The sequence below is a fragment of the Monodon monoceros genome, unplaced genomic scaffold, assembly GCF_005190385.1.
Source record: "Monodon monoceros isolate NGI ecotype Baffin Bay Population unplaced genomic scaffold, NGI_Narwhal_1 Super_Scaffold_12, whole genome shotgun sequence".
Lineage (NCBI taxonomy): Eukaryota > Metazoa > Chordata > Mammalia > Artiodactyla > Monodontidae > Monodon > Monodon monoceros.
In genome coordinates this window covers 156,393,900-156,462,277 of record NW_021703768.1, presented here as the reverse complement: position 1 = coordinate 156,462,277, position 68,378 = coordinate 156,393,900, and the positions used below count along the sequence as shown (strand labels likewise).

General features: G+C 61.4%; 4 protein-coding genes, 1 non-coding gene and 1 pseudogene across 9 annotated transcripts in view; 2 read left to right on the top strand and 4 right to left on the bottom strand.

The window, feature by feature from the left end:
- The first annotated feature begins 24,918 nt into the window (after positions 1-24,918).
- LOC114893522 lies at positions 24,919-25,044 on the top strand. The gene has a single exon (XR_003792939.1). It is a non-coding gene; the product is annotated as a U6atac minor spliceosomal RNA (small nuclear RNA).
- A 2,833-nt stretch (positions 25,045-27,877) lies between these two features.
- On the bottom strand, positions 27,878-42,478 carry EFNA2 (ephrin A2). The gene is given in 5 exon segments (XM_029218563.1): positions 27,878-28,861; positions 29,531-29,596; positions 31,653-31,749; positions 31,751-31,967; positions 42,336-42,478. Coding segments are annotated over 5 exon segments (645 nt in total). The 3' UTR covers positions 27,878-28,739.
- Positions 32,631-32,724, top strand: LOC114893531 (annotated as a pseudogene).
- Positions 42,479-49,409: 6,931 nt separating the features above from the next.
- CUNH19orf24 (chromosome unknown C19orf24 homolog) lies at positions 49,410-52,079 on the bottom strand. Its single transcript, XM_029217941.1, has 3 exons — positions 51,796-52,079; positions 50,545-50,661; positions 49,410-49,774 (listed from the first exon to the last, which is right to left on the bottom strand). Coding segments are annotated over exons 1-3 (402 nt in total). The 3' UTR covers positions 49,410-49,773.
- Positions 52,080-53,005: 926 nt separating this feature from the next.
- Positions 53,006-57,853, bottom strand: CIRBP (cold inducible RNA binding protein). 3 transcript variants are annotated; one of them, XR_003792763.1, is made up of 8 exons: positions 57,719-57,853; positions 56,562-56,670; positions 56,371-56,477; positions 56,139-56,277; positions 55,977-56,058; positions 55,790-55,860; positions 53,340-53,472; positions 53,006-53,180 (listed from the first exon to the last, which is right to left on the bottom strand). XR_003792763.1 is itself a non-coding variant. In XM_029217856.1 (7 exons), exons 2-7 carry the CDS (start codon positions 56,662-56,664, stop codon positions 55,397-55,399), a joined length of 519 nt encoding a protein of 172 aa, XP_029073689.1. In that variant the 5' UTR covers positions 56,665-56,670; positions 57,719-57,853; the 3' UTR covers positions 53,936-55,396. The 3 variants fall into 3 exon arrangements, 1 of the variants encoding a protein (XP_029073689.1); XR_003792762.1 differs by having other exon boundaries at positions 53,006-53,177; XM_029217856.1 differs by lacking the exons at positions 53,006-53,180; positions 53,340-53,472 and adding an exon at positions 53,936-55,413.
- Positions 57,854-67,245: 9,392 nt separating this feature from the next.
- MIDN (midnolin) overlaps positions 67,246-68,378 on the bottom strand; it is a 9,355-nt gene continuing 8,222 nt past the window's right edge. For all 3 annotated transcript variants that reach the window (XM_029218108.1, XM_029218109.1, XM_029218110.1), the window contains one exon: positions 67,246-68,378. This exon is cut by the window's right edge and continues 938 nt beyond it. The gene's annotated coding sequence lies outside the window, so the exon portion shown is untranslated.

The following is a 68,378-nucleotide window of genomic DNA, read 5'->3' as shown; positions in this document are numbered from 1 at the left end:
GCGTTCCTTGGCCTGTGAAGCAGTCAGCCCGGTTTGTCCTGGGGGCGGCCAAGGGATCATTCTCTCATGGGCAGTGGGCGCCCGGCTAAGGCCTGCGCTGCACGCTGCACATCCGGTCCCCTAGAGCCACGAATCCTTCCACCCTGGACCAGGGCCCGCCCTGACCTGGGGCTGGGAGTCGGCACACGGAGGCATCCGTCTCCCGCAGTTTTGAAACTATTTACATTTTCACCTCCGGGCAGATGATGGGTTTCGCTCGTGTTTGGAAGCAGGTTTCTGTGATGCAATTTGCGTACCTGGTGCGCTCCTGGGGGCCAGGAGCCTGGTCCTTCCCGCCCAGGCCCGTGCAAAAGCTCTGCTGTACGTCCCGAGATTCCCGCGCCCGCAGCAGCTCCAGGGTCCGGCCTACCGGGCTCAGGGTCTCCCGGTGCGGCGGGCCCTCCCGCGTGCGCACCGCAGCCTCACCTGCGCCTCTTCACTGGGCCATGCAGGAGAGCAGATGAGCCCCTGCAGCCGGCAGTGCTGCACACAGATGTGTGTGTGTGCCAGAGGGGCTCTGTCCGGAGAGGCTGCAGGTGCAGCGAGTAGGAACCCAGGCTGTTGGCCGAAAGGGGGTTTCAGAGAGACGACCGGTAACTTTAGTGAAAGCGTGAGCCGCAGCACCTGGGGCCCGCTTACCAAGAACCTGAAGCCATCCAGCGTGCGACCCCACTGATGGGAAACGTCCAGGACAGGCAGATCCACAGGGACAGGGAGCGGGTTCCTGGTTGTCAGGGGCTGGGGAGGGGGTGGGGGTCACTGCTGATGGGGACGTGGGGGGGCCTTCCTTTGGGGTGATAGAATGTTCTGGAATTAGAGGTGATAGTTGTACAACAACAAATGCCACTGAACTGTTCACTTGAAAATGGTTACTTTCACTTTCTGCAAGTTTCACTTCAATGGAAAAAAAAGAACTTCAGGCACCACTTCGGGGGGGGGGGGCAATTTGTCCTGTAAGCCGGGGCATCCGACGGGCCCTGCTCTGCTGGTCGGAAGATGTTCTCCATAGGCGGGGCCATGACATCCCCACCCAGGGCTTCACAGAGACAGGGACCCCCCCCCCGCCCCCCAGTGGGAACAGCCACCACCTCTCAGCCCAGAAAGCCGTTCTGTGTGCAAGCGGGGCACAGACATCCAGATTCTTCCCCCACCTGCAGCCCCAGTTAAGGAAATACAGACCCCGGGTGGGGGTGAGGATATATTACGAGACTGGGATTGACATACACACAGTGCTATGCATAAAATAGATAACCTGCTGTAGAGCACAGGGAACTGTACGAGTACGCTGTAATGACCCATATGGGAAAAGAATCTTAAAAAGACTGGATATATGTATATATGTATAACTGATTATTTTTGCTGCACACCTGAAACTAACACAACACTGTAAATCAACTATACTGCAATAAAAGTTAATTAAAAAAAAAAAAGGAATACAGACCACAGTGAGGAAGGGGGCGCAGCCTGGCCCTGAGGGGGCACGTGGTGGCCAGGTGCCTAATGCACACCTCGGACCCCCGGTCCCCAGAGGTGCACCAGAGCAAGGACCAGCCGGCGAGGCAATCAGCCCTCTAGTGTGAATCATTGCTAGTCGCTGGGGTGCGGCCCCTCCACGCACAGCCCCACGTCCCTGCTGTTTTGCACTAATTATGCATTCGCCGGAGGAGAGGAAACGCCAACGCCCGGCCTCGTGTTTTATTCATGGTTCCTGGCTCTGTGTAACCATTACAGGATTTTAGCAGGGAGGCCAGGCCAGCACAAGGAGCTGTGGTCCCCACGCCGCCAGGCTTCTCTGGAGGTCAGGGGAGGGACAGCTGGCACCTCCAGGCTGCAACCCCACCGCGGGTTCTGCCCCGACAACTGGAGGCTCTGGTTGGAAATGTGCAGTGCCTGGTAACTTCTGGAACAGGCTGATGGGGGACAGAGGGCTGCTTATTAAAAAAAAATAAGACTCACCGCTTCCTGTGAGTCTGCCCTCCAAGCATCTCGGAAGTTGGGTCTGCCCTCATTTCTTTTCAGCGCCTTTCTGTAATTTTGCATTTTCTATAATTTTGCACCAGGCAGCTCGGAGGGTTGGCCTGAGCTGGACTGGGGGTTCCAGAGCCGCCCTCCCACCTGGTCCCCCAGATCGGAGCCACGATCCTTGGTGGTCAGATAATCGCCCCCTGCCCTCAGCCCAAGCCCACCCTGCTGCCAGCCCCTGTCACAGCTGGTCACTGCCTGCACCGTCCCTGTCACTGTGCGTGGAGGGAGACCCCGTGCCCCCGAGGGAAACACACCAATCAAGGGTCAGGATGCTGCTGGGCAGGGGTGTGGCCAGTACCCGCAGAGCTGGCCGGAGGGGCTGCGAGGACCCCTCCCCCGCTGCTCCCCTGAGAGCCCCCCAGTGCCTGGACGACAAGGGTCTCACTGTGACCACCATCGGCCAAGAGCTGTCACCCCGCCTTGTTCAGAGGGTGGAAAGGAAGGTGTCCCATATTGTCTCCCCCAAGGGACGCACAGATCAGCGACAAAGACAGCCAGCCAGGAAGGGCCCTGGGTCCCCGCTTTCCACAACGGCTGCAGGGATGGCAGACAGCAGGCGGGGACGGCAGAAAACTCGGGACGACAGTCCGCATTGTGCACCCTTCTCCTCACCGCGCCACAGGCCGCAGCTTTCTGCAACCGTGTCCATCCGATTTCGGGAGAACCGGACACCGGGGGAGGGTTCAGCGGCCCATTGTGCCCCCGCCTCCCCTCCACGCCCCCCCACGCCTGGGGTCCCGCTGAGCATTGGCCCGCACGGCGTGTCCGGTGTTGGACGCCGAGGCCTGGGCCTTGTCCCCTTGTCATACGACAAGCTGAGCAGCGGCGGGTCACCCCCTCCTCCCAGCAGGTCACTCGGTCCCTCCCGGCCCACCTCATCCCCTCTCAGCCCACCAGGGTCCCCCTCCAGGTGCCAGTCTGCCCTCCCTTCCACGTCGGATCAGGGAGCTCTGCCTGCTGGCTGTGGGTCAATGTTCAGGGGCTGTTCAGGGAGGATTGAATGTAATCTGCAGGAAAATTTCCAGAAGGTTAAAGGAAGCAACATTCTGCTTGCAGCCAAAGGGAAACAAACTCAGAACCCGGCACGGAATTTCCTGCCTGGAGCAGTGGGCAGGGGGGCTGGGGTGGGGGTGGGGGGGCAGCGGCTCTCCGGCCTGCACATGGGGCTTCCTGGGCAGGGGAACGGGGTGGGCAGCCAACCTGCACAGCCCCATTCATTCGTCCCCTCCACTTTGCAGATACGGACCACCTCTGCCCGCAGGGCCCAGGGCCATCCTGGGGCCATCGAGAAAGGAGACAGAATGTCCCGCCAACCCCAAACCACACCGCTCAGCACCGCCACACCTCTCTCCCACCATCCAAGCCAGACGGGAGAGCTAAGCCCTGGCCAGAAGGAAGGAGACAGAGACCCAGAGGAAAAAATGGACCAGAGACAAGGCAGCAGGTGTCAAAAGACACACAACCACTAAAGATACCCGGCGGTGGGGGGGGAGAAAAAAGGATCGCATTGCCCGTGATCGCACACAAGTTAGAGTAACCACCTACCTCTGGGCTTTTAAAATAGGCCAAGATGAAAAAGGAGGTCCACCCGGCCTTGCCTGGCCAGCAGGCATGCGGACCTGAGCCGCCCTCCTGGAGGGCAATTAGGTGACATCTGTCCAGAGCCCTCGGGGGGCGGGGGCTGCCCCCTGGGAAAAGTCCCAGCGAGCGTCAAGCCACGGCCCTGACCGGAAGGAGGACGGCGCAGACACCAAAAGTTCTGTCCCAGGAGAACAATCCACGTGGGGAAAGGGCCATGATGGTGAAACACTGTTACGCTTTAAACGGGTTACAGATCAGCAGGCAAAACACCTCCGATCGGGAAAAGAAAAGTGGATGAGCATGTGCACACAGGCGCTCAGATACACACACACGCACGCGCACACACACGGACATGGCGGGGCCAGGGGCTCACACCCCACGGTGCCAGTGTGGGTCCTGGTAGGAGAACTTTGGGTGAGTTTGTGGCTTCGTCTGGAGTGCTTTTCTGTGCTTTTCACGCCTTCTCCGATGCTGGTGTGCCATTGTCACAAGCAGTAAGAAGACAAGAAGTGTCTGTAATGGGCAACGAGCCACAGGGAGACCCGGGAGTTGGCCAGCCCGCAGGCGAAAGGGCAGGCATCCAGGAGCCAGCTTTGCACCCCGGCCCGGCACTGACACTAATTCCCTGTCGGAGCAGGGGTTATCACTGCCCTTGCATGACCCTCCTCTGGGAAACGGTGACAACTGTAAAATCACAGACTGTCGGGTCTGCGGAGACCACGTATAATGACGGCTTCCAGTCATCCATCCGGGCGCTGAAGGATGTGACACACACGCACAGGCTGCCCAAAATATAGGCGTGCATTTTCCAAAAATTAAAAACTGCTTTTTTTGTTGTTTGTTTGTTTGTATGGTAAAAATACCTCCTTGTGTAAAAACTTTGTAAACATTCAGAAAAAGGAGAAAGGAGACACTCCCCCAGACCGGATGGATGTCACCATCTCGGGAACACCCCATCAGGGAGTCTGTGCGTTTTTATAAGAACAGGATCGTATTTTTTATGCTGCTTTATTTTTTTTTCTACTGTTTATTTGGAGCTAATGACAGAATCACATCCACGTGCACAGACAGCACGGAGAGGCCCATCTACCCATCACCCAGCTTCCCTCCAAGGTCAAAACCAGGAATCTGATGCTAAGATGCTACATAATGTCGAGCGTGTGTAGACTTCTTTGTATCAGTTGTATCACTGCATCTCCTGTGTAAATTCCTGTAACCATCACCCCAGTCAAGATCCATGCCTCACCCCCCCCCGCCCCCAGCACCACGATTGTTCTCTGTCTCTGTCATCCTGAGAATGTTCTATAGATGCGACCATGCAGCTTGGAGCCTTTGGAGCTTAGCGCAGTACCCAGGAGAGGCCTGCACCCATCCCCATGGCCGAGGAACATTCCACGGCGTGCATGTCCCAGCCGGCACGGCCAGTCACTTCTTTAGGGCATCTGGGTTGGTTCCCACTGGCGGCTTTCGAAAATAAGCTGCCCTGCACATTTGTACACAGATAGTGTGCAGGACGTGAATGTTCATTTCTCTGGGATGAACGCCAGGGATAAACACAGCAATTGCTGGGGCGCGTCCTAAGTGTTTTTACATGCTGTTTGGCGAGCTTGACACCAGCATATCAAGGACAATATCCCTCACCGCTGGATACTCTCGTTTACAGTGGCTGCTCGGGATCCCCTCCACACAGAGGTGAGTCCCTGGCTTCCTTGGAGATGAACGTGCAGGTCGCTGGCAGGGAGGCAGCCCCAGACACACGGTGCCCACTGACTGCTGTGACTCTCGGACTACGCTTTTCCAGAAGTGGAACCGCTGGGTCAAGGACTCGTGCTCATGTTGTTACGTGGGGCCACGCGCCCTCCAGCGCATTGTGGGGCCACGTGCCCTCCAGCGCATTGAAACTTTTTCTATGTTGCCTTTTTTTTTTTTTTTTGTAAATTGAGATATAATTGACGTAAAACACTGTGCTAATTTCAGATGCACAACCTAATGATTCCATAAATATTTGTGCATATTACGAAATGATCACCACGATGTCTAGTTCACCTCCTTCCACACGGAGTTACAAATGATTTTTTCTTGCTTTTTTTGGCCATGCTGTGCAGCATGCAGGATCTTAGTTCCCCCCTACCAGGGATTTAACTCTCGCCCCCTGCAGTGGAAGCTTGGAGTCTTAACCACTGGACTACCAGGGAAGTCCCAAATTATTTTTTTCTTGTGATGAGAACTTTAAATACCTCTATCAGCAACTTGCAAACACGGGATACAGTGTTAACTATAGTCAGCAAGCTGTACGTTACCTATCTTGTAACTAGAAGTTTGTACTTTCTGACCCCCTTCACCCAATTCTCCACCACACCCCCTCTGACACCCACCCATCGGTTCTCTGCACCTATGAGCTTGGGTTTTTTTTTAATTTATTTATTTTATTTATTTATTTATGGCTGTGTTGGGTCTTCGTTGCTGCACGTGGGCTTTCTCCAGTTGCGGCGAGTGGGGGCTACTCTTTGTTGCGGTGCACAGGCTTCTCACTGCGGTGGCTTTTCCTGTCGCGGAGCACGGGCCCTAGGCGTGTGGGCTTCAGTAGTTGTGGCATGCAGGCTCATGCGACTAAGCCCGTGTGGCGCGCGGGCTTAGTTGCTCCGCGGCATGTGGGATCTTCCTGGACTAGGGCTTGAACTCATGTCCCCTGCATCGGCAGGCGGATTCTCAACCACTGCGCCACCAGGGAAGCCCTAAATCCTATTGTTTGAAGCCACCCAGTTTGTGGTCATTTGCCACGGCTGCCCCAGAAAACCATATACCCAGTCACCTGCAGAGCTCTGGGCGCACAGTGCAGGAGGACGACCGGGCCAGGGCCAGGGGACGCCGAGTGGCTGCAGCACGTGGGGGCACCCTCCAAAATGCCGCTTCGGAGCTCCCCCCGACGGGGAGCCCGCACGCAGGCCTCTCTCCAAACCGGCTCTCCTACAGAGCGAGACACCACAGAGGCCGGTGCCCCACATCTGCATTTATTATGAAAACAGCAGATAAAAGCTCAGTGACCAAATGTAGCATCTCTGCCACAACGCAGGGCAGCCAGGCTGGCTGGGTGCTGGTGCACGGCTGGTGGAGCATGACACAGGCAGCCGCTGTGCAAAACAGGATGGCGGGCCCCCCAAATTAAACATTGACTCACCACGTGAACCAGCAATCCCACTTCTGGGTCACCTTTGGGTGTATGCCCAATAGAACTGCAAGCAGGGTCTCAAAAAGATATTTGCACACCCATGTTCACAACAGCGTGCTTTACGACAACCAAGAGGTGGAAAGAACCCAAGCGTTCATCAATGGATGATGGATAAACAGATGTGGTCCATACACACAGTGGAATATTATTCAGCCTTAAAAAGGATGGAGATTCTGGGGACTTCCCGGTGGTCCAGTGGGTAAGACTCCATGCTCCCAATGCAGGGGGCCTGGGTTCGATCTCTGGTCAGGGAGCTAGATCCCACATGCATGCCGCAACTAAGGAGCCCGCCTGCAACAACTAAAGGAGCTGGTGAGCCACAACTAAGGAGCACGGCTGCCTCGACCAAGACCTGGCACAACTAAATAAATTTTAAAAAAAAAAAAAAAGGAAAAAAAAAAAGATGGAGATTCTGACACCTGCTACAATGTAGATGGACCCTGAGAACACGATGCTCAGTGAGAGAAGCCAGACACAGAAGGACACACAGGGTGTGATTCCATTGATGGGAAACGTCCAGAACAGGCAGATCCGCAGAGACAGAGAGTGGGTTCGTGGTTGTCAGGGGCCGGGGAGGGGTTGGGGGTTGACTGCTGATGGGGATGGGGCTTCCTTTGGGATGATGGAATGTTCTGGAGTTAGAGGTGATGGTTGCACAACCTTGTGAATGTACAAAATCCCTCTGAATTTTTTGCCTTAAAATGATTAATTTTATGTTGTGTGAAGTTCATCTCAATTAAAAGGTTGCCTTCCTAATTTCTGTTCTTTGTATCGCAGAAGTCAGGCATGGTCACTGCTAACTAAAGCCATCGTAAAAGTCTGTAGCCCGCCAGGAAGCTCGCACCTGTGTTCAAAGTTCTCTCCGGGGAGAGAGGTCTGTGCAGACAATGCCGTGTTTTTTTGTGTGTTTTTTTGTTTTTGCGGTACGCGGGCCTCTCACTGTTGTGGCCTCTCCCGTTGCGGAGCACAGGCTCCGGACGCGCAGGCTCAGTGGCCATGGCTCACGGGCCCAGCCGCTCTGCAGCATGTGGGATCTTCCCGGACCCGCGTCCCCTGCATCGGCAGGCGGACTCTCAACCACTGCGCCACCAGGGAAGCCCGACAATGCCGTTTTTATGTGACAGTGAAAAAGTAATGTCAGTCACAGCTGTGGTCCCCAGGCTGAGGGCAGCTCACGTCCACCCCTGCTGGCTGCGAAGGACCTCAGAGCCCACAGAGTCAAAAACGGCTGCTGCTGAGGGTCCCAGGCCCACCCATCCTTCTGGGGGGCCTTCTCCAGCGGGATCGCTGCTCTCGCGTTTGCAAATCTTAGCCTCGCATCTGCTTCAGACCCAGAGGGGCTGCTGGGTCCCTGCCCCAGGCCCGGGAAGGGGAGAAGGAGACCCGTGGCCTCTCCCAAGCCCCAGCTCATCCCCCTGGGCACTGCCCAGACATGATGCACTCGTGGGAGACTGGGACGCCAGCCAAGCCCCAGGCCCTGACCGCTGTGTCTGAGCCGCTGCAGGGCTCGGGACGCTGCAAGTGACTCCATACCAGCCCAGGCCGGGGAGGGTGTGTGTGTCCCACTTCACAGCCAAGAACACCGAGGCTCACGGAGGTCTCAGCAGGCCCCAGCCCCAGCCAGCTCGGGGCTGAGATCTTCTCTGTCCCCACGTTCCTCCCAGGGCCCCCATGCCCCACCTCGCTGTGCTCAAGCCCACAGCCTCCCGAGGCCCCCTGCCCCCAGAGCTCGCAGCCAGGGCCCTCGCACGGGGCACCTCGGGGAGGGGAATCGTCTGTTCTCCTTAAGCCTCCATCTTTAAGCCGGCCGTTGCCTTGGCAACGGTCTGTGGCTGACCTTTGTGCAGGAAGAAAGGGTGATCCTCCCAATGCAGCCCCCCTCCCTGCCATCCTCACCTCCCGCCCCGCCATGGTTTAAAGGCATCTGTCTAAACAATACATTATGGATTTCTCTGCCGGTGCTCACGGCCTGAGAATTTCAATCTAGGTGCTCCACCGTGTCCCAAACTTGAGGAGGGAACGGTGTCCTGGGAGAGGGTGTTAGAAATGCATGCTCTGGGCTGGGGTGGGCCTGGGAATCAGCAAACGCTGCCCGGACGGCCCAAGACACGGTCGGGCCAAGATCGGCGCCCCAGCCTCAGTCTCCCCGTCTGTACACTGGACACGGCAGGATCCAGCAGGTGGAGGTGACTGGCTGGCCGTGCTGGAGCCCGTAAGGGGCAGTTCCCCGAGCAGAGCCACTGCCACGCCCGGCACAGGGACGCGCTGGTCAGTGTGCAAACCAGGCCCCCCTCTATTGCCCAGGACGGGGCTGCAGCCGGTCAAGGCCCGGGGTCATCACTGGGCCCGGTGCTCCCTCAGCGGTCACACAAGGGCTGAGGGCGGGAAGGGGCGGCTGGCTCAGCTGGGCCACCCACACACACAATGGAGAGTGGCTTCGGGTACCAGGACCCTCGCCACCAGGCACAGGAACCAACCCCCAGGCCCCTCCCTCCAATTCCTTAAACAGTGAGGGAAACAAGGAAACGAGGTCGGGGAGGAGAAATTTTCCTCCAAGTTCCTGTTGGCAGGATTTCTGCCCTGGGCTCCTGCCCCCAGCTCCAGGCAGCCCTGTGTGCCTGGCCCTCCTGATGGGCCCAGCATCGGATCACGTCCCTCCCCTGCTCCAAACTCTGCCATGGCTCCCCAGGGACCTCGGGGGGAAACCAAACTCCTCCCTGAGGTCCCCCAAGCCCTCACTGGCCTCCCCACACCAGCCTCCCCCGCTGCCCATCACACCAGCTGCCCAGAAGACCTGCAAACACACCTGGCTGTCCCCCACCTCAGGGCCTTTGCACTTGCTGTGTCTTCTGCCTAAAGTCACCTCAAGACACTCCTCTCCTTTCAGCTCAAATGACACTTCCTCTCAGAAGGCCTCCCGTTCCTTCCCTTAGAGCTTGTTGACACAGACAGGGAGAGACTGAGGCAGAGAGAGATCCAGGCAGCTTTTGGAGCTCATAGACTGCCGGCTCCCTGAGGACAGGCACCAGCTCTGTCTTCATTTTTATTGTATTATCTTTTAAAATTTCATTTCATGTTCAGACACGATGCACGTGGATTCTGTGCCACACACTGTTCCAGGCGCTTTACAAATACAGACTCACTGGACCCATAACCACCCAGTTACCCCAATGTCTGAAGGTGGAAACTGAGGCCAAGGGAACAGGTCTCTCCTTTCCTGCCGCTCCCCTACCTACACCCAGAGCACACAGTTGGTGCTCAATGAATGCACACGTATTATGTGTTATGATACCAGTCACTGGATGAGGGTTCACTCTATTGACCTCATCTTCAGTTGATCACATCTGCAAGGACCCTATTTCCATACACGGTTCCATTCCAGGGGTTGGGACTTGGACACATCTCTCTGGGGACACGATTCCACTCATAACAGCACGTCAGTAGGTGTGGGCCCTCCCTCCTCCGCCCCACTCTGCACCGAACCCTCAGCCTCTCACCCTTCCCTGCGAGGTCTGGGGAGATGCCGTGAGCGTGCCGAGGGCAGTGCCTGAGGCTCCACCGTCTGAAATATTGGGACCTGACATTAAGAGGGGCCCCTCTTAGGGACTACCCTGGCGGTCCAGTGGTTAGGACTCCTCACTTTCACTGTCGAGGGCACAGGTTCAATCCCTGGTCGGGGAACTAAGATCCTGCATGGTGCAGCCCAAAAACAAAATAGAAGGCACCCCCTTAGATCCAGAGTCAGGCCAGGAAGCCCTTCCTGGGGGCCTGGGACGCTTGGGGCCAGCAGAACCCAAGCGTGTCTGAGCCCTTTCCTGAGTCCCTACGGCCACTCCTGGCATATGGCAGGTGCTCACAGATGGGGCCACCCCAGAGCTTCGGGACACTGGGAGCAGACATGAGGCAGCCCCTAGGCCCCCGGGGGTCCTCATCTGGCAGCATCAGCTCACCCTCAACCCCAGACTCCGAGGAGTCATGCGGCTGCCCGCCCAAGGCCACAGAATGGAGCCATCCGAACAGCCAGAGCGTGGGGTTCGGGCAGCTGCTGGGCTCAGGGGGCCCGGGAGTGAGGCCGCTGGCCTGGCAACATCGTCCCCAGCCCCGGCTCCTCCTGTGTCCCTCTGTGTCTGTCCCTCTCTGGGTCTCTGTGTCTCCCACCCATTGTGTGGCCTTTGGCCCCCGTCCTCTCTGGCCTCTGTCCAGCAGTCTCCACTCTGTCTCTGAGATCTCCTTCAGGAAAAGAAGGAGATGGATGCAAGGGCAGGGACTTATGCAACCCCTCCTCCTTGAGGACTGGAACGCAGGTCACCTGGCGCCCCAGGCAGAGCGGCGCAGCTTCCAGGGAGGGCCCGGAACCTGCCAGCTGCCTAGCCAGCGGACAATGGGGCTTTAGTGGCCCCACCTTTAGGCATCAGGTGGGTGCTACCCACCCCCAGGCCGGGCTCAGGGACTCCATCCCCTGCCATCCCCACCTCTGAAGAGCAGGTGCGAACTCACTCCTCTGGGACCACCCCTCCAAGGTCGGGGACCAGAGGAGGAGAGTGGCATTCCTGGACTTCTGGACAGAAAACCGAGGGGTCGTGGACACTGGGACACCCCTTCCACATGCCCAGCTTGCCCTCCAACAAGAGCGGTGGTGAGACCCCCATCTGCGGGAGCATGCAAGCCAGGACCCCCTGCGCAGTTGCCTTTAAGTGAAAAGCAGGTCCGGGCACAGGTGCTGTCCCGGTGTGACGTGAACACATTAGGTGCTGTTAAAGCCCTTTGGCCAATGGAGACACCGGGGTCAGGGCAGGGTCACCCGGAGAGACTCGGGGTCCATGCCCCTGACCCCGCATGAGGCTTTTTCCCGGAGCTGCAGATGCCCTGACCCGCACTATGCTTTTGGCCTTGGTGGGCCTTGACCTTGTGTGAGGGTCTCATGCACAAGGCAAGGGATGATTAAAGGGTTTTCAAGAACATCCCCTAGGGCTTCCCTGGTGGTGCAGTGGTTAAGAATCCGCCTGCCGATGCAGGGGACACGGGTTCGAGCCCCGGTCCGGGAAGATCCCACATGCCGCGGAGCAACTAAGCCCGTGCGCCACAACTACTGAGCCTGCGCTCTAGAGCCCGCGAGCCACAACTACTGAGCCCATGTGCCACAACTACTGAAGCCCAGGCACCTAGAGCCCGTGCTCCGCAACAAGAGAAGCCACCGCAACGAGAAGCCCGCGCACCGCAAAGAAGAGTAGCCCCCACTCGCCGCAACTAGAGAAAGCACGTGCACAGCAACGAGGACCCAACGCAGCCAAAAATAAATAAATAAATAGATAAATAAATAAAATTAAAAAAAAAAAAAAGAACAGCTTCCCCGTCATAAACTCCAACAGAGTGGGAAACAGCCCAAGTGTCTCTCAGTGGTGAAGAGATAAACACCATGTGGTCCCTCCACACACGGGAACATCACTCAGCCACGTAAAGGAGAGAAGCGCTGACACTCGCTACCACGTGGACGGACCTTGAGAACACGATGCTGTGAGAGAAGCCAGACACAGAAGGACACACAGTGTGTGATACCACTGACTGATGGGAAACGTCCAGAACAGGCAAATCCACAGAGACAGAGAGTGGGTTCCTGGCTGTCAGGGGCTGGGGTGACTGCTGATGGGGACGGGGCTTCTTTTAGGAAGGATGAAAATGTTCTAGAATCGACTGTGCTGATGGACACATAACCTTGTGAATATAGTAAAACAAATGAGTCATACACTTTAAATGAATGAACTGTAAGGTATGTATCTCAATAATGTTGTTAAAACCATGACATGCCCTCCTGCCCTGTGTCCCATTCCTCCCTGACTTTGGAAGTCCACCCCAGGTAAGGCACAACTTCGCCCTCACCCAGGGCCACATGCAAGGAGGCCTTGTCTGGAAGCCTTGCAAGCTAGTGAGCTTCCCGTCTCCAGAGGCATGCAAGCAGGGAGCAGCAAGCTGCGGGCAGGGCTCCCTGCCCTTGGTGATGAATGGCCTCTGACTCAGGCCCAGCACGGAAAATCCTGGAACTCCTGGCTGCTAAAACTACCTGGTATCTCAGACACTGTGCCTGGTGTAGGGGCCCCAGGGGTGAGCCCTCTGCTGAGATGGCACCTCAGGGACGCAGCCTCAGGGCCTGGTGGGGCCGCTGCCATTGCACATACATACATGTATGTTCACACACACACGTATAACTGTTTGGGGATTTTTCCCTTCTTTTCTTCAAGTAAAGGAGCCTGTCATGGTCACGGGGCAACGGTGACACCATGGATTTCATGGTGCTTTCATCATCGCCGGCCTGGCTCACAAAGGCCCCTCTAAGCCGTCTCCTCTATTCTCTACGTGGGAGCCTCCTCGTTCCCTATTAACTACAAAAGTCTCAATCCCATTAGGGTGGGGGCAGAGGGACAGCAGGCCGGCCGGGGGCCCTGGGGACCCTAATTAGGCCAGCGGTGTTCCCGCAGGTCTGAGGGTCTCTGACAACCCCCCTCCCCACCTCAGCACCTCCGGAAGCAGCAGTAGGATGCTGAGCCACCCACAAGGGCCACTCCTTCCGGGCAGGAATGCCGGGTGGGGGGCAGAGGGTTCTGGGCATCTAGGGGTTCAGCTGACATCATTTCGTGCAGCTGAGAAGTGTCTCTGGACCCCGACTTATGCCGCATCCCCTGAACCTCCGTCTCCTTACTCGGAAAATGGGGCCAATGCCACATCCCCCAGCTGTCGCCCACCCTACCCTTCCTATCCGAGCCGGGACCCTCCTGAGGATCAACTGGCCTCGCCGTGTGGCCGCGGGAATGTCCGGCCACGCCCTGGAATTCGGATTAACCCTGAGGGCAGTGGGGAGCCTTGGATGTAGGCAGGGGAGGGTCACGGTTTGACTTGGGGTTTTGAAAAGTGCCCTGGTTGCCCCAGGAAGCAGGCAGTGTGGGGTAGTTAACCGCCCTGACCCAGAGCAGAGTCGTGGATGAGGGAAGGGGCAGATGCCATGTGTGTTGTACAAGATGGGGACAGACGCGGGGGTCAGGGAGGAGGCGGATCCCTGTGGGACCCCGGCCTGGGTGTGCTGGCCCACAGGGAGGAAGGAACGAATCGGGCTGCCTACACACCATATTCAGACACGAATCTCATCAGCACTCTGACCAACACGGAGAAAAGGACAGGACAAAATGGGAATATCCACACACGGGAGCATCACTCAGCCACGAAACGGGGTGAAGCCCTGACATTCGCTACCACGTGGACAGACCCTGAGAACACGATGCTCAGTGAGAGAAGCCAGACACAGAAGGACCCACGGTGTGTGATTCCATTGATGGGAAACGTCCAGAACGGGCCAATCCACAGACATAGAGCGTGGGTTCCTGGTTGTCAGGGGCTGGGGGAGGGTGGGGGGGTGACTGCTTATGCGGACAGGGTTTCTTTTGGGGTGATGGAGTTTTCTGGAATTAGACAGAAGTCATGGTTGCACCACACTGTGAATGGACTTGAAAACACTGAACTGCACACTCTGAATGGATGAAGTATGTGGTATGTGAATCACACCTCAATTAGAAACAAGAGAATCACTGGGTCTTCTGGGTAAGAATGTACCGCTCACTCCATCAGTGTATGAAGCCGTCCTTTTTCAAACACATTTGCCTCCTGTACTCGACCGTAACTTTCTGGAGGCAGTGGGGCACAATCCCCCAGCCTCTTTGTAATAAATATTGTTGAACTGAAAGTGAGAATGGGGTCGACACATGGGGGAGGGTGTGCCCAGTGGGGCTGCCCTTCACCTGATTGGCCAAGGGTTGTCACACACGGGAAGGGAACAGGCCTGTGCAAAGGCCCTGAGGCAGGCACAAGATTCATTTGTTCCAAAGAACAACAGGATGGCTGGGTCGGAGTGAGCAAGGAGGAGGGGCGGCCTATGGGGCCAGATTCCTTACTCTCAGTGCCGTGAATCCGTATAGAGAAGCGCCTGGGGAGAAGGTTCAGGGGCGGAGCAGGGCGGCTGAAAGACGCTGGAACCCCAGTGCCACCCCACAGCAGATGGCATGCTGGGGAAGGATAGAAGCCAGTGCTTTGCGGGGGACACCTCCCCACAATGAAAACAAGAATGGCTGCCAGGGCAATGTGGCCTTCCTGGGGCCCAGGACATGGGAAATGGCCACTAGATGGGCTAATCATACCGAAGGAGAGACCCAGGTGTGCTCATTACACAGAAGGGGACCACAATGTGCTAACTGCACAGAGGAAGCACCGCAAATGTGCCAGTTGTACAGAAGAGGAATCCCAGATGTGCTAATTACACAGAGGGAGCTCCATATGTGCTAATTACACAGAAGGGGACTCACATGTGCTAATTACATAAAAGGGGTCGCAAAAGTGCTAATTACACAAAAGCGGGCCCCATATGAGCTAATCACACAGAGGGAGCCCCACATGTGCTGTGAATGACCAAACCCTCTGTGCCTCAGTTTCTTTTTCTGAGAGATGGGTCTTCCAAGAGGATGAAGCTGTACAGCAGAAACTAACAACATCGTAAACAGCATCGTAAAGCAACTATACTCCAAAAAAAAAAAAAAGAGGATGAAGCCAGAAGCCACTCCTCAGGCGGCAGGTGGAGCTGGCAGAGGCAGGAGGGGGGCACGGGGCAGGCTTGGGGTTCCAGCCGAGGGTCAGATCTGACCCTGAGGCTCTGGCAGACAGGGGACAGCCTGGGGCCGGTGGCTGACACCTGAGCCCACTCTGGTTGTCCACAGCTTGAACCCTGCGGCTCCGTCCCTGTCAGGCCCCACCTGGACCCCACCCAGCTTCCCCCCTGGCCCTGCTGGGCCCCCACTCCTGCCTGTGCCCAGGCAGCTGGAGGGAGCTGGTAAACAAAGTAACTTAGACCATATCATTCTCCTGCCCTCACCCACCATGGCTCCCCAACGCTCTCTGCACAAAATTCAAGTCCCTCCTACCCTTCGTAGCCTACAAAGGCCTGGGGTGGAGGCAGCCCTGCTCTGCCTCTGACGCCCAGCCTGTGGTCCACCTTGGGGGGGGGGGAGAAGCTGCCCGCTCTGTGCAGGACACTCACTCTGCCCAGTATCCCTCATGCCCCAGGTTTCAGCTGCAACGTCACCTCCTCAGAGAAGCCAACCTGGGTCCTTGCCTGGGCGTGAGGAGGGGGTCCTGAGGACCTGAGAAGACCCACCCAGCCTCAGCAGCGCCCTAACTCAAAAGGACCCTCGCAGCCCCTGCACGCTGACGGGCACCGAGCCTCAGCCTACCCAGCCGGCTACTCGCGCCGCTGCCAGGCTGCGGGCATTCGCTGTGAGCTGCCGAGTCTGAACTGTGCGGCCAGTTTACACACCGGCATCCGCGCGGCGGCCGGGTCAGGGGGTCAGGGGTCAAGGTCGGACGGGTCCTCACCGCGCCCGCGCGCTCTGGACCCCGCCCCTTCTGCTCCCGCGCTTACCCCTCGCAGGCTGTCCGGGCCGCGGGCGGCGCTTCCCTCTCAGGGCCTCTGTTTGCAGGGCAGGGGGCTCGAGCGCGGAGTGGTCGCGGGCGTCCACCCAGCAGCGTCCGCTCAGGGCCACCGCAGCTCCGGACCGCGTGTCCGCCCGCGCCGCGTCTCCACCGGCCTCCTTGCTCCACCTAGCGGCGGCCGGAGCCGGAGCCACGCGGGGCCCAGGGAGGGTGCGGGCCGCCAGGCGCACAGCCGGGGTCGGGGCCCACGGGGCGCGCGGGGCCCCGGGTGCACAGCTGGTGTCGGGGCCCAGGGAGGGCGTGGGGCCGCCAGATGCACAGCAGGGTCGGGGCCCAGGGGGGTCCCCGGGGCGCACAGTGGGGGTCGCCCCCTGCCAGGTGCACAGGCCGGAGCAGGACTGGGAGGGTGGGCGGCGGGGTTCACAGCCAGGAGAGGTGGATCTTCATACCCCACCCCTTACTCTGAGAGGGAAGAGTCTCCCACAGTCTCTTGTTACAAGGTGGGGAAACCGAGGCACGAAAGGGACAGGCATGCCCCAAGGTCACCCAGACCTTTGGTTCAAACCAAAGTCCACCGACTCTGGACCCCATTTATGTCCTTCCTCACCCCAGAAATTGTGGGGGCCCTGGAGTCCCCAAATAGTGGGGTGAGGAGAGGGGTACGTGGATGGGGTTGCGGAGGTGGTGGCTGAGAGTCCACTGCACAGGGACAGACGATCCCCACCACCGTCCTGCCTAGGACAGTAGGACAGATCTGAGCTGGGACCAAACCCCAGCTCTGCGCCGTCAGTAAACTTGGCCAGCAGCCCCCGCCTCTCATGGCCTCAGCTTCCGGATCATACGGTAGTTGATCATCGTGTAGTTGTGAGGGAGATGAGGCATATAGTAGGCACTAAATAAATGTTGGCTGTTGATTAGCATTGAGTCATACTGTCACCAGGCTCATCCACGCTCCCTCTGCTCCCCGCTCCTTACCTGCTCCTGCCACACGGGTCTCCTCTTGCTCTTCCAAGGCCCTATGCTCCTGCTGCCTCAGGGCCTTTGCACGTGCTCCACCCCCACCCAATGCCTGAGAGTCCCCTTACCCTGATTAACTCCAGCTCAGTTTTGTCTACTTTGGTTCCCACTATGTCCCCAGTGTTCCGTCTGGGATCAGGCACACAGTTGGCACTCAAGAAACGCAGGAGGTCTGATGAAACAGGTCTGGCCCCAGGCTCCCTCCCCCCATTTCATTATTCCCGGGAAACCGAGGCCCAGAAAGGGGCAGCAACTGCAGAGCCCTCTTGGCACCAGGCGCAGGTGCCCGGGACCTGGTGGGGCAGGCTGAGGAAGCCACCACATCCCCCACCCCGACCCCAGCCCCCGAGGAGGGCCAGGCTGCAGAGGCAGAGACCAGGCCAAATTGAAATTGATCGTGGGGAACAGCTCAGCAGGGTGGAACAGACACGCGGCCACTGGGGAGCCCAGGGGCGCCCGGGCATGCGAACGCATCCCAGCCAGCGGTGGAGAATCGTTTAATCTTCACTGAAGGCTCCTAGCGGCGGCCTCCAAGGAGCTGGAAGGCTAAGTCTCCACGGCTGCCAGAAGCGGGGACACCCCCCTCTCCTCATGCCTTCATCCCGTTCTTCCTCAAGCATTTAACAAGCATCTGGTTATTCAGTGTCTTAGTTTCTCCTCAGCCAGCCCTGCCGGGTCGGTAGAAGCAGAAAGAGGCAAAATGCTCCTCCATGGTGGCCCAAGGTCAGGACTGGAGCCAGGGCTGAAGTCAGCAACGTCCTGAGCTGCATCTATTGAGCGCCTGCTGTATGCCTAGCCCTGGGCTCAGCCTGATTAGTGCGGTTCCTCATTTTATCTTCACAACAGCCCTGGTGTTACTATCCCCCGTAACCACCGGGGGAGGCCCAGAAAGGGAGACGGCTCACCCACACCCACGCCCACGGAGTGGGACTCACCCTGGGGGGTGGGGAACTGAGATTTGAACCCAGGTCACAGAGCTCAATGGCCAAAGCGTTTGCCACTGTTTCTGTGGCCCTTGTCCAGGTGGGGAAACTGTCTTGAAGACAGTGGGAGTTATGGAGGAGTCTAGAGCAGGGCACGGCAGTCCGGTCAGAAAGCCCCTCCCACACTCCAGGCCAGGGTCTCCTGGGGCCTTCCCAGAGGGGACACGGGAGCCATCCTTAGCCACCCCCCAGCCCAGAGGGGGTACACTGAGGCACAGAGCCAGTTAGGAGCCCAACACCCAGCATGGCTGTGGGATGCCTTCCAATATGCCCGAGCTGCCTGTGACCTTCCTATTTTCAGGCTCAGAGAGGGCAGCTGCTGGCCTCTGGTCACCAGCCTGGAGGCAGCAGGGCCTGGGGGCTTCCAAGGGCTCTGCCTGCCCTCAGTTTCTCCCACGGGCCTCTGCGGGGTGGTGACCAGACATGTGGCCAATGGGGCAGCCGTGTTCCCTGAAGCCCCTGTGACCCTGACCCGGAAGCCCCCCCTTGGTGCCTGGGGCGGGGGTCACACCCTGGCCCATCTCTCAGGGTCGCTCCCAGTGAGGGCCTCAACCCTGGGATTAGGGGGCCGGGGTCAGAGGTCAACAGCATTTGCCTCAGCCCCTTTCAGGCCTCGAGCAGATCCGTTCTCCCTGCCACCTCGAATTTCCTGGACAAAGGCTCGGTGGAGGGACTGGCCAGAGGGCCGGGCCGAGCACCCCGGGAAAACTGCGGCAGCTCAGGGAGGGTGTCTGCCCCCCAGCCGCCTCTGCCCACACGGCCCCCGTCAATCCCCAAATGACCCATGGGCAGCCCGGCGGGCGCGCCCATGCTATAGGTGAGGAAACTGAGGCTGGGAAGGGACTCAGCTGGGCCACTGGGCCGGAAGCCTCTCTGCTGAGGTTCTGGTGGGGTTTTGTGCCGGCCTCACCCGGCAGGGGCCACAGCTCTAGTGCGGCACTAGAGACGGCGTCCGTGCCGGCGCGCGGGCGGGGCCTGCGGCGGACAAAGGCCGGCAGGCCGGGCCTGCGGGGGCGCGTTCCGCTCGTCAGCGTCGGTTCCACTTGAGTCCATCCTGGACAGGCTGGAATAATCCCTCCCGTGACCGCTGCTGGGCCGTGAAGACTTGAAGGGGCCCCGCGGGCCTGACTGACGGCCAGGCCGGTGTGGGGGGGGCGCCGGGAGCCCGCCAACAGCCCCCAGTGCTGGGAACAGCACCAAACCACCACTGATGACGATGTGGGGAAACTGAGTCACAGGAGGTACACACAACCTCTCACATCACACAGCCTCGCCGGGACCTCCCCGCCCCCACCAGCAACACAGCCTCACCTGTGACGAGGAGGAATTTGGGGGCCTGGGCCCTGCTGAGTCATGGGAACCACCCGCCTCCTGTTCATTCCCGAGCACCTGGGTGGCAGGTACACACAGGTGGCTGGACTGGAGCCAGGCCAAGGTACCAGGGAAGGCCCCGCTGGCTGCTGCCGAGGCCGGTAGACAAGGCTACCTGCCACGTGCCTCCGACTCTCTGGCTCAGGCCTGGAAGGGTTTCTGCAGGAGGGGACAGATCCTGGGAGGAGGAGGCAGCTGGAGGAAGGCCCAGGGGCAGGATAATTAGCAGACTCGTGGAGCGTGAGGGTCGGATGGGGTCTGCGGGAGTGTGGGGACCAGGCTGGGGAAACTGAGCCTCAGGGGGAGGTGTCCTTGGGGGTCAAGGTTCCGCAAAGAATGCTGGGAAGGGGATGGGGACCAGTTGGGCTAAAATCCCTCACGGGGCTCCCTTGTCACCCTCAGAAGGAAAGACGAACTCCCTTTCTGTCAACCTCCTGCCACACCACCCTCGGGCCTTCCTGGGCTCCGGCCTTTACTGCTTCTACCCAGAGTGACTTCCGCATTGGCCTCCTCCCTCTTTGGTCCCCAGAGCTGCTCCCCAGTGGGCATTTCTCTCCCACCAGACCCCTGGCTGCACGGGCCCCAGTCTCCCTCCCTCCTGTTCACTCTTTGGCCTCAGCACTGGGCTTGGCAAACAGTAGGTGCTCAATAAAGCCATTCTGAAACCACAAAGGAATAGGAGCTGCTTAAAAAGGCCTGGGTTCCAGGGACCCTGGACTCATAGCCCTGGGATCCGGCTCCTCCCCTTATGCCCTGAGAGGCCCCCTTCACTCTGGGTCTCTGGTCTATCTGGGCCTCAGTTTCCCTCACTGAAAATGGGTCCTGGCTTCTGCAGAGGAAGACCTCTCTCTCTCTGCCTGCCCCGCCCCCCGCCCCCCAGGAATAGCTCCCTTGCAACCCTCGAGGGGCCTCGCTCCGCTAATCCACCAGCCAGCCTGCGCCTCGGTTTCCCCTCCCGGCTGCCTAATCCCAGGATTGTCGGAGGCCGGTTTTACATACATTTAGAGGCTTTTCATAATAGATTTACTGGGCCCCAGAACGGCCCTCGCTGGGTGATTAGCTTCTCCTTAATTGAAAACTCCCTTCCCACTCCCCCTGCCCCTTTGGGCCGAGCTCAGGCAGAGGGGTGGGGCCAGGGGGCACCCCACAGCTGTGCAGGCCCCATGGGGGCCTCCCCCTGTGCTCAAATGGGGTCTCCCTGGTATCCACCTTGACGGAGGCTGCCAGTACTGCTGCCACCCCCGCCCAGGAGGGGATGAGCCTGGATTCAAACCTGTTCTGTCCCAGCCCCACGTCCATTGCTACCATGGCTTGCAGGGGGTGGTCTCCCCAGTGCGGATGGGGGGGTCTCACTCAAACCTGGGCCTGTAGGACCAGGTCGTGGGTGCCCACCCTAGGGCTCAGAATTCAGGTCTTGGACCCAGATCTCGCTCCCTGAGTTTCCCAGGATGTGCCCCGCCCCACCCCGCCCAGGTCCGCAGCAGGCTCCAGGGGCGCCAGAATGTTCGCAGATAGAATGAGGGATGGTCAAGGGGCAAGAGCCAGTGACGCATCCCCACCCCCCACCCCAGCCGGGTGACTTAATGCCGCCTGTCACGAGGCTGTGGGCCGGGTTATTTATCTGGTGTATATACGCATTTTAATGTAAAGATCTGCCAGCCAGCACAGCTGACTCCTGCGGTGCTCCCACTGCCCCCCTCATCCGAGAGAGGCTGTTCCCCAACACCTCCCCAAACCCGGGCTTCCCCCACGGAACAAACGCCGGAGGAGGCCAGCACCTGCATCGCTGTTGGAGCAAGAGCGCTTGATTTGGAGTCCATGTACAAAACACACTCAGTAAGGGCTTCCCTGGTGGCGCAGTGGTTGAGCGTCCGCCTGCCGATGCAGGGGACGCGGGTTCGTGCCCCGGTCCGGGGAGATCCCACATGCCGCGGAGCGGCTGGGCCCGTGAGCCATGGCCGCTGAGCCTGCGCGTCTGGAGCCTGTGCTCCGCAACGGGAGAGGCCACAACAGTGAGAGGCCCGCGTACCGCTAAAAAAAAAAACAACACACTCAGTAAGTCATTCAACAAATATTCGCTGAGGGCTGGCTGACATTGTGCCAGATGCTGGGGCCATGGTGGGAGGGGAGAACTAAAGGTCCTGCCCTTAAGGGTCATCAAGAACCCCCAGGCAGAGTCCCCTCTGTGTGCCATTATAGCTCCATTTTCCAGACTAGCAAACTGAGGCTCTGAGAACAGCGGTGGTTCATCCGTGGTGGGTGGCGGGCTGCCTCCCTCCCCACCCACCTCGTGCTGACGGCGGGGTCCCAGCTGTAGGGCCCGGGGCTGGCCCGCCCCTCCTCTGGCCTCAGCACCTCATCTGTAAAATGGGTCTCAGCTGGGTCTCATCTGCTCGCACAGAGGTCAACTGAGGCCCAGAAAGGAAAACGCCCCCTCCCTCAGGGGGTCCCAGTGGAAGAGAGAGGGTGAGTGGAGGCTGGGACCCAGACCTTGCACCACACCACACAGCTGGGGAAACTGAGTCCCAGGGGAGGAGGCGGCTTAGCCAAAGCTCTCAAACCGGGCCTGTCCTCCCTACTCCAGACCGGAGCTCACACCCCGACTTTGTAAACAGGGAAACTGAGGCCCAGAGCTGGCCCTCCAGGGTGAGATGAGCGCAGGGAACCGCGCCGCTGGTTTCGGGGCCCATCTGGGGGGAGGAAAGGAGGGAGGGGGGAGTGCAGTGGGCAGGGCCTCACGGGAGGGGTGGGGCCTTGTCCTGGGTACCTGGGGGCCAAGCAGGGATTTGAGCAGGGGAAGGAGTGCAGGGTCCAGGACCTCGGCCTCTGTGGTGTTGGGCGGGCCGGCGGGGGGCGGGGGGGGGGCGGTGAGGGGGTGGGGGTGGAGGAGGGGGCAGACGTGCCAGGATGCACCGCCTGTCTCAGGGGCTAGGACTTTTCCGGTGGGGGCACCCCCAGCCTCAGCCCCTGCTGCCCTTCCCCCGCCTGCCCGCCTGCCTGCGGGTCCCAGAGGCCGCAGGAGGCTTTTAAGCACTTAGAGCTGGAAACCGGTGTGAGACAAGCAGCTGGTCCTCTGGCCTATCCCAGCCCGGCCCGAGGGCCCCCAGGGGTCCAGCACCACATCTCTACGCCTCTTCCTCCCCGCAGGAACCCCGCCAGGGCTGGGGCAACTCCCCTGAGGCCTGCCTCAGATTCCCGGGGAGGGATCAGTAGATGGTGCAAACAAATCCTGGAAGCCACGGAGGAGAGTGGCCCGGCGGGTGCGGGGATCCGGGGGTGCCATAGACAATACCCCCCTCACCTCCCTGCACTGGGAGGCCACACAACCTGGTGTTTCCTGGAGGAGGGGCTTGCAGGGCGGCCCTGACCCTGGCTGCTGTCGGGGAACCCAGGCCTCCCCCATCACCGGCTGCCCCCCCCTTCCCCAGGGATTGCATTGTCCATTAGGGCCCATCGATCACCTCCGGGCCTCAGCCTCCATTTCCGGATCAATGGGGCAGGTGAGGGGCTGTCAGGTGGGCGGCCCCAGAGGGAGGGGGGAGGGGTCCCGCCCCGGACACCCCCACCTCCACCCCAAGTTTCCTGGCTCCCATAAGTGAGCCGGTAAGCGTGGAGAGGATGGATGGGGTGGGCTTTCTTCTCCAGCAGAGAAGGCACAGAAGGGTCAGTGGCCTCTTGGACACCTCCCTGAAGGGAAGCCGGGGTCCTCGGGCTCAGCAGTTCCCCACCCAGAGTCCTCTTCTCCTCCCTGGCCTCCAGTCCTGACCCAAAGCCTCCCGTGCCCCCCCCGCCCATCTCCTTTGCCCCTGCCCCCCTCCCCACCCAGGCTCCATCAAGATCAGGCGAAGAAATGCCTCAATCGCCCAGCAGTCCGTCTGTGTCCTGCACCTGCCCCGTGCCCAGCATTTGAGGCCCCTCCCTGTCCCAGGTCCACACCCAGCCCCAGCCCTTATCATCCTCACAAGTGTTGTTCCAGTAAGGACCACCGCCAGCAGCTCCGGGGGGAGGAAACTGAAGGTGGGAGGGGCTCCTGGCTCCCCCCGCCCCCACCTGTCTCAGCCACACCAGCCACACCAGCCCAGCTGCAGCCACTTGATTTCCGACTTGTGTGTCATCGCATGTGATTTATGGCTCCTCAGGGGCTCCCGGGCTGTGAACCGGCTTTTTATTTGTCTGTCAGTGGCCGCCTGGCCACCTGCACCCTGGTCCACACTTCCCCATTACCGTGGCCTCCTCCCGTGACCCATAAGCCCACCAAATATGGGGAAGGCCCACCGGGGCTGGCCCCACTGTCCTCGCCCTGATGCCACAGGCAGAGGGAGGGCCCTGCCCCCTGGCTGCACACAGTAGGTGCTCACTGTTTGCTGGGGGGCGCTGGCATTGACATGGGAAGTGGGGGTGGGGTGGGGCGGCAGCACCTAGACTGGGGACGTGAGCCCCAGAGCCCCCGGGATGGTGGCCTTTCCTCCGAGTGACATGACCCACTGCGTGACTGTGGTCAAGGGACTTGATCGGACCCCTGAAAGCCAGGGTGGTCCCCATCAGTCCAGAGGGCAAGGCGTGAGCCCCCTCGTCACGGTTACGGCGGTGGGGGGTGGTCGGGGATCCAGGGTGTGGCCTGGGGCTTCTCCTGAGACAGCGGCATAGATTAGATAGGGACTCAGGGGCCCACAGGGGAAGGGCTGTGGGGTGCTCTCCTGTGACTGTGGGCATTGATGCCCCCAAGCCAAGGCGGCCATGAATCTGAGGGGGCCCCGACCGGGAGGCCTGGCTCCACCCGAGAGCGACCGTCAGGATATGGGGGAAACCTCAGGACCCCCCCTTCCCACCTCCCTGACCCCCCGCCCTTGGGGATCCTCTGGGTATGCACAGGACCCCTTTACCGATGGCTGCCCTGGGGGTACCCCACTGTGCCCAGTGCAGCCCCAGGAGTGAGGGGCCACTCTGCACCTTGGTGGTGGCCCCCGAGGCCGTGGCTGGTGACCAGTGATGGACAGCGTGGCCCCTGAGAGATCCAGGCCCCAAACGCAAGCATGTGTCGGTACAGGGGTGCGCACAGGTGGGCGCGGCCATGGGGTTCCTCCACACACGTGTGTGCACGTGTGTCTGTGCATGTGGCAGATGACAAGTCCCAGGGGAGACTCCTGACGGTGGGACTCTGGGGACTCCCAGCCGGTGGGGAAGACGGACAAGTAAAGAATCAGATTTGTGTTGTATGAAAGGAGAGAAGGTTAGCACTCCCCTCGACCAGGATGGAAGAGGCCCTCGGGCCTGACAACACGCATATGGTTAAGGCATTGCCACCTACTTCGTGGCATCTAACCACTGTTTTTGACGTGTACCATAATGTTCATTGCAGCTCTATTTACAATAGCCAGGACATGGAACCAACCTAAATGTCCATCGACAGATGCATGGATGAAGAAGATGTGCCACATATATACAATGGAATATTACTCAGCCATAAAAAGAAACGAAATTGAGTTATTTGTAGTGAGGTGGATGGACCTAGAGTCTGTCATACAGAGTGAAGTAAGTCAGAAAGAGAAAAACAAATACCGTATGCTACACATATATGTGGAATCTAAATTTTTTTAAAAATGGTACTGATGAACCTAGTTGCAGGGCAGGAATAAAGAGGTAGACATAGAAAATGGACTTGAGGACATGGGGTGGGAGGGGGAAGCTGGGGCGAAGTGAGAGAAGCATCGACGTATATACACTACCGAGTGTAAAATACTTGGCTGGTGGGAAGCAGCCGCACAGCACAGGGAGATCAGCTCTGTGCTTTGTGACCGCCTAGAGGGGTGAGATAGGGAGGGTGGGAGAGAGACGCAAGAGGGAGGGCATGTGGGGACATACGTATGCATATGGCTGATTCGCTTTGTTGTACAACAGAAACTAACATAGTATTGTGAAGCAATTATACTCCAATAAAGATCTAATAAAAAAAAAAGATACATGTGGTAAATTAGATGTAAATAATGCCTGGTAAATAAATACACATTACTGTGGAAAAAAAAAGAAGAATCAGAGATTTAACAGCAGGGGGATGGGGTGAGGGCCACTTGGCCAGGGAGGTCTAGAGGGGACATGTACCCCTTATGAAAGGGCTGGGGGAGAGAGTCAAGCAGTGGTCTGCAGAAAGGGCACACCAGATAGGGGGAACAGCATGTGCAAAGGCCCCGCGGTGGGAATAGAGCTATTTTTATACTTACCCATCCAAGGTCACCTTTTTGTGTTAAAATTTTGTCTCAAAAGTCCTCAGAATAGCTAAAAGGAAAAAACCCAAATGTCCATAAAAGAGTGAATGGGCAGAAAGTCATCCCTCCACACACGGGAACATCACTCAGCCATGAAAAGGACAGAAGCCCTGACGCTCCTACAACGTGGGCGGACCCTGAGAACACGATGCTCAGTGAGAGAAGCCAGACACAGAAGGACACGCAGTGTGTGATTCCATTGATGGGAAACGTCCAGAACAGGCTGATCCAGAGGTACAGAGAGTGGGTTCCTAGTTGTCAGGCAGTGGGGAGGGGGATGGGGCTTCTTTTTGGGGTGATGGAATGTTCTGGAATTAGATAGTGGTGATGGTTGCACACCCTGTGAATGGATAAAAATTGTGGAATCGTACTTTAAACGGATGGATTGTGTGGTATGTGAACTATATCTCAATAACATTTTTTTAAATAACAAAATCAAAGTTAGCTGCTACGATTCTGCCCCACGACCCCTGCATTTAATCCTCGCCTTCCAGTTTCCTCTGTCCCCGTGGTCGAGTTGGGGTGTTCGAGCGAGGGGTCTCAGGGGGGTGGACATAGGGGGGCCTCCTCCCTCTCTGAGCCTCGGGGTCCTCTCCACAGAGTGGGGGGATCCCTCGGCTCTCCCTCCGTGGTGCTCGGCAGTGGCCACCCTCCGTCCCACTGCTGCTGGGCAGGGCAGGCGGGGCGCACACAGGGGTCTTTGTGCCGCTTCCTGGCCTCATTAAGAGGCAGCCCCCGTCGCTGGACCCAGCACGACCGAATTAATTAGCTGAGAGCCTTCCCTCTCAGCTAATTGTGCCCGGGACACCGCAGTCCCTGCGGGTGGCACTGAGGCAAGGAGCAGCCCTGAGGCCCCAATCTCTCCGCCCTGTTCTGTGCCTCTCCGGGGCCAGGCTGGGGTGAAGGCCCCTGGGATCCCAGAAGACTCTGACACGTGTCTTTTGGAAAGCCAGGAGGGAATTCGAGATGACAAACCCCCACCCTTGCCTGGAGCAGTTGGAGAAACTGAGTCACCCCTCCACAGAGCTTGGCGACCAAGATGGCACCGAATTTGGTTGGATCCTAAAAGACCTGTCATAGAACCCAAGGACCGCCCCCAAGTGAGGACAAGGGTACAGGAGGTCTTGACTGGCCCTGGGGTCCAGGGATTCCCACCTGCTCAGGTGCATCGGGTGACAGACACTTAACAAGCCCCTGCTGTGTATTCAAAGCCAGCCCCGTCTCTTCCCTCCATCCTCCCAGCTGCCCCAGGGGAGAGGGGCTTGTTCCCCTCTCCTAGGGGTGGTATGAAGGGCACAGCACCCCATAAGATGCTCAGTTCGGGGCCAGGCACCCCAACAATACACAAAACCAAAGGATCACAACCGGCCCCGGGGTCTCCAGACATTCCTTAAAGACACCCCTCCCCAGCAGATTCCAGACCCGACCTGCAGCCCCAACACAGACACGCAGCCTGGATGCTTACGCTTATTTTATTATAAAAAAATACAGAATCCAAAGTTGATTGTGATGGGGGGGGCGGGGCCCGTCGCCAGCTCCAGGCGTGGCAATGCCGCACGCCCACGACCCCTACAAAAGTCCCCCACTGGCATGCCCGAGCCATCTCCCGGCGGCCACACGCCATATATATTTATATATAATATATATAAAACACAGATCAGGAAAGGCGGGTAGAAATATGAAATCTGTATAAATGCGCTGTTTACTTCATTAGAGTGTTTTGGGGAGGGGGTTTCTCTTTTTTGGTGGTGATGTTCCCCTCCCCCCCCGTTTTGTTTTGTCCTGTTTTCCCTTTTCTTACAAACATTATTAGTCATACAGTAGAGGGAAGGGGGTCTCACAGACAAAGGAGCTTATTTTGAAGTGCGACTTCTACGCTAAAAAGTCTACCCCAACCCCCCCATCAAAATAAAAGCACCCCCCCCATGAAGGGGTGAGAGAAAAAGAAACATTCCAGTCCATCCTCAGGAATACAGTAAAAATAAATCACAGTATATACTTGCTGGCTCTATTTACAGAAATATAACATCTTCTCGGTCTCGGGGGCGACTGTGTGAGGCTGGGGGGACAGGTGGGGCCTACGTCATCTCTAAGACGTTGTAATGCTATGATTTTGAGGGTGCCGGGGCTCCATGGTGGCTGCTGGTGAAACCCCGTGGTTTTCTGTTCTAGGAGACAATCACCAGGAGGGAGGAGGGTAGAGCTGGCAGGACAGGGGTCTGAGGGCCCCGGACCAGAATCGGGGGGACTCACCACCCACCCCTTCTGCCTCAGGCCAGCCTGTCCCATGGCACCTGGGGTTCCATTCCATGGTTGCCTCCACCCAGGACCCAACAAATGGAGTGACCAGGCCAGGGGTGCCCCAATCCCCCTCCCCTCAAGGGGGCCAGGGACCCCTGCCCCAGCTGTCTATTCTGTTTCCTTCCCAAAGTCACAGGCGACAGCAAGGAATAAATTAAATTAAAAACTCAAGTCTTTCTGATGCAACCATGAAAAATACACTTAAAAAGCAAAAACAAAAACCAACGTCACCAAGAGATCCCAGGGTTCAGCAGGTCCCCCGGACAAGACAGCATGGCCAGCTGAGCAGACACCCGGCCCCTCTGGCACGGGGTGGAGGGACCTCGGCTGCCCTCACCCCCCTCCAGCCCTGAGGCGGGTGGACAGCCCCCTGCCCGGCGAAGCAGCACCAGTCGTGGGAGAAGCGGCGTCTCTATTTGGTCTCGGAGGTGGGCCATCAGGGCGGGGCCAACGTCCCATTGGGCACTAGGAGCCCAGGAGGGTCCACAGCACGGGGACGGTGCTGAGGAAGAGCTGGCAGCTGCGCAGGCCGCTGCATGAGTTATTGCTGGTGAAGATGGGCTCGGGGGCCTCATACAGGGTCTCATCTGGGGGGACAGGGAGATAGGGGGGTCAGTGGCAGGCCTCCCACCCCCCACCCTGCTTCCTAGACCTCACCACGACCTGACATTGTTAAACATCTCCATTACGGGACTTCCCTGGCGGTCCAGTGGTTAAGACTCCACACTCCCAATGCAGGGGGCACGGGTTCCACCCTTGGTCAGGGAGCTAAGATCCCATATGCACTGAGCAGCCAAAAAAAAAAAAAAAAAACAAAAATCTCCATTTCACTGCACCTCCAAGGGCACAGAGATTTCTGTCCACCTTGGCTGAGGCTGTGCCTCCAATGCAGAGCATGGCAAACAGAAGGCTCCAGGTGAAGTGACGAGGCTGCAGGACGCCCCTTCCCTATGTTTCAGGAGCTCAGAACACGAACCCGTTGGTCCATCTCAGAGAACTTCCGTGATACCCGCTCACTGGGTGAAGGGGGCTTCGGCCTCAGTGAAGCCCAGCCATGGACTTCAACCCTCATTCTTGAAGGTCTGAAATGGCCCCATTTGCAGATGGAAAAACAGAGGCTCAGGCAGGGCCTGTCCCAGCCATCGCTGAGGTTGTGGGACGCCCCCGGCTATGCCATGACTGTCTCCTAACTCCGCTGATGACTCACTGGGTTCTGTGAGTTAAGGACCTTACATGAACCCCCACCAAGAACTTACTGGTCGGTCGCACGTAAACCTTCAGCCGCAGGCAGGGTCGGTCCACAGCATTGGGGGGCGTGGCAGCTGGAAGAGAGGGGTTGGGGGTTAGTAGGGCAGGAGGCTCTTGGTGCCTGAGACCTCTTGGGGCTGTAGGCCCTTCCCCACACCCGTAACCCAACCCTGACCCCAGGTTGGGGAATCCACCCATAAAACTCCTCATCATACATCAAAGCCCCAGACACAATGCCCATGATTTCCCAGAAGTCCTCTTGCACTCTTCCCCTACCTCTCACTTTGCTGAATCCTAACCCCAGAGACGGGGGTCAGGTGAGGTGTCAATGTCACCCCAGGGCTCCATCTCACCCCAGGGCATCACAGGGCAAAGTTCAAAGGTGATGAATAAAAATAGGTGTGTTTCCAATCAGCAAAAAAAGGGAATTCCCTGGCAGTCCAGTGGTTAGGACTCTGAGCTTTCACTGCCAGGGGCACGGTTTCCATCCTTGGTCGGGGAACTAAGATCCCGCATGCCGTGCAGCACGGCCAAAAACAAAACAAAACAAAAATCAAACAGCAAAAAAAAAAATCAGTGTAACTAAATGATTGACCAGGGATCAAATCCCTGCTCTCAGGGTGCCTGTCGGCAAGTCACCCCCTATGTGGACCTCATCTGGCCCATGGAAGGTGCTTTGGAAATCATTCTTTCCATCTGGGTGACGCCGGAAACCCAGTTACCCCTGGGAAGGAGGCAGCTTCCGGCCTCACCTGGAGAGCGACCCACACCACCGAGTCATGTGCAGGCCGAAGTGCATTGGGTCCTCACACCTAAAATTCCACCATAGGGCTCCCAGCTTCTTGGCCCACTTGGCGGGCAGGGGAGGTACCAGAGCATCAGCCATGAGTCAGGAGGGAGGAGCTCAGGGACCAGGACAGGGGCAGGGAGGGAGGCCTGAGGCCCTGCGGGTGGCGGGGCTCACACACGTGAACAGGCACGGGCACCCACACGGCTGCGGCTGGGCCTGCCCCCGCCTGTGCTCTCCGCCGGTCCTCTCTGCGGCCATCACCTCTGCCCGCCCCCCAGAAGCCCCTCGTGCTGGGAGATGAAGATAAAAAGCACGTAATAAAAGTAACATTCATCACAGAGATAGGACGAATAATTACAATAATTATCTTTATGAAACTCTCGTCTCGGAAAGAAAAATGTAATTTTTCTTATATTACGGAGACTTAATTTAAGCACCTTCTTCCCCTCCCCCACCCCTTCTTCCCTGAATTAAAAAGAAAAAATCCAAATAGAGCAGAGAAAGGAGGAAATGGGAGCCTTGTAGAGTTTAATTTGACTCAGCAGGAACCGGGGTGGTGAGGCGCTGGGTTCCTCTCCAAAGCCCTGGGGGCAGACCCCCCTTCCCACCTGCTCCCCATCAGCCCCCAGGACGCTGAGAAATGGGACCCCACAATCCGTTGAAGTCTCACTGCCTCGGGAGAGGCATGAGTCCGACGCCAAGGTGGGCTCCCTGATACCCCCTCTCGGCAGCGGCGATGCCTGGACCCCAGTGTTCCTGGTTTAGGTTCTCAGACTACAGTCTGCCAAGGCCCCACTGAACGGTAACTTGAACCCAGCCCCGACTCTGCCGCCTCCCCAGACCCTGCCCTTGGCACTTGATGGGAAGGAAAAAGGGGCCCCTTGGGAACCCCTGATGCCCAGGACAGGTGGGGGCAGCCTAGCCGGCCCCCCCGCAAGGCTCACAGTGGGGCACGCATGCGCAGTGTCCCAAGGCTGCCACCAGCCGACAGTGAAAAGCTCCTCGGGGAATCTGGGCGCGGGTGGGTCGCTGGGAGATGGGGGGGTGGGCCCGGGAGACCCCTGCCATGTCCAGGGTTGGTCGCCCTCACCCCCTCCCTCAAGATTCCACAGGCCTCAGTTTCCCACCTCCTGCAATGGGGGGACGGCACCCCTGGTCTCAGTGTGGGACAGGCTGACCACATGGTCCCAGTCCAGAGGCCCAGAGGCTTATCCAGAGGCCGAGGTCACAGGGGGACTTGCGGGGAGGAGGGCGAGACCACCGGAGCGTCCGCCCGGAGACAGAGGCCAGCGCGGAGGAGGGCCCCCCACCCCCCGCGCCTCTGCCCCGCCCCCACTCACAGATGTAGTAGTACTCATGGCCCGGGCGGAACTCGAAGCCCAGCGAGAAGGGCGTGAAGAGCTGGAACTTCTCCGAGAACTTGAGCGGCCCCCCCGGGCGCCGCGGGCCGGTTACACTCCCAGCGCTTGAAGCCGCGCTGCCGGTGGTCGCAGGAGGCGTGGCCCTCGCCGTTGACCATGTACAGCACGTAGTGCTCCATGCGCTCGGCCGGCGGCAGTGGCGCCCCGTAGTGCGGGCAGTAGATGTCCAGGTAGTCGTTGATGCTCACCTCCACCGTGTAGCCGCCGCCGTCGTCCGCCGCGCCCGCGTGGAACCTGGGGGCGGGGCCGGCGGTCAGCGCGGGGGTAGGGGCGGGGCCCGAGATGCGGATGATGGATCAGTGCAAGGGAGAAGGGGAGGGTCAGGGATGGGGTAAATGGAGCGGGGTCAGCGGTCAGCGCGTGGGAGGGGACGGGGTAGGGGACAGGAAGCACGAAGGCGGGTGGGGATGGGTCAGTGCAGGTAGAAAGGGGTAGGTCAGAGATGGGGAAGGGGGAGGGGTTAGGGGACCGATGGGCGGGCACCCTACCCACAGACAGGTGCCAGGGTCCGAGCCCACGGTCCCCTGCCTGGCACAACCCTGCCCCACCAAGGCCACAGCAGGCTCCTTGAGACTGGGACTAGCGCTGAGCCCACGAGGTGGGTGCTGGGGAAGAGGGGCTGCCGCCAGGCATTCTGGGTAACCACATGCAAAACGAGCAGGCGCCACGTGACTCGGAGCCCCCCCAGTCTCTCCACCCCCTGCAGAATCCACATCTGGGCCCCTCAGCCACAACAGGCCTGGCACAAGATGTCCGCCCCCCCACCAGGAAGCCCCTCTCCAAAAACCTTACTACTTGACTTCGATGCCCCCTCCTCCAGGCAGCCCCCCACGCCATCCCCAGATGCAGCCTCCTCAGCTTTCCTTTGCAGATTTGCCTGCCAAGAAGGCCGAGGGCAAGACTATACTTTCAGGAATCATTTCTATAGTTCGTTACTAGAAAGGTTTCAATATTACTCAGCCATAAAAAACAATGAAATTGAGTTATTTGTAGTGAGGTGGATGGACCGGGAGTCTGTCATACAGAGTGAAATAAGTCAGAAAGAGAAAAATAAATACCGTATGCTAACACATATATATGGGATCTAAAAAAAAAAAATGGTTCTGAATAACCTAGGGCCAGGACAGGAATAAAAACGCAGACATAGAGAATGGACTTGAGGACACAGGGAGGGGGAAGGGTAACCTGGGACGAAGTGAGAGAGTGGCATGGACTTATATACACTACCAAATGTAAAACAGATAGCTAGTGGGAAGCGGCTGCATAGCACAGGGAGATCAGCTCGGTGCTTTGTGACCACCTAGAGGGGTGGGATAGGGAGGGTGGGAGGGAGACGCAAGAGGGAGGGGATATGGGGATATATGTATATGTATAGCTGATTCACTTTGTTATAAAGCAGAAACTAACACAACATATACTCCAATAAAGACGTTTAAAAAAAAAAGGGGGCTTCCCTGGTGGCGCAGTGGTTGAGAGTCCGCCTGCCGATGCAGGAGACACAGGTTCGTGCCCCGGTCCAGGAAGATCCCACATGCTGCCGAGCGCCTGGGCCCGTGAGAGCCTGCGCGTCCGGAGCCTGTGCCCCGCAACAGGAGAGGCCACAACAGTGAGAGTCCCGCGTACCGAAAAAAAAAAAAAAAAGAAGGCCGAGGGCAGTGTGGGACATAGGCCAAGTGTTCCCAGCCTCTCTGGGGCAAGCTCTGCCCCTCCTCTAGCCTCAGTTTCCCCAGAGGGGGCAGGGTTTGGCATAAAGGATGCTCAGGCCCTCCTTCGCTCAGTCCAACTCAGGGGTGCCCTGGGTTCAAGACCCCCAGCTCCACCCCTTCCATCCTGTGTGACATCCTTCCTTCTTCTTCCAGAGCCTCCAACTCCCTGGTCACCCCACCAGCTTCCCCACCCCTGACACCTCCACCCCCAAGCCCTGCCTCCCAGGCTTTGCTCTGGAGGTCTCCCCACACTGTCATGCAACCTGCACCCCTTTCTCTGGGGGGAGGCCCCTGACCCAGGCTCATCTGTCAAGGATGGAGGTCAGCTGAGTGAGGGACCAGCAGCTCCCCTTCCATCACCGCCTCGGGCTACAGCGCCAGGAGCCCCTAGACCTCCTGGACGCGGTGCCCCAGGCCCCTGTCATGTAAACGTGGCCTGGATCGAGGGGGGACAAGGGGGCCTCCCGAGAGGGGCTTATTAGCACATAAAAGGCCTGAGCATCAGAGGGTTGGGGGGCGGGCTCCCCCAGCCTCCTCTACTCCCTGTATCGGCCAGTAAACTGAGGCCCAGTGTGGGTCGGAGGCAGGGAGGGCTGCTAGGATCCCAGCCACGCCGCTGCCTCCGTGCCCGCCGTGCCAGCCGCCCCGGCCCATGGGAGGGAGCCAGGCAGCCCCCACGCCGGGTGCGCTAATTCCCACAGCTGGCACCTGAGGGGGCGGCTGGATTATCAGATGGCATCGGCTGGCCCCCCGCCACCCGTGAGACTGTGCCAGGTGGAGGCGAGGGGTCCTGGGAACTCAGAACTGGAATGACGGAGACAGGGGACCAGCTCACGGTGCCTGAGTCTCCCCCGCCATCAGCAGGGACCCAGCATGATGATTCACGTCTGTGGCTGAGGTCAAGGGCCGCAGAATTTCAGCATGGGGAGCAGGGGGAGTGGATTCACCTCCAGCCCCTTCCCTGCTCCACTGGGTTCGTCCAGGGACGGGGAGGCCACTCCCTCTCGCAGAGGTGAGAAGGCGTTTGCAGAATAAATGTGTCTGGCCTCGGGGGTCAGTTGGGGGCCAAGGAACCTCAAATGTGGTTCAGTCACAGGTTGGAACCCAGCTGGGTCTCAGCTCCTCTTCTCAAAGCCTCAGATTCCAACTCTGTGCCGTGGGGATGGTCCTCGAGGCTGATGGGAGAACTCCAGCTCTGTACACAGCAGACACTGCATAGATGCATGCGGGCCGGCCCTGAGTCGGGCTGGGACCCTGCCCGTCCCTCAGGCAGCTCCACGGCTGGCCAGGCACGGGCGTCTCATTGACCAGCCGCGTCCTCCGGCCCCTTGGGCACAATCGATGCAGAAGCTGCTCCAGGCTTTTTGAAAAGTCATTTTCGCTCCTTGCCGGCCCCACTGAAAGCCCCATTGATCAGCCGATCGATGGCAGCTGTGGCCCAGCAGCCGCCCAGGGACCCAGCCTCACCCAGGTGGGCCCTGCAGGGGAGGCTGTGACGCAGAACCACGGGCCGTGGGGGGAGTCCTGGTCCTGGCCTCCGGCCCTCAGTGTTCCCTTTTGTCCCTGGCATGATGCCGAGGGGTGTATACTCAACCTGAAAGAGAACGTGACTCCACGCATGGTCTTTCTGGAGAGAACGGACTCCAGAAGGTGGGCTCCCCTTTCCTCCTGCCTGTCCCATCAGGCTTGCCTCCCTGCCCCCGTGACACCTGCACCATCAGGTCCCCCCAGCTCACTTTCTGAAGAACATCAGAGACAAGCTTCTTTGCTGCCTCAGAGGCTGGACGCCTGGGCCCCACTAGGGCGGCCAGACTCCTGGCCTCCCAAAACCCAGGGCTCACTTTTCTGAGTGTATATCAGACCCCGTGACCCACTGTCTCAAAGCCCTCCATTGGTTCCCCACACACACAACAAAATCCACAGTTCTCCCAGGCCCACGAGGCCCCGTGTGGTCCTCATCCATCCCCAACCTCATCGCCCTCTGGCTCCCCTAGCTCACTCCCTTCCAGGCACACCAGCCTCCGGGTTGCCCCTGGTCCCACCCCAGGGCCTTTTCTTTCCGGCTGCGTTGGGTCTTCGTTGCTGTGCGCGGGCTTTCTCTAGTTGTGGCGGGCGGGGGCTACTCTTTGTTGCCATGCGTGGGCTTCTCTTGTTGCAGTTGCAGAGCACGGGCTCTAGGCGCGCAGGCTACAGTAGTTGTGGTGCCTGGGCTCAGTAGTTATGGCTCGCGGGCTCTAGAGTGCAGGCTCAGTAGTTGCGGAGCACGGGCTTAGCTGCTCCACAGCATGTGGGATCTTCCCGGACCAGGGCTCGAACCCGGGTCCCCTGCATTGGCAGGTGGATTCCTAACCACTGCGCCACCAGGGAAGCCCCCACCCCAGGGCCTTTGCACATGCTGTTCCCTCTGCCTGGCACATTTTTCCCTACTTTTCCCAACTCATCTCGTTTGGACATCATCATATTTATACCTTTAAGCAGCCCATTGTCTGCCTTCCTTGGATCCTGGGGGTTGGACTCCTTCTCTGCCCTTTTCCCTGTAGCCCGCACAGGCCCTGTATACCGTGGTGCTCTATATATGTTTGCTAATCAAACAAAGGCCAAAGACTCGAGGTCTTTGAGGTGCTAGAGTCATGGGGAGCAGAAAGCTGCCCCCAGGTGGGGGAGTGAGGACCCCAGACAGGCGGGTCCCCAGGAGACGCCTACACCCCCACACACGCCTGAGCTCTGGCCGCCTAAATGGACCATTTTTCTCCCTTCCCTGCTCTAAAATGGTGACGGCCTTGCTGTGTTGGCATTCCCGTTCCAAATTGGCGCCTCGCCCCTGCTCAGGGTGACGCTTATGCAGGGGAGTGGGCCCCCACCCCAAACGGGGCCTGGTGAGAGCAAGACAAAGCCTTCATTTCCTCCGTTAGCACCGAAGCCTGATATGCAAATGCTCGCAGATAGAGATAGAAATTCTCACTAAGGGGTGAATGACTGACTTGGGATGGTTCCCAGACAGAGGGCTCCCCGTCCCCGCCCCGCCACACCTTCACCCCCAGCTGCTCACCCTGCCGGCCCCCTGCCAACGTCCACCCTGCAGGCAGCCCCCCCCCAAAGCCCAGGTGACCCTTACCCGCCACCGACCCACCCACCACCCCTTCCCCAGCAACACCCAGCCCGCAGCTAATCATCTCCAATCGGGCGACTGTCAAGTCATTAGATGCTAATAGCAAAAGCCACTAATTAGGAGTCTCACCCAAAATGGGGGTGGGGTGCTGTGCCACCTTCCCAGACTGGAAACTGAGGCACAGGCAAGGCGGGCAGGGGAGTCTGTGTCCCCCTCACTCCCTGTGGCTCTGCCTCTATCTCCCTGCTCTGAGTCCATGCACAGCTCCTACTAAAGGCGCTCAGACCTGCCAACAAAGATCCCAGGAAACAGCCCCAAGGCCCAGCGTGGGCCGAGCTCGCCCATCCCTGCCTGCCACCCCCAGCAAGACCCCTGAGGCCTCAGTGTCCTCCCCCAGCTTTTCTAGGGGCCAAAAGACATGTCCCCATCCAAGGCCTGGCCACCTTCCTCCTGCTGGCGGGACGTGGGGAGGACCTCCCAGAAAATTAGGGCCCCAAGGTGATGCAGGATCAGCTGAGAAAGGACAATTATGGCCTTGTGTGTGGATGGGTAAACTGAGGCACGGGCCCCAGAGCTGAAGTAAGAGGTAAACAAATGGGGCTGGGTGGGCGGGAAAAGTAGGGTGAGGGCCTCAGGGCCACCCCACCCCTCAGGCCTTGGTCTGAGGCAGGAGGAGGCCCAGGTGCACGGTCCACGGGGCACACCTGCCTCGGTCACCCCACCCTCCTCTGCCCCCCGGTGTGCACGGTGTCCCTGATGCTCCTCGGCCAGCCCCAGACGTGGCTGCCTCTTGGAGGGGGTCACCCCACTGGACCCGACTTCCTCATGACCACAGATGAGTCACTTTCTCTGGGTCCATGAAACGGGGGCCTAAGGGGGAGCCCGACCCACAGGGTGGGCAGATTAGGGGGTGCATGGCTCGGTTGGGGCGGGCGAGGGGCAACGTGGCCCAGGCGGTAGAACGAGCCCCTCGAAGCCAGGGTCCCTGCGTGGGAGGGGGTGTGGGGACAGGCACCCCCCCCCCCAGGGCCGGCCGGAGCAGAGCTCAGACTCTGGCTTCTGTGCTCCCAGCCTTCAGCTGCGCGTCTGCCACGGGGCAGCCACAAAGGCGGCTCTGCCCCTTCCCCGCATGGCCCACCAGGTGGGGGACGCAGCCAAGCCCCCTCTGGATCCATCTTCCAAAGAGACAATTTCCCCAAAGCAGCACCTTGGGGGGGGCAAGGCTGGCCGAGTGCCAGGTCCTGAGGAGGAAGAAAGGGGAAGGGGGGGTGTCCCGGAGGAAAGCTGCTGCGAGGCGGGACCCCCCAGCAGGCCCAGCTCGGGGGCTGCAGAACCAGCCGTCGGCCCTGCAAGAAGCCTGTCTTCCAGAGCCCCGTTCACGCACCTGCCGTCCTGAGGAAAACCACCTTTGAACCCATGACCTCGAGGGACCCGTGAACCTCCCGGGACGTCTGCTGGGGGGTCCCGAGGTCAGAGACGGCTGCCCCTTCCCCAGCCCAGCTCCCAGGCAGGCTGGAGGGCCCCCCCGCACCGCCCTGCGTCCTGAGCTGGTCCCCAGCCTCGGGTCCTTCCTCTGCAAACTGAGCAGCCTGGGGAGGGGAGAGGCCCACTGCAGGGAGGGACCAGGGCTGGGGACAGGGAGCCTGTGGACCCCAGCTTCAGCGCCCAGGCCCCCCACAGGGTGGGGGCATCTCAGAACCAACCCCCAGCCCCGCACTGTGGTTCCCCCCCTAACGTCGCGACTGCTGCAGATGTGAGGGCCTGGTCCCCGAGGCTCCCCCATTTGCCCACAGGGGCTGCGTCGGTTTCCTCTCCCCCTCGGGGGCCTCTGATTCCCTGGGGTCACGCCCATGCCTCGCCCGTCCACACCGCGCCCTGCTGCCATCCGCAGAGCTGCCATCCACAACCCCCCGGCCCACTTCCTGGAGGAGGCGCGGGGGCTCCGAGCAGCCAAGCTGCCCACCCGAGGGCACAGCCGGGCTTCCCGGATCCCCGAGTCCAAGCCCCGGCCCCCCACGGCCCCCCAGACCCATGGATTCTCACTCTCCAAGCCACCCCCCACCCTACCCCGCAAGCCGGCTGGTCGAGCCTCTTCCAAAGGAAACAAAAAAGCCTCATGCGGCAAAATATGGCATCGCCCCCTTCAAAGCCGGTTCCCCGGAGTCCTGGGCGAGGCTGGCAAGGACAGGGTGCCTGACATTCCCCGCCATGGGGAAGATGCTGCCCCAGTCGCCATCTTCCCACCCGGTCGTTTGAGAGGAGAACGTGGCTGCTGTCCACACCCGAGGGCAATCAGAGCCTCCACCCGGGTCCGCACCACTGGGTCCACCCAGGCTACAGGCCCCCAACCAGGTGGGGGCCCCGGGGACGGCGGGTGTCCTGCCGGTGCCAGCTCTGAACCTCGATGGCCCCTCTGCACTGAGGACGGCACGGTGCCCATGGGACCTGGCCGCGTCCCCCCAGCAGGAACCCACCGGGCTGGAGGAGGGGGCGGAGGAGGAGTTGCCGGGTGGGCAGGGAGGGCAAGCTGTGCCCCCACTGGTGTGGAGTGTCTGCCCCCTCACCGGAGCCCCCGGGACAGCCAGAGCCGGGCCGCACACGCAGACACTCTAAAGACATGCGTGCATCCCACATACAGATGCACCTGCTCACCAGATGCCAATCTGCACACACAGATATACACACGCACCTCAGACACCACGTACATTCCACACCCAGACACACTGCTGCAAACATGCATGCAACCCGCACACGTGTGTACTCCAGGCACACTCACGTGGGCGCGTGCAAACGTCCAGGGCCAGGGTCGCTGTGCACACGTAGGCACACGAGCGTCTGTGTGGCAGGGTGACGCATGTGCTCCACACACACAGTTCTGCACCTCCCAGGGCCCCAGGACCCCTGAAAATCATGGGCAAGAACACGCAGCTACACGCAGTGACACATGCAGACACACCCTGCAGCCCAAAGAGACTCCTGGGTGCCCCCGGGTCCCCCACGTACACAGATGCACCCGCAGCCCCACGCTCGGCCCGTGAGCAGCCAGCCAGGACCCTTGGCCCAGTCCCACCCGGGCCGCAGACAGGTCCAGAGACACCCGGCAGCCAGCCCGGGAGTGTCCGGCCCAGGCAGGGGCCGGCCGGAGAAACGGCTGGACAGCCGGCTGGTCGGGGTGCCGGGGCCAGGTGGCTGGACTGCGCTCCACCCTTTGGCTGCGGCGGAGGTGGGTACAGGGCTCCCTGGCAACGTCCGCCAGCCTCACATGTGCAGGAAATACACGGCACAGCAGGAGAACGCAACTGGGGAGACATAGCCACATACACATTACCTCGGCGCGGGTACCAGGCCCGGCCGGGCGAGGGTGGCCGGCCTCACTGCGGCGCCACCTGGGCCTGGCGGTCCCCCACCTGAGCACACTCATCCCCTCCCACCCCCGCTCCTCTGCTGGCTGCCTGATCGCCCACCACCCGAGCCCGCCCAGCCCTGGCTCCATCCCCGTCCCCACGGTGCCTTTTGTGTGCACCCCTTTCTCCGGCACGGCCCCGTCCCTGCGTTCCCCGTCACCTCCGCCTGCCGCCACCACCAGTCTCTCTGTTTCGACCCTATCCTTGTCTCTCCCCGCACAGGCCCGTCTCTGCCCGCGGGACTGCCTCCTGCGTGGGGCCCGCTCAGTGACTCCACACCTCTCCCCGCACCCCCCGACCCTGGCAGCTGCCCCTGGGACTGGGCGCCCTCAGGAAATCTCCATTCCGGGTGCCCTCGGACCCCAAGGCCGGACAGCACCCCTCCTCCTGTGACTGACACATACCCTGTCACTGAACGCAGATTCCAGTCCAGACACCCCTGGACATGAAACCTCCTGAGGGGCCCCCGGGCCTCCAAGGCCCCCTTTGGAAGAGCCCCTGAACCTCAGCGATGGATGGAGCCCCAATTCTGGACCCAACCGGGCTTCTTGGGCAAGTGGCTCCCCAGGGCCCCAGACCCCATCGCAAGAGGTCGGGGAGGTCATCTCCCACCAAGGATGCCCCAGGCAGAGAAGGGGGAGGAGAGGTAGGAGAGGAAGGCCCTGACAGCCAGGGTCTGCTCTGGACAGCAAGGCCGTCCCCTCGGACGGCTGGTCGGAGCGGGGCTATCAGGTCAGCAACAGGAGGCGGCCGAGTGGCCGGCCAGAGCCCAGCCCCAGGGGCTACCTCCTTCCCGGCCGAGATCCTGCCTGCGGCCCAGTGGCAGGTGGGGCAGCAGGCGGCCCCAACGACCCCTTTCTGTCCCCGTTCGAGGCTCCTCGCGTGTCTGGCGTTTGCTAGAACAAAGGACAGGCCATGCCGGGACGGAGATTCCGGAGCTGAAACCAAAAACTTGGGCCGGGGAAGTGCTGCCCACTGGGCTCCCTGCTTGGCCGGCCGCAAGGAAGAGCCTTAATCAAACCCACATGTGACCAGCGGGGCGGGCCGCATGGGGGACCAGCTCCATGATGGCCCGGCCAACACTCCTAGGCCCGGGGTCTCTGCCCTCGGCCCCGGGGCCCAACCCCACAGCCAGGCAACGGACGGGGGTGTCTGGGCGTGCTCCCTGCCCCCACCCAGGACGCTGACTGCCCTGGTCCCAGGCCTGCCTCAAATATGGCCCTTTATACAACTTTCCAGCGGAGGATGGAGAACGGTGGGGGACAGTGAGGGGACGGCGGGCTGTGGAAGGCGGTGCGGCTGGCGCTTGAAAACCAAGAGAAGGTGACTGGTAGCAGAGGGTCATGGGGCGGGGAGGCCAGCGGCTCTGCCCCCACGTGCAGCCCGGCTGGCCTTGATGCGACCGTGACCCTGACCGTGGGGCTGACCGGGAGCAGCAGGACCCCGAAGCCCCATCTCCCACGGATCCCCGGCCCGCTCCAGCCTCCCAGACCCTGGGTGGCCCGAGGCATCTGCAGCTGTCCAGGATGTGGTCAGCCACCAGCAAACTTTTCTCACTCGACAAACAAGGGCTTCTGCTGCCCCCCAGATGGCACTCCGTGCCTGACACCGAGGAGGACTGCAGGCAGGCGGGCGTGGCAGGCTGGGCACAAGGCCACCTGGGTCCCTGCCCCAGCTCTGCTCCCCTGGCCGTGACCTTGAGCCAGCCGCTCGGCCCCTCTGTGCCTCAGTTTCCCCACCAGCGCCAGGACAGGAGAGGACGCCACCTGGTCAGGACTCCCGGGACAGACCCCCAGCCCCCTTGGTGCCTCAGTCTCTCTATCCCTGCAAAGCAGGAACCAGGGACCCCCTGCAGCGAATGTGGACGCCGGGCCGTAGGGAGGGACATTCTAACTTCCCCAAGTTCATCTGGGGACCCGCCGGCAGAACGCACTCCTGGACCCCTCCCCCGAGGGGCCACGGTCCCCCACCTCCGGGCGCGGCTCAGTGACAAGGTTCCCGGGAATCCCCACCAACTCTAAAGCCAGCGGGGGTCCCTGGAGAGGCCAGAAGATGCTGTGCCCCAAGTCCGGGGAGGGAACTCAGGGCCGCACTGCATCTGAGGGTGCCAGAGGGGATCCCCAAACTCCAGGGCCGGCGGCGCGCCGAGGCATGCAGGGCGCCCAAATCTGCAGGCGGCGGGGCGCCCTGGGGGTAGATGCACACGGAGCACGAGTCCACCAAACTCTGGGGGCCGGAACTCCCTGGGGGCGCCGTGGGAAGCGGGCGCCCCCACTCCGGGGGCAGCGCGCAGGGTCGCCCCGAGCCCGGGGCGGGAGACCAGGCTGGGATGGGGTCGTCCGGAGTCTCCCGGCGCCCGGTCCCCGCCCGCGGCCACGCTCACCTGGGGTTGCTGCGGTTCCAGTAGACGGCGTAGCGGTCCGAGTTGGCGCGGGCGGCGTCCTCGGCGCGCGCGAAGGGCGGCGGCGGCGGCAGCGGCAGCAGCAGCAGCAGCAGCGGCAGCAGCGGGCGCTGCGCGGGCGCCATGGCCCCTGTCCGGCCGCCGCGCTCGCCTGGCCGCCGCCTGCCAGCCGTCTCCGCCTCCTCCGCCGCCGCCGAGCGGGCGGGCGCGGGGCGGGCGGGAGGAGGGAGCGCCGGCGCTTGGAGATCCCCAGCCGCCCCCGCCTGAGCGCGCGCGACCTCGGGCGCCGGAGAAGTCAGGCGGCGGCGGGCGGGGCGCCGGGGTCGCCCCGGGCGCCAGCCCGGCCGCTCGGACTCTGAGAGCGCGGGCCGTCGCCGCCGCACCGCCGGGGAGGGGCCGGGACTCCGGCCTTTGTCCCGCCCGAGCGCCGGGAGGGCCGCGGGCGCCCCCTCCTGCCGTGCCCCAGCCGCGCGGGGGCTGGGAGGGGGGCTCCAGCCCCCGCCGCGCCCCTACCTCTCCACCCCCCGCCCCGCCCCGACTTTCCGGGACGCGTCCCCCGCGTCGGGCTGCCTGCACTCCCGGGGTCCTGCCCCCCCAAGCCCCCCGGCCACCCCAACTCTGCGGGGCCCTGCATCTGCCCCTGTCATCACGAGGCCAGGCCGGGGTCGCTGAGTTACTCTCAACCACCTCCATTCAAGCCACCAAGCGGGTCTCCAGAGCCTGGCCTGGCGCCAGAAGCAGAAGACACAGAGATTGCTCACCCCCATCTCCCCTCCCTCATTCAAACCCAGACCCCAAAATCCTAAACCAGGCCCAGCCAATGCCGTACCACCCCGCCCAGCCTGGTGAAGAGTTTTACTGTCAGGCTGACCAAAGTCCAAAGCCAGTGTCCACTGCTGCCACCCAGGGGGACCGCAGGGCAGTCACTTCTCCTCTCTGAGTCTCTGTTTGTTCATCTAGGAAACAAAATAGGAATCCTGACCTCAGCCCCTAAGGGTGCCAGGCATAGTAGGTGCCCAATACTCCCAGCAGCCCAGAGTTGGGTCCAGGCCAACAGCAGGTGGGAGCACCGGTGTCTGACCGGGGCGGAAGATAGGAGAGGCGTCAGGCGGAGGGTGCAGCTTCAGCAAAGGGCTAGAGTGCCTGATGGGCTCGGGGCACTCAGTGACCACTCCCGGAGGAAGGGGGCAAATTGCTGACCGTGGAACTGGGAGACTGTCCTTCAATTCTGTGCTCATTCATGCCATAGTCTCCCTCACCAGACTCTGAGTCTGTGGAGGTACGCTGTCACCAAGTGCTGGCAGGAAAGTGCCAGAGGTGCCCAGCCAGATTCCACTTCTCTGGCTTTGTTTCACTCTCCCAGGCCTGGCGCAGGGTCTGGGAGCCAAGAGCTGGAAGGTCCCCATGTGAGGGATTATCCAAACTCCTCGCAAAACCTTGAGAGGCCAGAGACCGGCAAACTAAGTTTTGCCCCAGCCAGGCGAGGATGGTAAATGCACCCGCCCCAGCTACACATTTCCGATATGCTGTGGCCATGTTCCACACGTGCCCTGAGCTTCCTGCTCTCCTACCGGCACTCACCCCTCTTTGCTTGGGCTGCACCGTGCCTGGGAGGCCTTCCCCGCTCTTCCTGTAAAATTCTGGTTCCTCCTTCAAGGCCCGTCGTCCTCCCTGTACTTCAGTCACCCCCCAATCCCCGCCCACAAGGTTCTCTGTTCTCTGCCCTCCAGGGAGCTCTGCCCATCTGTTTGGGGTGTTCTGGCTTCTGGGTCTTGTCCATTGACTGCAGGTGCCCAAGTCTGAAGTCCCAGGGCTGGCTGAGGTGGCTCCACAGAGGAGGGTGGGAACCTGCCCCCAGGTGGTGGGTGGGGCCGGCCCGGGAGGCCGAGGGAGGACCAGAACTGGCCCAGGGTCACGTGGCAAGGCCCCAAACAGACCATCTGGACACCGCTGGAGTGACGGCCTGGGGCTCCAGCCACACAGGCCAGGCTCGGCCCGGGATGGCTGGTCTGGCTCTTTGGGAAGTGATGGGGCCACCACTCTGGAAGGCGTGGGGCCTGAGCCCAGGAAGAGGGGCTGCGAGCCCAGGGCTGCCAGGCCTGGCCGGCAAAGGGGTCCACCCAGAAGCTCTCTCTGCCCTGGGACGAGAGCACCCTCCATGGCATGGGACCTCATGGATGGGTGAGGGTCTCTTCTGTCACACCCAGCAGGACTTGGACCCGCAGGGTTGCAGGGGTGTGGGAGACAGAAGGGCACAGCAGGTGAGGGGACATCCAGCAAAGGCCCGGATGGGTCGGCTCATTTGCATGCAGGGGCCACCGAGGCGAGAGCCGCCGCCGCCGAGCGGATTTGAGCAGAAGCTCCGTTTTCCTTCTGTTCTTGTCTCTCTCTCAAGGTCAGAGCCCGAGCAGGGACAGGAACAAAGGCGCACGTCCCCCATTCAACCTCCCTGCGCCCGCCGTGCTCCCGGAGGAGGGGCCCCCGGGGAGGGGAGGGGAGGGCAGAGCAGAGCTGCTCCACGGTCCGGCCCCGGGCAAGGCGGGGACGGGGCCGTGGGAACAGCTGCCCAGCTGCCCTCGCGGACCCCTGCCCGATGGGTCCCGCTGTGGGCCCCCAAGAGGCTCTGTCGCCTCCCAGAGTGGGTGGCCATCCCAGCCTCCAGGCTCTGCCAGCAGGGGGGGTCAGCTAAGGTCAGGGGTCGTTCTAGAGTAAGCTTCTGCTGGAATCAAGGGTCAGCGGTCAGGCTCACTTTGGGGACCGGGGTCAGTCTTAGGTTCAAGGTTCAATCAGGGTCAGGGGTCACTCAGAGTCGACTGTCAGCCCCAGGCCCAGACCCAGGGCAGGGTTTTTGATGGGGTCTGTCCCCGTCCACTGCAGTCTGCACTCCTGGGCTCAAAGGTCCACCTCAGACTCAGGGAGGGTTTTGTCCGAGCCAGGCCCAGACCTGCCCCTAGTCTGTGCCCAGCACCTCTGCTCCAGCACCCACTGCCCACCGCCCACCAACCCTGACCGATCACCCCTACCCACTGTCCCCTGCCCACCCCCACTGGCTCCTGACCCACCACTGGTCACCCACCGCCCACAAGCTCCAACACATCACACAATACCCATCACCCTCTGCCCACTGACCCCCGGCCCAGTGCCCACCACCCATTACCTGTCGTCCCAGCCCACAGGGTGAATTCCCAGGGCTTGGCATCAGCGACCAGTGCCGCCTCAACCTTCAAAGGCCACAGCGCTTTGGAGAAAGCTAAAAATATGCAGGCAAAAATTTCTCATTACAGAAAATATTGGACCCAGTCCACCGCCCACTCCGGCTCGAGTGCTTTTCAAGAGGCGGGATGGGGTCGCCGGGGAGGGCGGGGGGCCTTGGCGGGTCTGGGGCTTCACTGAACCAGTTCAGAGCGGGTCTCAAGGAGAGTTCTCCAGGCTGTGACTGAGCATAAACAAACTAACCTGTCCCTTTCTCTTGCTGGTAAATTAAAATTCCCACCCTCATGTCCAGTGTCCAGTCAGGCCCTTGAAACCTCAGCCCGGACCTCAGATTCCTGCAAGCTCCACAGCCAGGGCAGCGCCGGACCAAGCAGGCGTCATCCCAGCTATTTCCCCCCCCCCCCTCCCCCCTCCCCTCCCTCCTCTCCACCCTCCTCCCCCTCCCAGCCCCAGGGCCCTGGACACAGACCCCCTCCTCCCAGTGGTCACCTGGCAGTCTGGGGGCTAGACCACTGCTGTCCAAAAGAACTTCCCACAAGGATGGACAAGTCCAACACAGGCACCACCAGCAGCTCCACATGGCTACTGGGCACATGAAATGTGGTCAGTGCGATTGAGGAACAGGACTTCAGACTTCACCTACGTTTAATTAATGTGGATATAAATAGTTAGTCATGGTCACCATACTTGTGGCACAGCTCTGGGTGGAGTCGTGCCCGAGTGGGCACCTGGACCGCCACTCTTGTCCGGGACCAGGACATCAAGGCCTGTGTGGAGAAGGGAGGTGGCGGCTCAGACAGCGCAGAGAGGAGACGTGGGTGGGGCTGAGCCCCCGGGTAGGATGGGGGATCAGGGGAGGGGTCCTGGGAACCCCAGGGAGGGCACAACTCCCTCGCCTGCTGACCCCAGGGGAGCGGGGGCCACGTCCGAGGGAGAGCACGTCAGAGCCAGCAGAGGGGCTCCCACCTACAGGGAAGACGCCTGGCCTTGACCAGCTTCCCCGCCCCCTCCCGGCCCCAGTCCCCAGATGGAGAACCGAGGTTGGGGGCGAGGCCGTCTAGCTGCACAGCGACCCTCCCGGGAACCAGAGACCCCCAACGTGGCCCCCGGGCCGAGGGGGCTGCTTTGCTGCGCGTCAGTGGGCACTCCTAGGGTGGGGGCTGGGGGACGGAGGTGGTGGGAGGGGCCTCGAGGGCGCCGGGCTGTTGGTCCGCGAACCCTCACCCGGCGCGGGCTTGGGACCCGCTGCGGGCGACACCCGTGTATGCGCGCGTGTGGGCTTGTGCCCTGTGTCCGTCCCGCACGCCTGGCGGCCGTGTCGCCTGTCCTCGCAGCCGTGTCATGCCTGTGCCCGTGTGTGAGTGCGGAGAAGGTGCTGGAAGGCCTCCCGAGCCGGCATGCACACGCACACGCGGCCCTCCAGCCATCCGGGCCCGGGGGCCTTTCATCTCGCGCTGACAGGGCCCTCTCCCGTCTCTTAGCCACCGAGAACTTCCCGCTAATAGTGCATTAACCTTGGCGGGGGCTGCCAATTACTCGGCACTAACGCCGGGGGCGCGGTGCGCGCGCGGACGGCGCTGACAGGCGCAGGGGCCGGGAAGCGGGCGGGGCTCCCCCCCACCCGAGGGGGGCGGGCAGGAGGCGCGGGGCCGCGGGGGCACGCGGTGTGTTCCCGCCTCCGGATGGCAGAGCGCCGGGTCTCTCCTGACCTCATTATAGTAATTAATGTGCCTTTTGAAGCTCGAGAAATCGCTCAGAGCTGTGGGAAAGGGGCGCAGATCACGGGGTGGGGGCTGGGGGCGGGCCGTGGACGGTGTCTGAGCGCCTGTTAAAAGCGTGTCCCCCCCCCCAAAAAAAAGCATGTCCCAGCGGGTCAGACACGGAGAGAGACAGAGGGACAGAGAGGGACAGACGGAAACCCAGGGAGGCTGAGTGAGAGGCGGTGCAGATGGAGAGAGACACCAACAGGGAGATGAGCAGAGGTTCAAAGACAGAGACGCAGAGACAAAAAGAGATGCATGGAGAGAGACCCACAGAGTGAACAGACGGGGAGAAAGGGCGGCCAGAGCCCGGGGGTCAGGGGGCCTGACATCTCAGGGCCTCCCAGGGACTATGGCCTCACTTTCTCAACCCTCCCTGGCTTCTGGGGACCGGCTCGCCACTCCGTACAGGACCCTCCCAAAGAATGGGGGTGGCAGGGGCAGTGAGGACTTCCTGGAGGCGGCAGCTGGGCACCAGAGCGGGGAGAGGAAGTGTGAGCAGACTTGGAGCAGGGTCGGGGGCTGCCAACAGAGATGCCCAAGGAAGCCAACTGGGGGCCAAGGCAGAGGACCCTGGCTGGAGAGAGGGGTGGCCAGCTAACCATGACAGCTCTTCCGCGGGAACCCGGGCTCAGGCCGGGCCAGGAAGATCAGCAGGACTGCAAGGTAGACGGGCCACAGGGGCTGATGGGTCTTGAGTGGGCAGCAGGCTGGGGCCATCCCATGGTGGCCATGGCAACAAGGTGGGGTCGAAAAGTCGTGCGAAACAGGGCCCCCGACTTCGAAGTACTTCCCCACCTGTACAACGATTTGCCTCAGGCCACCCCGAGACCACAGGCCAGCATGGTAGAGGCCGGGCAGCACAAGGCTGCCACCTGGTGGCAGCTCCTCCTAATGACAGCTCCTGCTAACGACACGGCCTCGGTGCCTCCGGCCAGCGGCCCGGGGAGACCTCAGGCTGTGGGCAGCCACAGGCCAGCCCCACCTCTCCCACTCTCCAGGACCACAATGACAGGGTGCGGGCGGGGAACAGGCCACAGCTGGACTCCGCCTAGAAACAAGGCCCACAGAGGAACTCATCAAGCCCCTCACCAGGGTTGGGGACTGAGGTACCCCGATGGGACTCAGGTGCCCAGTATGGATCTCAGGTGGCCAGGATGGGGATTGAGGTACCCCAATGGGGTGCAGGTGCCCAGGACGGGGCTCAGGTGGGAAAGGAGGTCAGGTGCCCAGGATGGGGGTCAGTTGCCCCAGTGGGATTCAGGTACACAGGATGGATCGCAGGTGGCCAGGATGGGCAGTCAGGTACCCCAGGGGGGGTCAGGTGCCCAGAATGGGGCTCAGGTGGGAAAAGGGTTAGGTGCCCAGGGTGGGGGTCGATTGCCCCAAGGGGATTATGGTGCCTGAAAGGGGTTCAAGTTCCAGGGATGGGGCTGAGGTGATCAGGATGGAGGCTGAGGTACCCCCCATGGGACTGGGGCGCCTAGGATGAGGGTCAGGTGCCCCAGTGGGACTCAGGCACCCACGATGGATCTCAGATGGCCGGACCGGAGGCCTGAGTGCCAGAATAGGCTTCCTGGGATGGGGGACCAGGTTCATCAGTGATTCCACAAGAGGCTGATGGGGGAGAGGCAGGGTGGGCACAGGGAGCCTCAGGCTGCAGAAAGCTCCAGACCCGTACACTACAGCCTGGGGTTCCTCAGGAAACACCCCCAAAATAGTGGTGTGAGTGTGGTGAGGCAGAGAGCATGGCCCTTAGGGGCCCCAGGCTGAAGGCATTATGGACAGGGGAACCCTGAGCAGGAGCTTTGCTGGATGAATAGGAGTTCTCCCTAGGCTCAAAAACAATGACTGGCAGGGTCTTTTTCCAGGCAGGTGGGAGTAGTTCTCCCCCATCTCTTTGTCTCCTTTGTGGGATTCCTCACGGGACCCTCTGGACACCTGAGGATGGGACCAAATGGTCACAGGTGGGAGAACTAAGGCCCACATGGAGCCCAGGTCTGCTGCCCACCCCCCACCTGTGAGCCAGAGCGCTGGGTCTGGCCCACTGTGGAGCTGGGTACCAGCTACAGAACCACTGGCTGCCTTTATTGTCCTCAGCCCAGGGATATGGTGCTCCCAGACAGGCCCCCCAGCCCACCCGCCTACCAGGCCTCAGCTTGGGGCTGCCGCATCCCCACCAGGAAGGGTGATCGGCACAAGTCACAACGTGGCCAGGGGACCTCAGAGTTCTGCGTGCTGCTGCCGGGGACCCTCTGGCTTCCAGCCGGTATCCTGGGCGGTCTTGTCCGGGGGCAGGGCTGGGGCGGCTTCTGGCAGGCCGGGCAGGCCCCACACAAGCTCTTTGGCGGCAGGAGAATCAGCAGGGCATTCCAAGCACTGGGAGGGGCCCTGTCTCTCGTCCTTCCCACAAGGCCGCTGGAAATGCTGCCTTCCTGACCTGTACATCTGGAAACGAGAGGTAGGAGGTGAGAAGTGTTGGGTGGGGAGCCCGCCCCGTCCCCGCCCCGCCCCCGCCCCACTGTGCCTGTGCCTCTAACATGCCCAGCCCCCACCCCCAGCCTGCAGACCCTGCCAACTCCCTACCCGGGGGAAAGGGGTGCCCCAACCAGGAGATGCCGGGACCAGAGGGATTCCCAGGCCATACCCGCACCTCCCTCGGGGGGCTTGGAAAGTCAGAATCGTCCTGTGGTCTCTCAGCTTCTGTGCCTGAGCCCCCGATAAGCTGGGGTTAAACAGGCCATCCCTCCCCGCTCAGGCCCTGTCAGTGGCCCTGAGCCCAGTGGCCACTGGTTCACCTCCGTTGTCAGCCCTCTTTCTTTGTCTCTGCCACTGCCTCTGCCTGGGATGCTCTACCCCTGGCTGGGGCCGTGGAGAGGCCGTCTCTGACCCACCCCCCAGCTTTGGTAGCACCTCGCAGTTCATTCTCCACCTCTGACACTGATCTTGGCCTTCGGGGTCAGGCCCAGAGCAAGTGCCCACTGACTCAAGCACTGCAGCCCATCCCCATCTTAAAGAAATGGGAAACTGAGGCTGGGAGATGGACGTCCCTGGGACAAGGCCACACAGCCTGCGACGGCAAAGCCAGGCCCGGCCACTGTTGTGTGCTGACCGCACCGAGGACCTCACCGGCCGACAGTCTTCCTAACTCTCTGGCCTGCTGACCCCACCCCCCCCAACCCAAGGAGCCCCTGAAGGTGTGTGGAGGGCTGCCTTACCATCTCAGGTTCCTTGTTTCAAAGACCGTCTCCTCGTCGCTGTCCAGCGATGCCATCTCGGTGGGGTCCTCGGTGTTGGCCAGGAGCCCGTACCTCCTCTGCTGCGGCTTTTTCAATCTGGAAGCAGACCCAGGCTCGCTCAGCGGCCCTCTCATGGCCCTTCGCTGGAGCTGCTGACACCCTGCCCTGCTTCCCACCTTCTCTGATAATGCTCGTCTGCTCGACTCCCAGAGTCTTGCTGTGAACTTTCCGGTTCCAACTGCGTTTCTTCTCATAATGGTCACAATCGTTATGAGTTGCTGTGCACATCTCCCTTGGCAGGCCCCCAGGGCGTAGGCCCTTGGGCGAGGACCCCTGGGAGGGGGGCGCTGTAATTCCATTTTACTAATGAGACGACTGAGCCTTAGAGAGAGTTTGCCAAAGATATCAAGTAGAAGGCTGTCACGGGCAGAAGCCCCGGCTCCTGACCACCACCAGGGAAAGCACGGGACCCTCTGTGGTGGATGTGGCACGTATTCAGATGGGAGACGAACATTGTGTACCCACAGCAGTGTCAATGCAAGACAGAAAAGGCCCCTTCAGAGCATCTGGATATGATCAGCTCTGCGTGACAAAGGCCCTCTGGAGATCAGCCCCAGAGAGGAAGCCAAACGGGGAGGACGGGCCTGAGGAGGGGGTCGGGGTCACGGGCCTGCAGGAGGCAGGGCGTATGCCGCGGGGAAGGCAAGGGGGTCCTCAACTCTTGGGGAGAGCGTGGGCAGAACCTAAACACTGACGATCACGGCCAGCTCTGGGCTGAAGAAACAGGAGGAGCAAGGTGCGGGGGCAGGCTCCCGCCGGGAGGGAGCTGTGGGCGTTAACTACAGGAAAGGATGCGGCCAGGCCCGCGTGGCAGATGCAAGTTGGGTTAGTGGGCGCTGCGCTCGTCGTCACCGGGCTGGGGGAGCCGCAGAGGGTCCCGGGAATTCCCGGTGCCCTCATCATCCCGCAACCTCTAGTCTCGGTGGCTGCGTCTCGAAAACCAACCCCAACATCCCGAAGAAGCGGCTCGTCACGTGATTGCATGACCCCACCCACTCACCACCCACGTCCCCACCCACTCACCACCCACGTCCCCACCCACGTCCCCACCCACGTGACGATGGCGAACCGCGCCGGAGAGGCGGGGATTTCGCGCCGCAGCACTTGGGGCGCGAGGCGCGCGCCCATTGGCCGCGCCAGGGCAGCGGCGGCGGCGTGCGCCTGACGCACCTGAATGCCCGGATGAGGAAGTAGAGCACGGCTAGGACGATGAGGCCCGTAACCACGTAGAGGGAACGCAGAAGCGGCGAGTCCGGCGAGCCCAGCGGCCAAGGGTGTGTGGTGTTGTGCGGCGCGCCCGGCTGGGTCCCGTTCGTCACGACGGGATGCGGCAAGAGCGTGGCCTGCGTGCGGCGCAGTAACGGGGGCGTGGCGTCCGCGGCTCCGAACAGCTGCACCGACAGCAGCAGCGCCGACAGCAGCAGGAGCCGCGGCGGCAGCACACGCAGCCCCATAGCCCGGCGGAAGCGGTAGCCGCGCCCCGCCCCCGCGAGGAGCAGTCACTCACTGGCGCCGGGGCGGGGCCAGCCAATGGCTCGCGGGGGCGGGGCCTGGCTCCCGGAAAGGCCCGGCCCGCCACCGCCCCCGGCCGCTCACCTCGCTTCACCCGAAGCAGGGAGGTACCCCGCGCCCCGCCGGCTCCGCGAGCACCCCGCCCCCGAAGGCTCGGAGCCGCAGTTCTGTGTCCCCGGCCCAGAGCGTGAGCACCGCGGCCGCCCCGCAGGGGGACTACGATGAGGGGACAGGCGCGACCGTGCCCTGCGGGCCTCCCTCCCACTTAGGCCCTGGAACTCTCGCGTCCCCGCCCCCAGTCGCCCTGGGCTTCGGTGACACCAGCACGGTGGCCCGCTGTCCCTGGCCCTCCAGGAGGGGAGACCTGTCCCGGCTGTGAGCCTGGGCATCCCGCCTTTGGCGGGGGCCAGGAGGGACCAGACACACCCCGTGGGAGAAGTGGGGGGGTACCGGTGACCCGGACCTCACCCTGCTGAGACTTGAGGTAATTCTCCCAGAGCCCAAGGCAGCTAGAACCGGGGCTCAGCCCCAACGTTCTGCACCCCACGACCAGGCCTGGAGGCAAACAGCCTGGGAAGGCAGGCCGGCTCCGAGGGCGGACAAGCTGAAGGTGCCCGGGGTTACTCTGACAAGGCCTCTGCCTGGCTCCGGGGGACGCGCCGCCAAGGGACCACCTCCTCCACGGCTCCCTCTGCCCGAGAGAACTGCCCCGGGGGGGGGCAATGAACTGCCGCCTGGCCTTCCGGGTCTGGATCCAGCTCGTGGCCAGAACGAAGGCCCCAAGAGGAGGCTATCTCTAGCAAACTCCCCTCCACAGCCCCTCCGGCCAGGCCTCAGGCTGAAGCTCAGCGTCCGCCCTCCACGACGCACCCCACACCAGACTCAGATTTGTGGGTGTACACACCATCCCTTTATTCAAATGCACCTTCCACATTTGTCTTGTCACATCGCGAGTGAGGACTGGCCGCCGTGCCAGCACCACACGCCCATCCTCCTGGAGCACCTTGAAGCCCCGCACCCCAACCTCGCCAGTGAAGCACCTGCTGGAAAGACGGGAGAGGTGAGAGGGGGACACGAGGGCTGCTCCAGCAGGAAATGAAGACGCTGCCCCCGACAGGGGTCACACAGCCAGGACGGGGGAGAACCCACCACAAGGGCCAGGGCCACAGGGCCACATGTCTCCCCCGCCGAGAAGCACTTACAGGTGACGGGCTGCAAGGGCAGGCAGCTGTGCCGCTGGCTCTTGCTCCCGGGTGAAGTTTCTCCTGGGGCAGTGACCCCAGGTCGTTGTTGCTCTCGGGTCACCCTTCCGGGTCGCACTGGCTTCCATTCAACCTGCCAAAGCAAAGGAGTGTTAATCCTGACACCCTGGCTGAGCTCACAGCCGCCCCTCCCCGACTCCCCCGAAACCATCCACAGCTCCTAGGAGGGTCTCAAGCTAGTCATCGGGGCCAACCCAAGAGGCCCCGCCACGGGCCAACGTGCCCAGGGCGGGCCTGCGCCTTTCAGATGGGCCAGGCCACTTTGTACTCTTAAGCAGAGCCAGCTACCCACTTGGGATGGAGCTGCTTAGAAATCGGCGCGGGCTCTGAGAAAAAACTCATGGCAGCAACAGACATCAGAGAGAGCTAGTTAGGAGTGTGACTCAAAGAGGTCTGGAAAAGACAGTCAATTGATGAACAAAAAATTCCAAAAGGCGGGGCGTTTGGTGGTCTCCAATCCTGCTCAACTGCCCGGGCCGCTCGCCTGGCTGCAGGCGGGGAAGGGCAAACGGCCGGGGTCTGCCTTTAGTTCTAGCTTGATTTTTTTTTTTTTTTTTTTTTTAAAAAGGAAAAAGAAAAAGCAAAAAAGTCAAAGGAACATTCCCCGGGTACACGACTTTACTTTCAAATGAGCTCTCAACAAGAGGGATGCGGACGAGCAAAAGGAGTTACCTCGAATTACAGGACTATCTCCACATATGAGCTAGCCCAGGGAGCAGCTTGCGTCTCAGAGGTTTCTGTTGGGCGCACAACACTTCTGTCCTCCGAGGGGCTGCAGCTTCCATAGGCTAGCAGAGAACGCTCAGAACTTGTAAAGCAACAGCAGAGCTAGCTAATGAGCCGGTCAGTCTGTGGTCACCCGGGGACCCTGCCTGTGTCTGCTCTCTGGCCTGCTTCTAGACTACGGAGTTCAGGGTCAGTGTCGGGCGCCCCCGTGTCCACCGTCCCTGCTAGGCTGCCCGCCCCATCGAGCCTTCTGGCTGCCACGGCCAGAAGCGCTCCGGGGCTGCCCTGCGGTCCGAGAGCCCGCTCCCATCACCCACCTGCTCGCCTAACTGGGGCCGGTGGTCGTTGGCTGTCACAGGGGCCCAGCCAGCGTCACTGACCCTGCCTTTCTCCTCTAGCTGTGGCAGCCTCGGGCGGGACTGCGGACCTAGTCCTCTAGCTGCCCTCTCCGCTCAGGTCTGCCTGCCTCGAGCCCCTGCAGGGCGCGTGTGGTGCAATCAAAGGGAGATGGTCAGAGCGAGGTTCATTCAGATGGTCTTTTAATCGGCTTCGTGAAGCCAAAGAAAACTGCGTACAAGAATTCCTTCACCACTTCAGATACAACATTGACGGGATATGCGTACGTCTTCCGGCAAAAAAGGACAATATAAATACACATTTTCAAGAACCTCTCGGGGATGTCTGCAAGTCTACTGTGGGTCCCACACGACAGGTGGGCGCCCGGGCCGGGCCAGGGCAGCCCGGGTGCTCTGCTGCCACCCGCACGGTTCTACCACGCTACACTCAGAAACGTGACACCGAGTTGGAAAAAAGCTACAACTTGCTCAGCTTCCGACAAAGAGCAGATTCAGAGTCTGTTCAATCTCAAAGAGAAGTGACTCGGGGCACCCAAATTCATGGGGCCAACCCCACTGAAAAGAAAAAGAAAAAAGCAACACAACCGAAAACAAAAAAACAAAACTCTCACAACCCCTGGTGATTTTCTAAAAAAAGAACTCTTGGCTCACGGTAAAAAGGTAAAACTGGAAGTGCTCTTCAAAACGTTTTTAAGACTCTTAAAAACAGACAGCGCTTCCTTAAAAAGCAAAGTGTAGTAACGAGGCCATCTGGGGGCCAGAAGCAGTCAGGCTGTGTTTGACAAGATCAGAACCAATAAGACTACAAAAGTGGGTACAAGGAGGTGTGATCACTACACATTAACGATTCAGCGGAGCTCCCAAAATCTTTAAATATACGGCCATTGGAAGGACGATCTCGAGCAGGAAGGATTTTTACTCGTTGTGTGTAGCTGAGAACAAGAAGCAGGCACAGTGTAAAGGCGCTGAAGCACGCGACGAGAGGCAGCATTCCACTCCCGGCCCAAACCTGGGGGCTCAGCCCTGGGGGCTCGGGAGCGACCAACCCCCCCCATGGCCGAGGGTGGCGGGCACGGCCCACATGCACGGATGCGGCCTGCTCTGCTCGGTGGGCCCTCGCTCTCCCTTTCCTCCTTGGTCAGCCTGGTTTTGCCTTTACGTTCTGTGGCAGAAGTGGCTGCTGGCACCGAGACCCAAGAGGACAGTCTCGTCCCTTACGGGGCAAACATAGTGACCGGGTCTGAGCACTGCCCAGAGGGCACCGAGGCTCACTGAGCTCCCACCACAGGCCCTTGGAGCGCCGCTTACCGTAACTGTCGTAGCTATCTCTGTAGGACCCGCCCGAGCTCCGGTCACCGCAGCTGCCACTCTGACTCCGGCTGCAGGAAGGACACAGGTGAGCGCCGGGGGCCACCTCGGGGGACTCTCACCAGTCCCCGTGCCAGCGTCCCCACAGAGCCTCCCAGGCCCCCCTGCGCAGGACCACCGCCCGTACCTGCTGTAGTAGTCTCTGGAGCCTCCATAGCCCCCACTCCTGGACTCGAACCGGCTCCCCCCGTAGCCGCGGTCCCCTCCTCCTACAGACGGGACGGGAAGGAGAAGTGAGTGTCAGCTTCTGCAGCAGTGCCCCCACCTTGTCCCTGCAAGTGGCACTCACCTCTGGAGAACCCACGGCCCCGACCTCGGCCCCCGCGGAAGAAGCCCCGGCCCCCGACAGAGCCACCTCGGTACCCGCGGGATCGGTTATCAGACGATTTGCCAGCCTGGTCGACCCGGATCTGCCGCCCATCCACAGACTGGAGACCAGAAGTGGACACGGTTAGCCTCTGCACCTCCCGCCCTCGGTCTGCAGCCCAGACCCACTGAACTCCAGAGCAGCCGGCCCTCACCTTCCCGTTCATGGCCATCATGGCGTCCTTGGCATCGTCGATGTTCTCAAAGGTGACAAACCCAAAGCCCCTCGATCGCTGGGTCTCCCTGTCCTTCACGACCACCACTGTGCAGGGGAGAGGTCCGCGGTCAGCACCCAGCCCTCCCCGTGAGCAACCCCACTCAGCCACCAGTCTGGCACCAGCCTCACCTTCTGAGATCTGTCCATATTTTGAGAAGACCTGCTCCAGTGACTGCTCGTTGGTGTCAAAACTCAGCCCTCCGACGAAAAGCTTGCCTTCATCTGATGCCATGGCGGCCTGTGACAAACATCAAAAGCCTCAGAGGTCCTGCAGGGTCTTTGAGACTCAACGTCCCCCACACTTTACTTTATACAAATAACGTATGTTTCGGGGGGAAACGCTGGGAAACTATTTTTCTGCCCTTTAACCATCCCAAGCCCACACCCAGGACTTAATTCAAACAAACCCTTAATTCCTTTATCACTTTGGGTCCCTGGCCGCTTCTCTGTGTTTGGGCCAACTCCGCTCCCCAGACTGGGGGGGTCCCTGAAAGCTGGGGCCACACTGCGGTTCTGCAGTACTCAGTGCTGCCTGGCTGTGGAGCCCCAAAACTCCAGGCAGGGGACGCCCTCACGGGACGTTTAGGGCTACACCCTGAAGGCAGGCATTGGCCACCATCGTCACTGGCTGAGTGCACCTTGGTTTCTGCCCGTTGCAAACAGCGAGGGGCTAACTCCTACCCCGACCGTCGCGGGGCGGGCGGAGTGGCAACGTGCTTGGTCCACTGCAGGGCGCTATGCAGGCGGGGCGGGAACTCTGCGCCGGGATATCAAAGCGGGGCGGTGCTTATACCGACCCTTTACAGGCTGGTAGCCTACGCTGAATGGCTCCGAAATACAGGCCAGAAGGCGCCCTGCAGCACGTAACTGGGACCCAAACTTGGGGCGTTGGGGGTGGCACCGGGGTTGTGTCGCCCTCGCACTACTCCAACGGGAAATCGGGGAGGAGCCCCAGCCTGGCCCCACCCACGCGCGCATGCGCCCCACGCCACTCCATCCGGGCACTCGGCGCTCCCGCCATTTCGCAGGGCGCAGCTTCGTGCTCGCGGCCGCCATTTTGCGGCGGTGTCCCGCTCGCGAATACCCTGGCCCACGGGGGATGCCCTCCGACCGCGGTTCGGCCCGGTCTCCGCTGCCCCTCGCCGCCGGCGGGGCGGACTACACCCCGGGCCCGCCCCGGCACCGCCCCCGCCCAGGGGCGTGCCGCCGCCGCCCCGCCTCCTCCGGCCGGCCGCAGGCCGCCCGCCGCCCCGGGCCCGTGGAGCCGGTGCCGCCAGGGCCCTCACCACTGAGTCGGGCAGGTCCCTGACGCAGGCGGGAAGACGGCACAGCACAACGACCCGAGTCTCCTAACGCGCGAAGTGACTGGGGGGGCGCCCTGCGCCCGCCTTATGTACTTCTTCGCTAGGCCCCGCCCCCGAGCCCGCCCCTCCGCCCCTCGCCGGCCAATCCGAAGCCCTGGAGGCCGTGGCTGTGCCTCATATTCATGAGCTGGGGGCCGGGCCTGTACCGGCCGCGCCCCCTCCCGCGAGCGGGCGCGGGGCACAGTGAACGGCGAGGACGCGCATGGTCCGCAGTTCCCCGCCCGCGCGCGGGAGGCGGGGCCAGTGCTCGGCGGGGCGGAGCTGACCCACTTCCGCGCGCCCGCCCCCCCTCCCCCCCCCCGGCCTGTGGCGGAGAACAAAGGGGTTCGGGCGGCTTCTGCCAGTGGCCCAAGCCTCCTGGGAACCTTCTGGGAGTCGCTGGAACCCAGACCTTTGCGGTGCTCCCGCAGTCGGCGACTTACTGACCTCACCCAGGTCCCCACACCCACCCGAGATCAAGTTCTCGGACACCTCAACTTCATGTGAACCCCGATATCAGTCATTATGTACTTGCCAACATAACCGACACCCCAGAACTCTCAGAACCCCAACGTTCCACTTCGTGTGATCCGCCCCAAGGCCCGCCCAAACCCTAACACTGAGGCAACTCCATTTATGGGGACCCCAATATTCTCCACGATCCCAATTCTTCCTGCTTCCCAACTTTGGGTCACCCCAACTTCACCCAACCCAGTTTGCCTGCGAATCCCAACTCACAACCACACCTAACTCCCACCCCAATCCGGACTTCACCCAGTCTGGTGCAGCACCCACACGCCACAGTCACCTGGCCAGACACTTTTTGCATCCCAGCTCTGGACCTCAGGCTGACCTCGACTTGGGCTCTCAAATCCACCATTGTGCCCAACTCTCCAGTCTCCACTGCACCCGAAAATTCAGCTCAGCCCCCCCATCTCCCTTTCACCGCTGTGCTCCAGCCGCCCACCAGCACACCCAGAACCCACTTGGCTCCTCCCCCTGCATCTTTTTTCTGTCTGGGGGTCCTGAGACCTCTGCTATCGGAAGAACCAGCTTTGCAGAGATCTTCACCCCCAAGGCTGCTCCTGGGAGCCCCTCTTGTGGTCACCCCTTTGCCCCTGCCCAGGCCTTGGCTCATGTTACCTTCTGTGGCCCTGGACCCTTCCATGGGTGGAAGAAGCTAGTGCAGACCCCTGCCTGCCCAGACCAGAGGCCCAAGCTATACCCCTGCCCCAGAAAGTCTTCAAAGGGCATACCTTCTGCATAAAAGTTAGGGGGAATTTGAGGGACTTCCCTGGCTGTACAGTGGTTAAGACTCCGCGCTTCCAATACAGGGGGCGTGGGTTCGATCCCTGGTTGGGGAACTAGGACCCCGAATGCCGCACGGCACAGCCAAAAAAGTTAGGGCGATTTGAGAACAGAGACCCCTGCTTTGCTGCCTACCCCAGGAAAGTTCCAGCCCCACTCCAGGCCCCAGACTCGGTGGGTCTAGCTGACGCAGTAGGAACAAGAGCATGGACACTGTCTCCTGTGACAAGGCCGCTGGGACCCCCTCCTCGGGCTCAGGACCCCTTCCCCCAGGCAGCAGCTCATGACTCATGGCAGCCGTGTCCGCACCTCGTCCCCCCACGCCACAGCCCCCCCATACAATTCCCCATCAGCCGCAGCCCGCTGCTGCGTCAGCCACTCACGCAGGGCGGTTACTAAAAGGAGCAGAGAGAATCAGCACTCAGCTCTCGCCCTCCCGCCAGGGCCCATGGAGGGGACCTGGGGCCAGGCATGCCCAGCCCAGGAGTAATCCCCTCCCTTCTCATCTGCTCCCCCAGCAAAGTCAGGTCGGCGGCTCCTGTCCCCAGACCAGGCGAAGGGGTCCTTGCAGTCACCGGGGCCCCTCATCACTCTTTGCACCACCCCCCGTCCCCGCCCTCACTGTTCTGTGGTTCCTAGTCTGCCTTCTCCTGGTTTTGTGAAGTTCCCTGGTTCATTCATTCATTCCACCAGCAGTTATCAAGCGTGTACTTACTACGAGCCTGTTGCTGGGTACGGGGCTCCATGCGTACCCACGACTGTCCTGGGTTCCCATCACGGTGTGGACCTTTACCTATGGATATCTATGGATACCATACCTTTACCTATGGATACCTGTCCCCAGGTGCGCCTGCACCGGATATTGTGTGGGAACTGTGTGCTTGCGTCTCAGGTGTGTTACCTATCTGCCCACCTGTGTTTCTGCGGCTACCGACGTCAGCGTGTCCCTGTGACTCGGTGTGTACCTAGGACCTTGTGAACCCGTGAGGGGCGAGATGGGGGACTGGTCTCAGGGGGCTGGCACCACCTTCCTCCCTGGAAGGTGATGCCAGCTCCCTCGGCCGCGACTCCACGCTCTCCCCGCGGACACAAGGGGGAGCTACGGCCTCGCTGTCAGCCTGGCCGGGGGCTCCCGGTCCCGCCCCGCCGTCCAGCCGACGGCCGCGAGCACCAGCGTAGGAGGGGGCTCCCGTCCCGCCCTCAGGCCCGCCCTCGCGTCTCCGCCCAAGCGCTGGGGGTGGTCGGCGAGGAGGGGACTTAAAATAGCCGCGGGCGGGGGCGAGGCTGCTATTCACGGCCGGGACACGCGGTGCTCACCGCCTGCCCGGCGGGACGGGGCTTAGGCCGGAGGTCCCCATCTGCACACTCACAAGACGCCCCTCCCCGGGCGCCCGCCGAAGACCACCCCCGGGGCTGCGCCGGCATGGCCACGGAGACGGGGGCGGGGCCTCCTTGCTCCCGCACCGCCCCCTCTGTCCTCCCCGCGGGGTCGGGCCCGCCGGACGCCGGGTCCTCCCCCGACCCCGGCTAATGACCGGGCGAGAGGCGGTAATGAGTGTCTGGGCTCGGGTCGGGCGTGGACGGGATGAAAGGCGCGTGGTGGGGGGGAACCCCGGGGCCGCGTAATTACCGGCCCCTCCCGGCCGGCCAGGCTGGGGCAGGGACGGTGCACCTGGAGGCCGCCCGGCGCGGGCGCGGAAGGGGACCGCCCTGGCAGAGACTCCAGCCCGCCCGCCTGGCCCAGATCCCCGGGGCTCAGAGCCAGGGAGAGGGAAGCGGGGACTGGATGTGTGTGTACGTTGCCAGGTGTGGTGCACATGTGTGCCGTGGGCAGGGGACTCGTGGGTACAGAGATGGAGAAACAAGGTTTCTGGGGACCATGCCTGTGTGAACATGAAAATGGGGCCGTGTGCCCGTGCACATGGCTGTGGAAGTGTGTGCATAGAACTCACACGTGTGTGTGTGTGCGTGTGCACACATGGAAACATGTTTGCATGGTCATGCCTTATGTGCAAGAACACAAGGGGTTGTGCGTGGACCCCAAAGCATGTGCATAACCAGGGTGTGGGATCAGCCGAGGACAGCGCTGCTGCGTGTGCATGACGCGGGGGAACCGGGACTCACAGATCATATGTGCCCATGGCTGGTGGTGTGACTCATGCCCCTGGGGTGCGAACATGCCACGCGCTGTCAGCAGCCGCCGGGGTCTCTAAGGCAGAGGAGAGCTACAGGAGCCCAAAAGCCAGGAGGAAGAGTTTAACTTTAACTGACTCCCCCGTCCCCACCCACCCCGTTTCCCACCTGCATGAGTAGGTGGGGACATCTGAGATCCCTAGGTGGCTGCCAACTGTGAATTGGCAGGAGATTCAGCTGCCTGCGCCCTGGCCTCAGTTTACCTCCTGTTCCTAGGAGGGGTCTTCCTGGCGGAGGGGGACATGGGAGGGGGCACCTGGGTGGAGCTCCCTGTGACTCATGTCCCAGGAATGTGGAAGCTGCCACTCTTCTGCTCCTGCCCCAGCCCCCATCCCAGAAGTGCAAAGGCCAGGCAGCGCATCGGCCTTGCTGGTGACCGCAGTCCCCATCAACGGCAGGCACACGGGCTGTGGAATGGGACCCGGGGGACACCCGGAGGCCCACACCAATAATATGCATTCATGCAGAGGACATACGTCAGGTGTGTGTGAAACGCCAGGGCCTGTGCATGCGCAGAGACCCCTGTGTGCTTGTGGAAACCCCAAAGCTTGCCTTGGTGGGGGCTGGGGATGCAACCCCCTGGGTTTCCGAGACGGGGGGAGGGCTGAGGTTCACAGCCCCGCCCCAGGGGTGGGAGGAGCTGACCCCCACTGATGCCCTGTCCGCTCCCTTGACCTTGGCCCCACGTACAGGCTCCCTGCAGGCACACAGAGGGGCCGAAGCACCCCTGACTGGGGCTGTGGCATCTCCATGGCAACACTGGAGTGGCAGTCATGGAGAGCACACCCCCCTGGGGCAGCTGCCAGAGGCTCAGGGAAGACACCTGTGTGTGTCCAGGCGGCCGCACACAGCAGTCCCACATCCTGGCCCCCACACCCAAGCAGGAGGACACAGGTGCCCATGGACCTCGTCCAGCCTTCGATCACCATCCCACCCTTGAGTGTCAGCGATGGCCCGGTGCCCAGCTGTGCAGGTAGGCGGTGTCTGGGCTCCTGTCTGAGCCTAGGGTGCATCATCTGAGAAGTGGGCACAGCAGCAGCATCTCCTGGGGTCAGCGGGGGTGATGGAAGGGCAGCCGGTGACAAAAACACACCACGGAGGGGCTCCCAGTTCTCTGCTGTTCTCTCCTTTCTCCGTGTCTCAGGACACTCAGGGAATCGCCGGCCATGCCGGAGGAAGCCCCACTTCTTCTGTGGGCGCACACAGGCCCCTGCACCTGCCCCAGCCCAGTGGCCGGCTCTGCTCGGCTGGGCCTGCAGGCGCGCACGGTGCGTGGGTAGTGTTTGTGGCTGGAGCGTCCGCGGGTTTGGGTGCCGCCTCGGCTGAGCTGCGTCTCTGAGGGTCTGAGTTTGGGCTGCCTGGTGTGACCTTCAATTTTGCGGGTTTTGAGGGTCACACTGTTGATTGAGGTTGTGGCCCCCAAAGTGTAGCTTGGGGCGGGTTTGGGGGTGTGGGGGCGGTGTGCATTGGGGTCCTTGTGCTGCAGAGCCGGAGCCTGTCACTCAGGTGGGATCGGCATGTACCCGTTGACTGCGGAGGGTGTGCAGCGCGTGTGTGGGACGGGGAGACGGGTTGGTCTGGGTCTGGTGGCGGTAAGAGGCCCTGCGTGGGCGTCTGGACTTGTGTTGATCTTCCGCGAGGCCTATGGATAGCGTCTGGGGTGTGGGCCGTGTGCAGGGCAGATGTAGCCAGCTGTCTCGGGCCACCGGCTCCGCCTGCCGGCGGGCGACCTCCTCCCCCCGACCCCGTGGGGCCGGCCCCGCCCACATTCCAGAAGAGTTAGGGGGTGCCGTCCCCATCCCCCGCCCGCTCCCGCCCTCTGACCCCGGCTCAAGCCCACTCCTAGCATCCCGGGCACCGAACGCCGCAGCAGCTGGCCCCAAGGAGGGGCGGCGAGGCGGGGGTGGAGGCTGGAATGTGTGCGGGGGGTGAGGGAGGGTGCCCCCGAGAGGGGGCGGAAGCGGGGGAGGGGCCGGGAGGAGGAGCCGGTGAGACCGAGACGGGAGGAAAATAGAGAAGAGACCTCCAGGGAGAGATGGAGACCCGGACAGAAATACAGACAGACCCAGAGATCGAGGAAGGCGGAAAGGGGAAAACAGAAAGACACAGGAAAAGATAACTCAGAGGGAGCAGGGGGAAGGGCACACGTGGGTGGGGGGAACAGAGGCAGCAGGCCAAGGACAGAGGTCCCTCCGAAGGGCAGTCTCCAGTCGTGGAAGGGCCCCAGGTGACAGCGGCCCCGCCCGCACCTGCGGGCTGGACGCTCTCCCATCCCGAGTGACACCGGCGGCTGCCTGTCCTCTGCCCTCCCAGGTCTGGGCGGCCGTGGGTGGGGCCCCAGCACCCTCGGCCGTAGCTCGGCGGCTCCCGTTCCCAAGGTGCCTGGAAAGGAGGGCGTTCCCGCCAGGCGCGGTAGGGGTGGCTGTGCTGGGGCAGCCTCCGGGTGCTGGGGGTGCCGGAGTTGGCCCCAGCGGGGCACCACTCCCTCTCATCTTTCTAGGGGCCTGGCTCCTCCCTGCCTTCTTCCCAAGCCACCCCTCACCGCGTCCTTTGGCATTTCAAAACCGTGCAGCTTGCCCCAATTACCCATTTGGCTGCCCCCAGGGGACTCTGGCCTCCAGCAGAAAGACGTGACCCCAGTGACCTTCTATTGCCCGCCCACAGCCGCCTCATCATCCCAGAAGCCAGCACCTGGATCCAGGCCTCCGTCCGGACTCCACACTTTGGTAGCCACACCTGTCCACACCGCCAGCTCCAACCCCCATCAGGCTCAGGGCTCTCTGCCCGTCCGGCTAGCCCCAGGGGCTAACCTCGGACCAAAGGTTTGCTCACATCCTCGCCACCCGGCAAAGGCGACCCTGTTTACCCCGACCGCGGCCTGCTGCCTTTTCAGAGTGGACTCCTGGCCACAGCAAAACTGCGCCTCAGCCAGGCAGCGACGAGGACTTCCTGCCGCCATAAGCCCCCCCGGGCCCCCAACTGTCCCGGCTCCTGGCTTGTAGGCTTCCAGGTGCACAGGGGCGTCTCCAACTGCTCCCCTCCCCCAAATCTCCGAGCTCCCTGCAGCCCCCTTGCCAACCACCTCACTGTGAACCAGAGGCCACGTTCAGACAATGCCCCATCGGTCCCTTCCCAGGCCTCTCCGAAGCCCAAGCACAGCGTTCAGAAAGCTCCTGGGATGTTCTGGCCTTTGCCCTCTCCACCCGCCCCTCCTCCCTGGGGTTCCCATCTCATCCCCCCCCAAGCCAGACTTGAGGAATCACCCCTTTCGAGTCCTTGCCTTCGCCTTTTGGTTTAGGACCCCAAATGGACTTCCCAATTGTTCCCCAAATGCACCCGCTTTCACGTCTTCAGACATTTGCACACGCCATGCCCCCCACCTGGGGCACCAGTTCCCTCTTCCTATCCTTGGCAAAGTCCTATTCCTTTGGCAGGGCCTCAATCCAAGTGCCCTCCTCCCGCTCCTCGCCCTGCGCTCCCCCCAGCCCGGGGCTCGCGCACACGGGGTCGTGCGGAGGGGGCAACAGGCAATGGCCCAGCTTAGAATGGGGGGTGCACGTGCGGCGCCCCCGGGTACGCCCCCTCTTCCGTCCCGGAGCTGCCGCAGGCGTCAGACCCCTTGGCGCGCATCCCGCCTCCAAACTGAGGACGGCCACACGCCTCCGCGCCGCGCCGCGCCTGCGCACTCAGCCGGGCCACGCCGCAGTCCCACCTCCGGGCGGCAACCCCGCGCAGCTATTGGTGCATGCGGAAGAGCGAACGACGTGGCCACCAATGAGGCGTCCCAGGGGTGGGCGGGGCCTGGGCCGCCCGACGCGAGGACGGGGGCGGGCGGGGCGCCCTCCCCACGGTGACGTCAGGCCCGGTTCGCGGCGCGTTGCCATGGAAGCCGCGTTTCCATCCCTGCGGGCTTCCGGGGGCCGCCCCCTCCCATTCAACTTTTTCCTCAATGGGGGAGGGGGCGGTGCAGGGCTGTCCCCGCCCCCTGTGATTCCGCGGCCCCTGCCTACTCTGGGCCTCGGTTTACCTTTCCGTGCTGCCCACGCCCACGTGGCCTGGCGTGCAGCCTCTCCGGTCGCTGCACCCCCTTGGCTGGGCACCTCTCCACTCAGCCCCCGCCTCAGGTGTGTGCGTTTCAGGCCCGCGCAGTGGGAAGGGGCTAATGGCCGCAGCACCCAACCAGGGTGGGGTTCTTCTAGGACTCCCGGCCAGGGCTGCGACCCTCGGACCCCAGGGCTGGGCGCCAGGCAGCGCCCTGAGGAGTGAGTTCCCCGGCAGTAGACCAAGTGCCCCCTGCTCTGCAGCATGCAGACACAGCCCCCGTGATTCAGCGGGTGCCGCCATCTACTCCCTCCTTCCGCATCTCCCACCTAGCCCTGTAGCGGCCACCTGGGTCACAGCCCTGACCTCCGGGGACCCGGCTGCGTGGGCAGGGGGTTCGACCTGAGCTGTCCCACCCATACTTCCACTCTGCGGTCCTCCGGGCCCGCGGGTACGTTTGACCTGAAGGTCTGAAGGGATCAGCCTGACCTGGGTATCCTACCTTCCTGGCGTGGGCGTGCGATGATTTGGGGGTGACAGGGTGGCAGGAGGGACAGAAAGGCCTTATTAGCAAGCTGCTCCCAGGACACTCCTGGGACTGCACCTGTTTCCCTTCCCCATGGGCGGGACTCCTAGAACTGAGGCTTGGGAGGGCAGGGTCTTGGGCTATAAGAAATCAGCCCGGGGATGGTGGTCGCTAATGTTAACAGTCACCCCAGTGCTCTGGAGCAAACGGTATTTCTCTTCGGGCCTCGGTTTTCTCATCTACCAAATGGGAGGGTAATTAGTTCTCTTAGGTGGCTGCGTTAAGTGAGGAAATACATGCGAAATGACCTTCAGTGTTGTTGTGATTGTGTCTTTGCCCAGCCCCAAAGTGGATGAAGGTGGGACTCGCCACCTGGCCCGGCCCTCAGGGAGCTCCAGGTGGGCAGGGGTGGGAGTTGCAGACAGGGGAAGTTCCCAGGCAAAGCAGGGGCGCTGGCTAGGGGTGTTCCTGGGTAGGGCACGGCCCGGAGGCTTAATCCCGATGGTCAGGGATGGGGAGCGCTGGAATGCAAGGCCGGGCAGGCCGAAGGGAGTCCACGCAGGGCTGGGGTGGAGCCAAACCGGGAGGCCTCGAGCGCCAGCCCCAGGCCCTGGCTTGACTGTGGGAGGGAGAGGGGGTGCTCTGGAGGCCTGGCGCCATACCCCAGGGGGGGGCTTGGGTCAGGGGTCCTCAGGCTGGGCCCCCCACGCGTGGGCGGGCAGATGGAGCTGCTTCCCCCTTTCTGGGGCTGGGGAAACCGTGGCGCAGAGCCTGCAGCCAGGTCTCCCTGGAGACTGAGTCCCTGGGCTCGCCTGCAGCCCACTTTATTATTTATTTATCTTTGTGGTACGCGGGCCTCTCCCTGTTGTGGCCTCTCCCGTTGCGGAGCACAGGCTCCGGACGCGCAAGCTCAGCGGCCATGGCTCACGGGCCTAGCCGCTCCGCGGCATGTGGGATCTTCCCGGACCGGGGCACGAACCCGTGTCCCCTGCATCGGCAGGCGGACTCTCAACCACTGCGCCACCAGGGAAGCCCCCTGTAGCCCACTTTAGAGCCTAGAACGGAGAGGCCCCACCCAGGGCACGCAGGCTGGCAGCCCCGTGCCCACACCCTGCAGGACTTCCGGCCTTGGGTACCGGGAAGTGGCCGGCCCTCCCTCCCCCGCCAGGCGGCTTCCTGCCCACCCTCACCCCAAAGCGGGGAGGGGGCGTGGGAACTGTTCCGGGACGCGCCCCTCCCCCCGCTGGGCGCCCTGGGAGCACGTTCCGCCTCCCACTCCCTGGTGTGGCGGGCTACCCCAGCATCCAACCCGACCCTCCTGAGACAGATCACCCCCTACCGTACTCAGCCCACTCTGTGACAGCCAAGACCACCCCGCCCCCCGAGATGAGCAGGCCGGAGGTTCACTCGTTTCATTTTGTTTATTCCTTGAAATCACGGTGTTTGTGGAGGCTTTTTTCTTTTCCAATTTCATGTTTTCATACAGGAAACTCCCGCAAGGTGCTGGGACACCCCACAGCCCGACCCCCCGAGGGTGGGTAATGCTTTCTTGGGGGGGCCCTGGAGAGGGCAGAGAGGGGTGGGCGGTTCCTGCTTGGGGCCTCCACTCTCAGACCAGTGGAGGCACAGACGTTATTTAAAAATCGTTAAAAAAAAAAAACCCCATCAGAACACACATTAAATAGATATCCAAGACAGCGCTTCAAAAACAAACCCGCCCCTTTTTTTCTTTTTTCTTTTTTTTTGGAAAAACGAAAACAAAAACAAAGATCCTTGACCCCTACCCTCTGACCCCTCCCTGCCCACCCCCCCCCACAAAAAATGTACAGAGCTACAGTTAACACAAGATGTTCACATCTGAAACCATTAACTTTAAACACATAATCGGGGGCAGGGTGAGGACTTGGGGTTCATCTAGGAGGGCGGGGCAGGCAGAGGGCGAGGGGTGTTGCGCAGCACAGAGGGGCGGGGCCAGGACGAGACTGACAGGTGGGGGGGCAGGGCCCAAACATCTCCTTTATCAGTAAAAAATAAAAGTGAATGAAAAAAATCCTCCACCCCACTGAAATGGCCCCAGTAAGGGGGGAGAGGTCTGTCCCTCTGCCCTGGGGGATGCCCCTGGGGCATGGGCATGAGTGGGGAGGGTCCAAATTAGACCAGCAGCGAACCCCCCCCCAAGGGGGTTAATGCTACACAGCGTTGCCCCTCCTGGGGTTTCACAGCTCAGCACCCCCTCCCCTCCCCTCCCAGCTGCAGGAAGGCCCCCAGACACAGTCCACAGGCCCAGATCCCTCAGGTTGGGTGGGGAAGGAGGGCTGGGGGCGTCAAGCCCGCCCCCCCAGCCATTGCTCTCCGTATTTTTCAAGAGATTCCCAACCACTATTGGCTCAGTCAGAAAATTAATAGTCTATAAATACCCCAAGCTCAGAAAAACGGGGTGGGGCGGTGGGGTAGCGCTGAAGGAAGTCGCACAGTGCGTGGACGGGGTGCAGGCTGGCGGCGGGCACCACCCCTCCCTCCCTCTCCTTTCCTGGC

Coding starts and splice junctions, on each gene's coding strand:
- CUNH19orf24 (XM_029217941.1), bottom strand. CDS start 52,079: ATGGGGCTGCGTGTGCTGCCGCCGCGGCTCCTGCTGCTGTCGGCGCTG. Junction 50,662..51,795: donor TTCCTCATCCGGGCATTCAG/GTGCGTCAGGCG, acceptor GTCTGCTTCCAG/ATTGAAAAAGCCGCAGCAGA.
- CIRBP (XM_029217856.1), bottom strand. CDS start 56,664: ATGGCATCAGATGAAGGCAAGCTTTTCGTCGGAGGGCTGAGTTTTGAC. Junction 56,278..56,370: donor TGATGGCCATGAACGGGAAG/GTGAGGGCCGGC, acceptor TCTGGTCTCCAG/TCTGTGGATGGGCGGCAGAT. Junction 56,059..56,138: donor GGGCCGTGGGTTCTCCAGAG/GTGAGTGCCACT, acceptor TCCCGTCTGTAG/GAGGAGGGGACCGCGGCTAC.